A 54,248-nucleotide genomic window follows, 5' to 3' on the forward strand; every position below is an offset into this window, starting at 1 on the left:
ATGTTTAGAAAAAACAACATTTGGTGAAACTACTGTCAGTACATACATCCAACTTTATTCTTCTACTCCACTTGTCTCAACTCTTTACTTCTCACTAAATGTGTGACACTACAAACATAAGATGATCTTACAGAATTTGATGCATTGCTGAAGATTAAACTACCCAACAGTGTGTAAAGTAGTTAAATCAGCACGACCATAAACATCTACAGCAGTAAAAAGCAACATGCACATTAATGCAGCGACAATATTAATCCTCAAATATCATAGTAACTTATTGACAAGGAACATTTTACTACATTGTAAATACCTTTATTTTGAAACTTTCATTACATTTTGCTAATAACACATTTTTACTCATGTACGTCTTTGAATGCAGGATTTTAACTTACACACACACACACACACACTTATTTTCACAGTGTGATATTAGTACTTTTATTTAGGTAAAAGATCTAAATACTTCATCCATCACTGACAAACAATCTCTAGACAACTGCGAGTCAAGTGTGATTGGAAACTGTAAACAAACAAAAATAGTACAAATATAAATATTATAATAAATATGATAAATATTAAGTAACTGTGTTTATATTCAGTACAGACAAACCACTGCCACGCCAACAGAACATTGGAGTTTTATTTTGAAATCCTGGACCGGAAAGGGGTATTTTACCTGTTATGTAACTTGACATCAGTCAGAGGGGCAGGGTGATTTTTTTTTTTTTCTTCTCCTCCCAAACTTTTTCTTACCTTCTCTGAAAGTCATGACAAGTCCCAGTGTGACTGGACGGAGAGACGCCAGAAGGTAAGGAACAGCCCGAGGGATCGATTAACTCCGATACGTATTGATTAGCTGATTATTGCCTGACTGGTCGACTCTGGGAACAAACGACCAAACGATTCATGCTGCGCGTGTTTCGGTCAATTATTGATCACAACTAATGTTATTGTCTCTGCAACGCCTGCAAGAAAGACGTGTGAAGCTCTTAAAACACTTTTTAAATCATCAGTAAATCTGTTTCCAGGACTTTTGCTGCCCCACAGCTCACAGCTTTATAATCTTATTGTGCTTTAAAGTGTTTTCAACTTCCATGAATGTTACTTAAAATCATTTAATATCCCAACAGAGACTCCTAGTTTGCATTTTTAAAACCATCAAAGGTTTTCCACTTTGAATTTAAGGTTTTTTATAGACTTTTTAGACTTAATCACTTCTTTAAATTTTAATTCAGGTTATTTTTGTCACATTTTTAATATTTAATGTTTATTTTTGACAACAGGTCTCTTCGATATATTAAATGTCACATTTTTTTTCAGAAGCACGCAACTACATATACTTTTCCTTGTTTGAAATTTAAGAAAGAAGAAGATTATTATGATCTATAATCTCAGGAATTGCTCTTTCCAGCAGATTCAGACACAGTATGAAACTTTTGTGGTCGTGCTTGTTGCTCCACAACTCAGAAAAGGCCTCTTACAGAAACTCAAAGAATCAAACTCAGCGATTATCCTCAAAAGGATCTTAAAACTGCTTGTTTTCTATTATTTATTTTATACCTTTTTCTTTAAAATGTTGTTGTTTGAACACTCTGCTTGTTCTTTGTCTCTCCTGTTCTGTAAAATGCTTCACAGATGACAAGTTTGTTTGGTTGTTGGTGGATGTGGAGCAGAGATGTTTTTTCTCTCTCAGACACTGTTGTGGGTGAGGCTGCTACATGGGATGGAAACCCCCCTCCAGCCTCCCCCTCTATTGTCCTATTAGTGTCGATCCTCTCCTCCTCCTCCTCCTCCTCCTCCTCTTCCTCCTCCTCCTGCTGTCCTGTCTGTCATCACTCCGCATCATCTCAGAGTTTTTGGATGTTATCATGTCGAGTCGTCACAGCGAGGCCGAGTTTCTGCTGCCGGTAGTGTTTTCATCTGATGGACGATGATCAAAACATAAGCAGCACTTTATGGGTTTTGGTTTAACGGAGGGAGAAAAGCCCCACAGAAGAGGCAGAAACATCCGAGTCAAATAGGGTCACTCCCCTTCCCGAGGGGATGTGGAATGGGATTCTGGGAAATGCAGGAAATCACAACCTTGAGTAGAGACACATTTACTATGATTGGATGAGTTTTGGCCGTTTGTCTGATGGCGGCTTGTAGGTTTTGTTTCTGGATCTGAGTCAGCTGATCAAGAAAAATCTGGATTCATGTTCTTATTGGATGAATCTGCAGCTCCTGATTTATGTCCAGTGCTAAAACAGGAAGTAGACTGAACACAAGTGTTTAGTTTCTTAATCTTAAAGCTCATTGTTTAGCCGTGCAGCCCACAGCTTCACTCTTTTGGCTCTCATGGTGTCGTTTCCGGCAGTTAGAGATCCAGGTAGTGGGTGCAGACCAAAACTAGAGCTAAAAAGAGTAATCATTGGACTTCGTTTTGACGTGTTTGCTAACAACACTGCTGATAATATGGCGATAATATGTCAACGTTGTGTCTGGAAATGGTTTCTGTTGCCCCCAAGTGGACAAAACAAGTTTATTTTCCATAAACACCATCTTTCTTTAAACGGTAACCATATTGTAGTTGTAGTAGCACAAATACTGTAGAACAAAATGATTAAAAATGTTGATTACAGGTGTTTTGCAGAATCGTCCATTATCGTTGTTTGCTCGGTTTGGGAGTAATCGGAAGAATTTGGAAGTGGAAACAACAAATGTTCAAGAATGTGCTGGAATTGTCCTTTAAATTAGCGTTAATCTCTTAACAACTTTGTGACTCTCTGAGGGGAAACTGTCTTCCTGCAACAGGACCCTGGGGTTTGACTTACTGCTGTCGCCTCAAAAATAGCTTCTCTGTAAGTGTAGTTAGAGATGTCGGGGGTCGGAGTTTCACTCTGATACCTGTCCTCTTATTTTTCTTTCACACACGTCCTTCCTAATTCACACATTCTCGCCTTGTTTTCACAGAGGAACAGTTTATTACATTAAAACAGAATTAAATTTGGGTCTGTGGTCATGAGAGCTGCTGCCTGATAACATACATGCCGTCGTATTTTTAGTGCTATTACGAGTGCTTTTAATTTTAGCGCCTCAAGACTGTCAGTGACTTGACGCGGGGAGGAAAGAGAAAGTTGGACTCGCCAGCGTTCGGCTGACGGTGTACTGTAGTCAAAAATAAAACTGGCATGTTCTCACAGGCCAGACGGGGGGGGTTTGCAAATGAAAAGAAGAAACGTATTTGGGTGAATGTGCCTCATTCACCGTCTTCCTCTTTGATTTTTTTATATTTGAGTTCGTTAACAGCTGGTGATGTGTTGGATTTTGTCTTATTATCTCTGGCGTCGCCTCCTTTTACTGTGAGCGCCACCACTGACAGACCTTTGGCTTCATGTGCACTCAGCCTTTAAGAATCCACCAAATTGGATGTTTTTTAGAATGAGTACGTTGACGACCTTTTAGATCGTTTCCTGTTTTCTCGTTGAACTTCACAGGTAAACCAGGCTAGTAAATATGAGCGTCATCTTATCGTATTTTCTTTGTATTGAAGTCCATGAGTTACGCGTTAGAGCGTGAAACTTTTCTATGTTTGGCAAAAACAGCCGGGAGCTAATCTGCATTACGTTTGCATATAATACTTTAAGTACATTTAAGTGGTCGTACCTCTGCGCTTTAATTTGAGGACATTTTTGAATGCAGCATTTTTACCTCTTTAATTAGAGTGACGGTCTGACAGCAGCCAAACACTTTGGTTAAAGGTGGAACCATTTGTTTGTTAGTTTGGGGATAAATCGTAAGCCTGTTGTTTATTTGGCATTAAAGCGTTAAGCTGGTTGCAGCCAGGAGAGTTTTTCAGAGGTTTTAAACATCCATTCTCTGGTCTATGAAAGTGGTTCGTTTACCTTTTTAAAGTTAAAGGTTTTTTTTGTTGTTGTTTTTTTTCTGAGGCCACAGTGAGTTTTACGTGTCAGGGCTGCGTGGAACCTGATAGCAGGATGCTTTCATCATAATTCGCAGGCATCCAGGCTTTGAGGATGGAAATTGCCACTTTCAGCTTTGTTTCTCTGATTGGAGCGGCTCTCCAAATTGCCCCTGAAAGGAGGAGAAGCTCTTCAGAGGTTCAGTGTGTTTAAGAGAGGCAGCTGCGAGTTTTCTATGTGTACTTCTAGTTTTTACAAGGAAGAAAAAAAAAAAACTGGCCTTTATTTGGTTTTTCTTAGTTTATTGTTTTTGGTGCAATTATTTGCACCAGAATGGCTCCAGTGTTGGCTCCAAGTATCTGAGCAGGAAGTTCACTGTAGACTGCAGAATTACACAAATATTTAATAACAAGAGAAGTGGTGAGAGAGAGAGCGCTGTTGTGTGGTCTGCAGTGAAGTTAGTAGACACTTTCATATTTACAGGAATCATGAGCTGCTAATTTTATTTGTCGGCCTCGAGATCACGACTTCTGCAACACAAGAAAACAATTTAGATGTTTTTGTAGTCTCAATCTTTGCAGATTGAGTTTGAATTTAATTTTTATCTCGAGATATCGAATGTGTTTGTAATTGATGGCTTTGCAGAAATATCATTTAATTTGATTTGATAATGTCGAACTAGTCTGTCCGTGACTGCTTACTTTGATCATGAAGTCCTTCCTCTTGGCCTTTTGAATAAATCAAATCAGTTGTGTCCTTTCCTTTTTGTCTGTCTGTCCAGTCGTTAGACTCAGACAGTAAGTGAAAATAACATCAGACAGTTATACTGGATCTTTACAAAGCTTAATTATCTTGACTAATAATGAGATATTTCAGTTGTGATCATGAGAAAACAGTGTTTGATCATTTGAGATGAACATGAGCTTCTCAGACTCATAGATGATGATATACTAAGCAGTGATAAGAGGAAAACTGATGTAGGTCTCCAGATGATTAAATACTTAACAGACCACCCTTGTGCTCTGCAGTTTAATTTACTGATGCCTGTGATGGAAAAGGAAAATCGGCGAGAGGTCGTCTCTCTGAATGGATCCACAGTCAGCTCTGGCCTGAGGCTCCAGACTTCTTATCTCGAGCCCTTAAGTGGGGCAGTGCAGCATCATGAATAGTTTATCAAAGAATAGAGAGGTTAATGCAGGATAAGGCTGGCACTACTTTGTAGGTATTGTCAAAACCAGCAATGCATTAGTCTGTCAACACTTTACATCTGTGGCTCTCAGCCCAGAGCCCAAATATGTAGTTTCTTTTTGAACATGAATTCCTTCAACACATGGGCGCTGTAGTTTTTAGCAAATATTAGTCAAGCAAGAATAAATTGTGGATTAATACACATTAGGTGCTCTCAAGAGTATTTACAGCAGCAGGACATGTGACCCAGAGAACAGTGGGTCTAATTAATGTGTTTTTAATCATCTTTGGACAACAATGCAGCTCTATGGCACAAAGAAAACAAGATATATCTGGCTGTAGTATTACTTAATAGTGTGAGTATCACTGTTGTCCAATCAGACGTTCCTCCCTCTTCTATCTCCGCTGCCTGAGAAACTCTGAATGAAAAACACAGAGCTAAAAATACCCACGTCAACTCAAGTACCGGCAGAGCTTGGGAAAGAGGCACCAATCAGACTCTGTGCACTCACATCAGGGTGGGAAACCACCAAACTAACTAAACACTGCTGCATTTTGGCAGCATCTAGTCAAATTGTTTTCTCTACCAGACACTAGCCATGATTTAGAGGCTGGTATTAACGGCCCTAAAAGACTTTCTGGCTGGTAAAATGGGGAAAATGGCAGACGGGCTTTAACTCTCGTGGCTAGAGCACCAAAAAGGTCAGATTGTCGCTCTGCCTGAAGTGACCGCTTCCCTGTGGAAGAACCGAACCGCGACTGCTTTTGGAAACGCTTGCTGCGTGTCACTGCGATGCCACGAACCTTTTGAACCCAATTTTCATTTTTGGATCAAACAATGAAAGTTTTGTGTGACACTGAAGAGGGAGAACGTGGAGTTTGTGGCTGCGTTCGAACCGTCTCTGACGCCGTTCTCAGATTTTGTCCTCGCTGTTTCTGCTTTTGAATCTGATGCCTGCGAAACGTCTCTGAGGGCAAAGTGAGAGCGAGGCCTTGAACTCCAGTTTCAGGCTGGTTTCCCAAAAACATCGCAGCACAGAGATCACCTCTGTTCACCGGCTTATAATGGAACAAATGTTGTGTTTAGCGCTGAGGTGCTGCTGGAAAAGCTTCCCTGCCCTATGAAGTCATAATAAGAGGCTCCAACACATGAAGAAAACCATCTTTTATACTCAGATTTATTCCTGTTTACAATCCCACAATTTTTGTCTTAATCTCTTCTAGTTTTCTTTTATTATCTTGTGTTTCTTCTATTGCTTTTAGGTACATCAGTCAATTTGTAACTATTTTTTTTTTTCAGCAAAATGCTTTATAAAAATAGGTGAATTAACAACACTGGCTCCACTTTCTAACACCGTGCTCTTTATATGTGAGTTTAAAAGTTGTAACTAGGAGTTTTCTTAATGGTTAATGGATAAAGCTTCATAGATCACTGGTAAGCCATTAAAAAGTTTTGGGCTTTTCGCTGTGAATAATCTCTGCAGCTGGTTTGTCTTTAAAAATAAAATAAAATTAAGAAAAGGTCATTAATAAAGAGATGAGAGTTTCTCACTTTATAATAAGTCTACAGTTATAACTGCTAGTAACTATTGATGCACCAAAAGCATGTTTGTAAATAAGTTTTTTATTTATTAGTAATGAATCTTTACACCAGTCTGTTCATCAGCAGTTGTAAATGTTGAGTTACAAGAGCTAAAAGTTTGCATAAAACTCCTTTTGAAGCATTAGTAAATGACTAGTAATCATTAAGTCATTAGTCACAGCTTATGCTTAACAAAGGGTTTTTTATTAGCACCAAAATACAGCAACTTCAAAATCAAGGAGATAAACGGTTGCATAATACACTGTAAGAACAGAGTACATTTAATAAATAATGCAACAGACAAGGAAACAGGAGAAAACGGAGTAAAAGCCAAATTTTATGAGAGGAGCCTCCTTTGCAATTTGGATGAAATCACTCGGCAGACGGTCTCCGAGGGTATCGTCCAATTAGGTTTCATAAGGCCTGGCAGACATCAAATTGCATCTCGATGTGACAGGAGTAATGGCCGCTCCAAATCTCAGACGCTAACTGAATCAGTGCATGATGGAAAACTGAATTAGAGCCCACAAATGTGCATTTTCCACAGGAGCAGCGCCGTGGTGATGAAGGTGCGCTCTCTGGAGCTTTTGGAGACATTTCAAAGCTTTTCAAACACCTACGTACATCCACTGCCTTGTCATTACCCTGAGCCTCTCCATCAAAGACACGCTGAACTGGTGTAATTTCCACCAGTGAAGGAAATAACATGATAATAGACACATTTCTGTTGTTTCTGGGCAGAAAGCAGCAGCGCCTGACATCTGGTCTTGTTCTGTAGTTATGAGAATCAAACATCTGGAGACTCCGGTTGCTACTGTTGTGAAAGAGACAAATGGGTCACAGTCTCATCTTAAACGCAAATCTGTGGACCAGATATCTAGGTCAACTTAGAGGGACGTTTAGAGATGACTTTAAGCTCGTTTATTTTGGTTATTTGCTTGGCGGGAAAACACACAAAGCTGAAGTGATTAGAGAAAAAGGAAATGAGAGAAAAGGGAGACAAATTTGTACAGTTGAGTGAGAGAGAGAAAAAGCTGATGATATTGGAGCCAAATGCGTATTTACAAAAAAAAAAAGCTCCTACAAAGGCTGAGTTTGTCATGTTGGGGAAACAGCCCTGGAGCGTTTGTGTCTCACCACAGAAGGAAAACGAGGTGTGTTTGGTCCAAAATGCAACGTGACATCAGAACTGGAAACTGGCTAATTGGGGAAAACTCGATTTGTGAGCCCTGCTTTGTTTCAGGGAGGGGTGGGTAGCCAGCCGGAGGCACGAGACTGCCTCAGTCTCAGCTGACTGGATGCTGCTGCTGCTGCTGCTGCTGCTGGGATACAAACTGTGTGCAGTTTGCAAAGCTGCAAACATCAATGTTTCCAGAAAGACACATTCAATGTTGTTATTCCAAGAACTGAGTCTTGTCCAGTCAGGTCTTTGGCTCTGTGGTTGTTCGTGTTTGAATCTTTACTGGATGAGAAACCATAACGCAGTGACTCCAACAGATGCAGAAAGTTGAAAGAAAGAATCCAAACCAAAATAGTTTTACAATCAGTGAGGGATTTTTGTAAGGATATCTACAATGTTACTGGTTTAGAGTGAAGTTCCCACCTTGTATTTCCTCGAAGGGAAAGCTTGTTTTTTGTAGAAAAAAGACTTTGAAAGATACAAACTCTAATGCGTACAGCTGAGGCTCAACAAGGACAATGGATTCTGTCTCTATCTCAGATACCAACGCCTCTTTTAATGGCATGTGAGTATTGTAGGCAGATAGACTTCATATGCATCCTTTAAGTACATTCAACTCGATAAACATAACATGAAAAATGAATTGGAGGGTGTCAGACTTAAGAGTTTTGTTCTTGTTTTGGTCGTATTTAAAGGACCAAACTGATCCTAATGTTTAATGGCTGCTGGTGAGAGGCAGTCGGTTATATTATTGTTGAGTGAGAAAAATCCAAAAATGGTTGTTAAAATTAGAACTGGTGCACACACATCCTGACATGTTTCTTTCAAAGACTTTTTAGTGAAGAATGAAGAATCAAACCCTGCTTCCAGACCTCTGAATCATTCCCCACATCTTTGATTTGTTTGCCTGTTCTGCTCATCACAGCTGTTTCAGCAACTGAAATAACTCGCAAATCAGCACATTTGCTTTTGGGGTGGTTTTCTTCTGACTGTCGATCAAAAATGGTGGACTGAGGAATGATAGCAAGACTGGAGTGTCACTCATCCTGACTGGTTAGGGCAAAACAAAACAAGACAACCTCTCTAACAGGAAATTGGCTAACATGCGCTCCATGTCACTGAATGAGTAAAAATTAAATTGAATTATAATTCCTGCTGATTATCAGGCAAAGGAAAAAAAGGTGGGAAAGTTGAGTTGAGTCATGCAACACTTCAAATTAGCTGAATATGAGAGTGAGGAAATCTGACAGACGGAGGTACAATGTGGGATTTTTGGACCTCATCCTTTATGAGAAGCTTCGTGTTGGACTGTAAGTCAGAGCAGCTGGTTATCGGCATCTTCAGATCCGCTGCAGCCAGACTCTCTCTCCTCATCTTGAAAGTCACCAAGTGGTGGACTCCTTCCCCCGAAGACTTTATTGAATTCACTTGGTGACATTTTGAACCTGGACACAGTCGGGAAAAGGCAGGGAGCGCGAGGGGGGCTGGTTTGGGGAAAACAACGAGGCCTCACACAACTTTTAGAAAACAGCATAGCCACCAAAGAGGCATAATGCCTCATTGTGGAGGCTGAATGTGCCTGATTGTGTTTGCTGGAAAATCTGGAAGGAAGAGGGAGGGGAGGCAGGACGCATGTGATGTTTGAAGTCAACCTGATTGTGATAAAAAATGATTTTTTTTTTCTGGATACTGCAGGACATGGAAGATGTTAGTGATGTCACGTCAGAGTGAGATTCATGTTGATGAGGTGGGGGACAGGAAATGGCGTCTAATGGCAGAGCTCCGTACGTAGAGGTGACAGAGTGTGTCTGTGTGTGTGTGAGGTTTAGCGCACACGAACACTTAAACTCTTCAGCCAAAACTGATAACGTGTTATCTAACCTCAGTGTGATGCATCATGTGATGTCGGCCTCTGTGCTGTTGTTGGCTGCAGGATGCCGCTCTGTGTGTGTGTGTGTGTGTGTGTGTGTGTGTGTTCGTGTCACACTGACTCTATTTGTTCAGCTCTCAGTTTCTGCTTGTCTCCTCTACAGTGTTTTCCTGCTGCCTTCAGGAAGCAGCTTTCAGGACGGCCCGATGTGTTTCCTGGCAGGACCCTCCTCCTCCCCCCCAGTTCCTACTGGGAGACAATGGGAGGTCTCCCACAGGGGCATGAAGGGGTTGTGTATGTGTGTGTATGGTGATGAAGGGGATTTATTGGGGGAGTAGTGGGCTTCCCTTCAGGAAACCGCAGATTTATCCCAGCAGCAGAGGCCCTCCTGTGTGTGTGTCTGTGTGTGTGTGTGTGTGTGTGTGTGTTCATGTATTTCTACAAAGCTTAAGTGTCCTCACAAGGATAAAGACATGAAAGAAATATCCTCCTCGCCTCTACAAGAGATTAAATTGAGGATTAGCAGTTGGTTTTAGGTTTAAGATTAACTGGGGTGAGTTTGTAAATCAGCCTCGATGTTCTGTTTCCTGTTTCAGAAAGCAGCAAATAAGTTGTCGTTCAAAGGTCGTCCATGACTTTGGAAACAGCAGTAACAGACCAATCTCACCTCAAGGTCCATTTAGTAGCTGTTCTGGAGCTTTTGATCGTGTCATATGATTATCATTAAGGATTCTTAGATGTTCACGTTTGTATTTCTCTGACCACCTCTTGTCCACTTTGGCTTAAAAGTTGAGGTTCCAAAAATTGTTCTTGACAAGAAAACTATCTCAACTCGAGGTCCATGTAGTAGCTGTTCTTATGCTGATGAAGATCATACGACTTGACAGAAGTCTCCAGTAGAGCTTGTAAATGGATCCTGAGGTGCAAAGTTAGATAATGATACCATCAGCTAATTGTTTATGGCTGATAGATCAGTCTCCACTGTTATATTGAATATTATTTTCCATTATTTAATTGGCTCAGTTTATAATCCGTTGCAGTTCCAAACCCCAAAATATACAATTCACCATGATTCATAACAATGAAAAGTAGCAAATACTCAAATTTGAGAAGATGAAACCTGCAAATGTTTGTGTTAAAGGATTATATTTGTCACCAAAATTGTTGTCAATAAAGTTTCCTTCAGTCAGATTCTGGACAATAAACTGTCTACTTTCAGAATAAAATTTGGGCTTTGTGTTAGACTGAAAATAAAAATAAAATCCAAATATAATCCAATAATCACGCCTCCAGTTCACAGGCGGTGCTCCATGACATACAGGGGTGAAACACTAATACAGAAGGCCATGGGCCGTAACAATCAATTAATGTCTTCTCAAGTCATCCCAGTGTGTATGTGGGGATGTGTGGTATTCATACTGGGTGGATGTCTGTATCCCTGCTTCTGTGTGTGTGTGTGTGCAGATTTGTGAATGAGTTGTTTCTCATGTAAAGCTGTCAGATAGTAACAGTTGTTGTCAGTGAGAGGATGTTGCCTTTCACTCCCTCTGCTCCTCGTCTGTCAGATCGTGTCTTCGCTCTCTCTCTTTCTCTCTCTGGCTTCTCTTTGGGAAAAGGGTGGCGTTGGAAATGAGGTCACTGCTTTTAAAACATGGCCCCGAGCCTCAAACCAGCACAACATTTCCTCTTCCATGAAGCGGACTGAATGCAGGACAACTCAGTGTTCTCCTCGTCATTAATAACAACGATGTTGAGTCGGCTCAGGGACGACAATCGTACTTCTCCACTCGTCACATGTTCCTACTGAACTCGAGGGGAAAAACTGAATCAATAACAAATTAGTATGTTATTTTGTTGGAAACACCTTTGGTCACTGAAGTTCTAAACCATCCAAATGATCTTTTAAACAAATAAATGTGCAGGTTATCTGAGATGATCTTAGATGACAAAAACAACATGCAGTCCTGTTTTTTCAATGAAACCAAGCTGCTCCTTTGGTTTGTGGCTCTGACTGCTTAAATCCACTCAACTTTGAAAGCAGTTTAATTCAGCTGACATTGATGGTTCCCTTAATTCCAGTTTATTACATCTTTGGGTTGTTTTGTAGTAGGCTTGGGAATAATAAAGTTGTACTTAATAAGTTTATTGTTGAGATCTGCAAACACAACAACGTCCCTAAAAATGAGTCCAGTAGGGGAAAAAGAAACACAAGCAGTCATACTGGTTATTGTAAGCACCTATTATCTAATCGTCTGACTGCTTGTGCTCTTTTCTAATTGGACATCAATGTTGTCATGTTCTCAAATCTCAACTATTACTTTACTTGCAAGTGAATTTTTTTTTTTTTTACATTTTTGCATGATGTTGCTTTGCTGTGCACTAATTAAATGACTCCAGAAGTTACCATGTAATTAGTAAAGTAAAGAAACAGAACTTTTTTTTCAGGAAACCTCAGAAATTTCTTAACACCATAAAGCCAGACTTGACTTTAATCAGTGACAACAGATGTAGAGCCTTTGTTGGACTACTTTAAACAAACTACAATATGTGGGCTTCTCCTAAATATGTTCTCATCTCAGTTACACACTGTTGGAGCATTTATTCGTTCGACAGAGCTCTGGCTGTATTTTACACTTTTTTTTGATGATGGCGTTTGGCTGAGCGAAGTGCCTGTAATGTGAATAAATGTGACTATCGAGTTGGAGCTACTGTAGTTATGATTGCAGTGTTGCAATAAAACTGAATCAAGAATGTTGTGTAATTTGGAGCCGTGGAAATTTAAACATCTCGGGCTGTTTAGTCAGTCTGGAGAACAATGAAGTTTATCTCTATTCACAATAGAACCCAGTTAGAAGTTTACTAAATTAAGGTGGTATTGCCCACAATATGTTCTCTGAAATTTGTAGCTGTGAACATTGTTTGTCTGAGTTCAGAATCCTGTGTGTGTGTGTGTGTGTGTGTGTGTGTGTGTGCGCGCACTGTGGCTGTGTGTGCACTCATATGAATGTGTTTATGGGCATTTTTGGTATTTAGTTTTTGGCTTGTGTCCTTATGAGAATTGGCACTCAGTGGTATGTAAGTGTGTGTGTGTGTGTGTGTGTGAGATTTGACGACAGCGTGGCTCTCAGCTGGTCAGGACTCGGGGTGTAGAGAGAAGGAATGCAGCTTCTCTGTAATTTGCTGTCTGTCATCAAATCAGAGGGGAAAAACAGCAACACTTGAGAGGAGCTGGGGGAAGTGTAAGAGTCATGTGAGGAGGGGCGGGGGAAAGAGGGAATACGATAAGGAGTGTAAATGAACAAAATGGATGAATGAAAGGGAAAAATGAAGGAGGAGGTGAAGGGTAATGAGGACTAAGAGAATCAAGACGAGAGTAGATGTGGCGAGGAGAAGACACTAAACGTCTCTGTTTCATCGAGTGCTTTACAGAAATTGATTAATCTCTGAATGTGAAAAGTTATTGGTAGTTAAATGCTGTAGTTTACAGTTGTTGCCCTCATAGCCGCCATCTTTCTGTGTATTTTACATTATTTTTTCTTTGGGGCTGTTGCTGATGGATAGGGAAATTTGCTAATTGTGTCTTCAGACAATGTTAGAAAGTTTTATGGCACTATTTTAAGAAAATAATGGCATTAATGCTGTTGGTCTAATGCTGCCAACGTTATAATAATGCCAACGTTTCTACGATGAGGAACCTGCAAAGCTTCTGTGTGAGTTTCTGCCCTGTTTCCACTGCGTTGTTGTGTCAAAATATCCTCTTTTATAGTGACACACACATCCTGCTTCATTAATTGCAGGGTTTGGATTGTGGATCTTGTGAGCAGTGCCAAAACTTAGTGCAGGAAGTGGAATGAAAACAGAACCTGTGATAATGGCATGTTATGGTTGTTGAGCTCCTGTAGTGGAAAACCTAAACTAGACGGCTGCTTCTATGGTTGGATCACATTGTCTTCTCACTTCATGCTGCTTCGTAGAGGAGAAACACCACAATGTTCCAAGTGTCTTTGTGTAGCTTGATGGTCTTATGAGAACAACTTTATGCAGGTTTGAAGGATGTCACAAAAAACGTCCCTGAGTGTGGTTGTGTCCAACTCTCCAGTGCCTCTGCTCTTCTTGTTATAGCTCTGATCTAAGATAAGATAAGATAAGATATTCCTTTATTTATCCCACAATGGGGAAATTTCAAGTCAGCAGCAGTTCTGATTCACACATACAAGATACAGTTCACACATACAAAGAAAGGGAATAAAAAATATGAAATATGAAATCTGCTGCGTGTCTCTTGGCATCATATCTACTTGAAAGATAAATGTGGTGTTACTATCAAAATCTAAATGATCTGCAGAAAGTACCTGCATTACGCCACAAGTGTTGCTGTGTGGAAAACATGCCGCCCTGTTTTTCTGCGCCTCAAGTATGATGGCAGTGTAATCCAACCAATCTGCAAGAAATGACGACAAAGCACATCTTATCATTGATGGAAGAATGAAGGAGCCATAGTTAAATAAACTAAACGATTTGTTTCAACTCCAACTAGGAAGATTACAGAAGAACTGCCCACTTAACAAACAACCTTTGAGCCATGTGACTTTCTGGTCAGCATTTGTTGCTAAACCCAAAATACAGTAAACTACCTCTCTCTGGTTTGGAGAAAAAAAGTCATGTAAACCAACCAGGTTAGGCTGCAGCCTCTGAGACCTTTTTTAGCGTTTGTATAACTTGTGTTTGATTGGTGCACTTGTAGCATCGTGTAAACTGTGGTTTGACCTGAGAATAGAAACTGACTGAAACACTGAAGAGAAACAGAGCAGCCGCTGATAAGAAGATACTGAGCAGAAACATTGTTATCAGTTAGAGGAAATTCTTTCTCTTTCCACTGCTTATTTTAATTAATCCATTGTCCATAATGACCCATAACATAATTTGTGACGATTAGTCTCTGTCTCTCTGAATACTGTGCTCTTTACTTTGACGATAAACTGTCTGTCTGCTGCAGTCTGTGCTGACAGATGATGTGTGTGTGTGTGTGTGTTTATAGGTTATCAGTAGTCAGTCAGCTAGAAGGACAACTGGCGTGTTGCAACAGCATGTGTTAGGAATGTGCCTGAGGCTGCTGGAAAACACATCAGTGCGTGTGTGTGTGTGTGTGCGGCTGTGAGTGTGTATGTTTGAAAGAAAATGAATGACTGCAGGCACCTGAGGTTTTCTGTGTGTGGGGTACAAGTTACTGTATCTGAGACTGTGTGTGTGTTTTCATATTTCAAAGGCAGAATTTGTTTTTCTGCTGCACATATCTTTCTCTTTCCTTCAAGAACCACAAGACAACAACCACTATAATTTTCTTTGTAAACGCACACACCTGCGATAGTGAGGTTTGTAGAGGTGCAGATGGATGATGATTTGGAAAACACCTTTCAAAACTTTGTTTTGCCTGTATTCATAGGAACAAGTGAAATACAGCTTTTGGGAAACACTGGCATCATGACTTCAACTTTGGCATAGCAATATAGGAATTATTCTGTATTTCTACTGAGCATGCGCCAAGAACATGAGATGCATGCAAACGCTTTGTGTTTTGTTAGTGCTAGATTCAATTGCATGCACATAAGGCAACCAAGCTTTAAGTCATCTTTACAGTTGTGTGGAAGGAAAGAAATATATTGTGCCGAAAACAGTTTTTAATCCACCTCTCCATACACAGTTCAATGTACACTGCAAACGTATGCTCAGAATGTACTTCTATGGTGTTAAATATAACCACCTACAGGCCTGGCCTTCTTACTTACTTAGTGTTTTAAACTGTTTTTACATTATCGTGTGAGTGATATTCTAAAATACTGTGTTTTTAGAAATATCTGTATACATGTGGGCTTGACTTCAGTGTCTCGCTGTCCATCGTCCAAGAATTTCCATATTTGCTCCTTCAACTGGGCACATCCTAGATTTTCTAACCCTTATTCTGCTGTCACTTGATAGCACATCATCATCTCTGGTCCTCTAGTTGTTTATCTACCTCCAGTGTTGAGATGGAAAACTCTTGAATTTGTAAGGATATAATGCCTGCATTGTAAACATAACTTTTTCTGTTAAGCAACAGCTGGAAAGACCAAAGTTTTGGTTACAAATCAAGTCACACAAGACTCCGAAACAAGGGCAGCACTACAGATTCACTCAGCACGTGTAGATGGGGAAAAAAAAGTGACAACTATATGCGCACAGTACATTGTCGGAAGGTGCAGAACACCTTCAACGCTCATTGGTAAAGAATCTGGAGGGATTAACGGCAATCTTACACAAACTAGTTACTCATTTGGTGTTTTGATGATGGTGACAGTCTACTCATTTATTCAGGGGTGTCTAATAATTTGTCACTTCTCTGTATTATCTGTTCACGATGCTGTGCAATACTTTTGATGCGTTGTGCTGCAGTGTTTCCTGTTTATGCTATAGCAAGTCTAATCACACTATGTGCCGCTGTGGTGTGATGTGTCTCTGATTGTTAATATAGATTGCTCCATCTATCTCTCTGTCTGTTTCTCTCTCGGTCTCAGGGCTGTGTGGAGCAGGGAGGAGGGAACCAGCCTGAACTTCAGCTGCATGAATTGCTGACCGAGCGGCTGAGAGGTAAACTTCACTTTGAACACAACACAATGCATCCATTGTACTTTTTTTGAAGTTACAATCTGTTTATATTTAAGTTAATGCTTCCTTCTTTTGTTTGTAATTGGTTTGCAATTATCCAGAAAATATCCAGTTTATGCAGTTTTCCAGTTAGAACTCACCAACTGGTGGCTATTTTTCCTGAAGCTGAGGAAGCCTTTTATATTTCCTATCATGTTTGCTAATATGGGCAGGGATGGCAACAAAGCAAAACCTTCAACGTTTGTTATATTTGAACAGATCACGTTTAAAAGACTGCTTCAGTCCCTGCCACACTTTAATGAATCAATTCCTAGTTTGAACTAAAATATTTAAAAAATGTAACACTTTTTAATGTTCAATATTTTCCATGTTGATCTCTGGTCTCATAACTTTTAATATTTTATATTGAGGTGTTTTATAATGCAGTCTGTCCCCTAAGAGTTTCTTTGCTCCGTGCGTCTGAATAAATGATTATGCCCAAAGGGACCAATAGATTTCCCAGTGAAACTGTTTGTAGGGCAGGTTTTGGTGCTCCTGTGGTGAGAAGATTCCTGTGTTTTTGCAGTAGAGTTGGATGGTATGACGCTGTCATTAAAGAAGCAGCTGTCTTGTGGTTTTCGGGCATCGCACAGCTCTTTGTTGTTGAGTTTCTCTTGAGGGGTTTCCCCTGACTATCTTCACCATGTGCCAGAAGAACGTTAATTTAAAATTTAGACATGTATCTCACCTTCTCAGTGTCTCAAATTCCACCGTATAGATCCTCAAACAGCCACTGGGGCTGAGAGCTAAAAAAAAAAAAAAAAAAAAGAGAAAAACACACACACACTGAGGTAAGGATGATGTCAGGCCCTGATGTCCTTCAACACCTCTGAAGGGAAGCAAACAAGTGATCCATTTAACAAAACCTCTTTATCTCCTAAAAGATGGAATCTCACCTTCTCCTGATTTCAGTCACAGACTGTCACACTTGCTAATGAGCCATAAGAAAACTCATAAAATTCTTCAAACATTTCTGCACTTTGTAGTAAGTTTATAACTCCTATAAAGAAGCAGCTATGTGTCTGAGCCAGGAAGTTGTATTATTTTTGTTGTTTGCTGAGTAAAGCTGTCTCCTTTTAACAAAAACATGGTTATTTGTTTTGCTTACAGAAAAGTCAGTAATATAAAATCAACATACTTTAATTTTTTATCAAACTACTGTACTGTACTTTTGGTTGAAGTGCATTCATGACAAATGCAACCACGTCACTGTGTTTTCTTTAGCCAGGTGTTGATTTGAAGCTCTGTGTGCTGAGAGGTGCCAGTCCTGAAAAATGACTCAGTCCGTGCAAGTTAACCCAAAGCTGCCTGGTAAGAAACGTCATGAATGAGCCATTGTTTTTGTATTTCCACCTCATATCCCAATTTTTATGACGGTGAACATGTAGATACTAAGGCTTGTTTGAGATGAGGTTTGGGTGTCGTAGTGTGGCATTTTTCAATATATCATAGTACTAAATCAGATAATTTGTTTCAACCTGCCACACTATGATGGTTCAGATGGTATCACACTGCCGTTAACTGCAGGAAATGAAACATATTTGAAATCATTTGATGTGTTTTTAATGTGTTTACATTGTAAACACCACAGATCAGACACCTGAACCAGCTCCAATATATGATGACACATAACTCTGTGACTGTAGTAGGTATACTCTGTCAATGCCCAAGCACACATGTTATTCCTCCCAAATTTTTTGACTAATGAGCACTATTGTGTCAGCTTTTTTCTAAAGAAGTAATATTTTAATTAGAGATTTGTCTGTTTCTGCAGAATTAAGTAAAGGTACCCTATGGAGTTTCTGATCATTATTTGTGTTATGGAGGTTTGTTTTTACGAGTGGGTCCCTGTTTTATTGTGCACACCAAAGGACTCACATACACACACTGTTACACTGCATTAAACAAGTTTGTTAGACCCCTAGGATTCAAACAATGTGTTCTCGTGCAAAACACTGAACGTAAACTCATTTGTTTGTTTACAATCAAACTCGACAGCCCATTTTTTAAGTACCCATTTTGTAGCTATGTTGTGCAGTTACATGTCCTTTTTTCCTCAGACGTGGGCTCTCCATTCATCTACTCTAGCCAGGAAGAGGCTGACCAGCCAGGGTCCTACTCCGTCCAGACTCCATATGGCTTCCAGCTGGATCTGGACTTTCTCAAATATGTAGAAGAGATAGAAAGTGGGCACAATCTCCGTCGAGCACCTGTAAGCTCCCGCCGCTCTGGCCGAGGGGTCAAACTCTCCCAGAGGAGTGTTGGTGGACGTGCCAGTGGCTGGACATCCACAGAGTCCCTGTCGTCTCCGGCCAGTGAGGATGGCAGAGCTCCTCCACCGCCGCCACCACGCAACCGCCTTGGGTCAGCTCCCTGCGAAGGGCTCTGTCTTTCCCCGGTGACCCTCCTCAGTGTTCCTCCTCTGTCTGCCGGAGCCAAAGTGCCACCGCCTCCACCACAGCGCAACCCCAGAGTTGAGCGGACTCTACTGGAAACCAGCCGCCGGCTACAACAGGAACAGACCCACCAGCACCAGAATGGTGGGCGCTTTCAGCTTGCTGATCCTCCCAAGCAGCTCTTAGCCTCTCCATCTATACAAGCTCTGCAGAGTAGCTGGACTAAACCCAGTCCTCAGACCTCTGGGCGCAGCACTCCAGCTGCTGGCACCGCAATGACTCCAATCCCACCCAGCCAGCTGCAGACAGTTAGAGAGCAGATGGCTACAGCCTTGAAACAGCTAAAAGAGATGGAAGAGAGGGTAAAGGGTGTTCCTGCGCTTGAGAAAGAGGTGGCCAAGCTTCGTGCAGAAAAAGACATGCTCCTATTAGCCTTGCAGGAGAAGAAAGTAGCCATGGAGGTGGCACAGCAGAAGCAACCATCCACAGAGTCTTCTACCCAAACCACAGAGACCCTTCAAACTGACCACAGTATCCACAGTCGATTGACTGCACCAATCTCCCCTGGACATAAAGGCCCTGGAAAATCTGCGGAGCTAAAGAGGCTGACGGAGAAATTTGAGGGGAAGGAAGAGAAAGCTGTAGAACCTCCACCTAAAGTTTTAGTGAAAGCTCCGGAAAAGGTGTCTGTTGTTGAGAAGAAATCTGTGGCTGTTGGGGACAACATACCAATGCACTCAGTTGTTTTCTACCACAGCCAGGGTGTTAAAGATGCATCAGAGGGCACCACGGTAAATGTTTGTGAGAGAGGCACAGGAACAGAGGCCCCTCTGGTTCAAGAGGAGGGGATACAGGTCAGAGTGGAGACAGAAGAGGCTGAGGTTTGGGTTATGGAGTCACTACTTGGGCTGACCAGTGAGGCACAGCAGGAAATCAACACCTTACAGGACACCATTAAATTCCAACAGGAGTCCATAGTGGCTCTAGAGGACCGGTTGAGTGTGGCCGACAAAGACCTGGGAGTACTTAAAGCCATTATGGAGGAGAAAAACTCCAAAATCATCTTTGAGAAGGGGATTCTTGCAAAACCAGACATGATGGATGCCCAGGTAGAGACTTTTACTGTTGCATTGACGCATGCTGCAGTTTTGTGCCGTCCCGAGGTCAACGATGTATGCGTAGGTGAGAGCTTAGCGGCAGATCAGATCGAACACGGCACCCAGACTGATGCTTTAGTGGAAAAAGCAGAACCAGCTCCTGTTGCAGTGGTCAGCACTGGTTGCCAATGGGAGAACTTGTTTGAGGAAAAGATGGAGGAGCAGAAAGTTGCGGTGCCAAAGAAGAGACAGTTGACCATCGCTGAATACAAGGTCTCAGCAGAAGAAGAGGTGGTCAGTATGGCTGAGAAGAAAGAGGAAGACCAAGGAGTGAAGCCTGCAGCCAGCAGCACCAAGACAGGTGAGAACTTAGTGGAGTTTGTCTTCATTGTGGGGTTTAACATGCTTGGTCAGAAGGGCATATATGGTTGAATGTTTTTCCATCACAAAATACAAAACAAGAAAAAATGAAAAATTTGTTACATTAGTGCAAAACATAACACATCATTAGTAAGCATTCTGGGACATGTGGTAGATGGAGCATAATCTAATACTTACAATTTACAACACATGGAGAATAATGTATAGCCTTATACACTAGGGATGGGTTTATGCTTCGAATAGTTCAATGTGACTATCGAATAGTATTTTTGCTTGAAATGCACATCTCTGCTATACACATCTCTTTTGGTAACAGTTAATTTTGTGGGTTCTTCATTTTAGAATCATTTCAAGTAAGTTATCCGGCAAGTCTCTGGGCACTCCGGCTTCCTCCCACAGTCCAAAGACATGCAGGTTAATTGGTGACTCTAAATTGCCCGTGAGTGTGAATAGCTTTCTGTCTCTGTGTCAGCCCTGTGATTGGCTCTGCCCCAAAGTCAGCTGGGATTGGCTCTAGCCCCCCCCATGACCCTGGAGGATAAGTGGTACAGACAATGAAAGGAGAGAAAAGTGTTACCCACTCAAATATAAAATGTTTTCAGTATGAACTTAAAAAGTAATCTAAAGTGATGTACACAAAATTATGTCATCAGTCTTTACCACTGGAGGATTGTGCCATCATGTGTGAAGAATGCGTTTCTCTGGTGTACTTTGTTTGAACTATTGTTTGAGCCATCTGCTTCTGTTATGGTAACAGGCATGCTGAAATCAATCATGAAGAGGAAGGATGGGAGTAACTCAAGCGAAAATCGCACCACTGGCAAGAAGAGCCTGCAGTTTGTTGGCATTCTAAATGGAGGGTGGGTAACGTGTAACCCAATATTATTTTTTACCACAGTAAAAATAAAATGGCAGTGCAGGTGCTTTAGAGATCGAGCAGGTCACTGGTTTGACGAGTAAGAAACATTTTCCTCCTCAACTGCTGCGTTGCTTTTGAAAATAAAATCCATCCCAGTGCCTAAAATCTGAACTGCTTAAGTTGCTCTGTAGTTCAGCAAATACCTTTGACTCCCAGGTATGAATCTACATCTAGTGAAGATGAAGAAGAAGAAGAGGAGGAGGAAGAAGAGGAGGAAGATGGGAGTTCTTCTGGAGAAAGTGGAGAAGGCGAGTGCTTGGACAGCACTGAGGATGAGGCCGCTTTGGAGGAAGAAACATCTGAAGAGGAGAGAAATGTCAACCTGGACGAGAGTGACACTGATGAAGAAACTCTGAGAGCCACAAATTATTCATCTGATGCTGTGAAAGAGAAGTATGTTGTTACTTAGTATGACTTAAAAAGAATACATTTTGTATTTCAGAACTCAGGAGCCTAAAAGAAGTGAGTTCATAGTGTCTAAATTGTGGAGCTGTGAATGTGAATTCTAGTCATCATTTAAACATTCAAACACTGTATTAACACATACAGCGGATAAAATAAGTATGGAACACGTCACCATTGTAATGCAGAGAAAAAGAATCTATGTACAGAAAGTAAATAGTTTTTTGTTACAGGTTTGAGTTGAGCTCAAAAATGCGTGAAGCCTGCCTCATTCTGAAGAACCACCTGAATGATGACCTCAAAACACTGAAGAGTAAGGAAGTGGTGCGTCCCTGCATGCTTCTTCAAAACATTTTATCACTGAGTTACACATTTAACTTCATCACTTAATGGAATAATGCAAAATCGGATTGTTACTTAAAGTTTTATTGTTTATGGGTATTTTCTGCACATTCAGTACGAACAATAGCAGCTCGATGTAACAACAACAAGAGAGACTAGACTGAGAAAAGGCTCAGGAACTGGAGCATTGTTGGGTTGAAAAGATGCTAGAAAGGACTTCCCTGAACAGTCAGTGGGATGTCAGGCTACAATGAACTTGAGACATAGTGTTTGACCAACATACACCGTATACACAATTCTTTTAAACTGTAAATTATGAAAAAAGAGGCACCAGTAAGCTAGTAAATAACTGTCTATCTGCTGCTTCAGATGCTGTTTTGCTGACAGGTTTAAAGTGTATACTCATACATGACTTCCCACTCTCACCTTTAGCTCTCCAGCACCCACACAGTCCAGCTCGAGTGGTTCCGTATCTCTAGTGCCAAAATGGCACAGCCTACACGGGTCTCTGACTACCTGATGGCGTTCTCCGAGGTGTCGTCAGTGCTGCTGGAGCACGTAGTCAATATGACCGATGGCAACGGCAACACGGCTCTCCACTACAGTGTCTCCCACTCCAACTTCGGCGTGGTGGGGCTGCTGCTGGACACAGGTCAGTAACCCTGTAAGAATAATTCACACTACAGTGCATTACCCCACAGGCTACAACAATAATGACAACAAATCCAGTTTAATAACTTGAGAGGGGCCCAACTGTGGACCTCAGATCTGGGACCCCATATATGTGCTCCATCACTTCTGGTAGTAGTCTTTTTGACCAGATTTCTCTGCTCAAGGTATTATAACCTAATAATAAAACAGAAAACATCAACCTCGTCTGTGCTGTCAGAGGTACTATTGCAGTAAAACCATGATAATCTTAATAAACGCATGTGTTCGCTCCAGGTATGTGCTCTGTGGATAAGCAGAACAAGGCGGGCTACACGGCCATCATGCTGGCTGCTCTCTCTACTGTGAAGGAGGAGGATGACATGGCTGTTGTCAAGAAGCTCTTCAGTCAGGGCAATGTCAACGCCAAGGCCAGCCAGGCAAGTCCACACAGTTCATAGAGATCTTCTACCAGACACAACACTTGTGTGTGGTGTTTACTTCTGAAGTAAAAAAAGAAAAGACTCATGAGATTAGTGGGTACATGTTGGTTTTTATAAATAAACATGTTGAATTCTGAAATCACACAGAAGGTTTAACATTAGATTGGAACAACTTGTAGGCAGTGTTCGAAATAACTTTTTGACAAACCGGCCAAGGAGACTGGGGATTTCCATCCATTCATTCATTCGCTCATCCTTAGAGGGTTGCGGGGGGCTGTAGCCAATCCCAGTGGACATTGGGAGAGAGTCAGGGTGCACCTTAGACTAGTTGCCAGTTGATCACAGGGCCAACACATAGAGACAGACAACCACTCATGCTCACACCTACGGGCAATTTAGAGTCACAAATGAACCTAACCTGCATGTGTTTGGATGGTGGGAGGAAGCCGGAGTACCCAGAAAGAACAGAAGCACAGGTAGAACGTGCAAACTCGACAAAGAAAGGTTCAAACTGCAAACCAGCTGGCCGGCAGATTTGAGCCAGCAACTTTCTTGCTGTGAGGCAACAGTTCTAACAACTGATAATAAGGTGTTATGTGTAAAAAAAAAAAAAACTTGAGGCCATTTAAAATAGTGATCAACAGTTAATCAGTTCAACAAGTCTTGATCTCAAAGTTCCATAGTATAACACACTTTAAGGCATACTTTTTACTATAACCCTCGAGACTGTTGCAGCACTGTTTAGACACGTGTGGTCGCGTGTGTCAAACTCTGTCAAAGACAGCAGAGGACAGAAGCAGCGTGGCAGTAAATGACTCCAAAACGTGGTAGAGACTCTCAGAATAGTTTTTTATTACATGACTATTTTGGTACATACATTTACCCCTTAGTGTGGCGTTAAGAGTGTGGCTTCTGAGATTTACTTGCCAAACAGAAAATTTACCCACGTTTGGTGCTTGGCGGGTGTTTCTTTCTGAGCCTGTTTATTGGTGAAATAAAATTTGTTCTCATGCTGTAAAATGTGAAAATGTTTGTGTCATAAGGGACAACTTAGACATGCAGAGATACAATTTAAAAAGTATCACCTGAGAAATGCGAGTGACTGTGTCCAAAAAAAAGAGCACAAAGAGCTACTGTGAATGTGTAGTCGGCCACAAATGTTTTATCACTTAAGAGTTGATCCTTGCTCAGATGACTTTGTCAAATGAATTAAATCTGATTGTACATTAACAGTTAAGTTTGTCCAAACTAAACTGTAACTCCATTGCTGAATTTAAACTTGGCTTTTTCCTGTTGGTTTATTGTGTGTGTGTGTGTGTGTGCGCGTGAGACACTCAAATACAACACACACAGTCAAAGAAGTTCAATACGACTTTAGTTTTTTGGTCACGTTAAACTAAAAGGGATCAAGTTGATGTTGATTTAAAACTACTTTTTGTGAAGTGAAGTTAAAGAAAAGGGCGATAAGACATTTTTGTTCCCTGTTCATTTTTAACAAAGGAAGTGCTGAGAGCATTTCCTGTGTTGTAAATTGAATAATACATTCATTGGTTACAGGTTAAATTGGATTAGGAAAATGTGTAGCGTTGCATGACACACAAGTTGTTTGTGAGAATCTGTTGACTTTTGAGTGGTTTTATCTCTTTGCTAGATCTAATCAGGTTGTGTAGTGTATGTGTTTGGACATGGCGCCTGACAGACTCTCACACTGCCAAGTCATGAGACTCTGAATTTATAGCATCACTGGCTATAAATCCAATTACTTGTGCTTGTTATTGTTGCTGCTGTTGGTAACAACAGGCAGTGCCATTTTAGAGTGAGGAACTATTTTCTGCTGTGTTTTTGTTTTAACTTCAGCTTTTGAACTCAGGAATTAAGAATGACATTTGTAAAAGTTTGTTTGACATTTCTTTTGAATTAGTGACTAATTATTTTCAATTTAAGGGAAACTTTATCATGAATCTGGTTAAAGGAGTCACTATACTGCTACAGAATTAACCTTTTATGTTTTTGTTACACCTGGCACTAACATGCAATCTGTATCTGGATATCCTGTCTGGATAAGGACAAACATGTTGTTGCGAGGTGTAAAGGCATGCAGAACACATTGTGATGGTACTGCTAAGTCTGCTTCTTCCTCAACGCTCAGACTATAGAAGTAGAAGCTGCTATTCTTACTTTAATATATCCACTATAAAGTGCCCAGAATGCAAAGTGTCCCATTTTATAGTTGTGAAAATTACCACTGTGACTCCACGCCTGTGAGTGATGATGCCTAGTGATGATTGATTTATGCCTGGTTGCAATGTGCTGGAATTCACTTGGCTTTAAAAATGAAGTAGGGCAGAAAACGCATGTGTGCTTAACAAAGTTAAAAATCCTGTAACTTTTTGTAGCTCTCAAAAACTGTTTTCTGACATTTATAATTCTTTACCTTTGCAGGCGGGCCAGACAGCATTGATGCTAGCTGTTAGCCATGGTCGGCAGGAGATGGTGCGGGCGCTGCTGGAGTGTGGCGCTGATGTGAATGTGCAGGACGACGAGGGCTCCACGGCTTTGATGTGTGCAAGCGAACACGGCCGTGCTGAGATTGTCAAACTGCTCCTGGAACAGCCTGGTTGCGATATATCCATTGTTGATAATGTAAGGCATTTACATTTTAGTCATTCAGTTGATGCACTCATTGAGAGAAACTTCCAGTAACTTACCCTGAGCTTACAGATCAAGCCAACTGTTGGATCTCTGACTGCCGAAAACATCGGAGTGCTTTCTCGTCTGGGATTCAGCTTAATCTGTGCTCAGGAAACAGCTCCTCATGGGAAATTCCTCTATGCAGTTTCTTCTGCTTGTCACCTCTTTTTCTCCTTCTCTTCTTTCGTGTTTTTCGTCATTAGCAAGATGAGCTGAGAGCTTAAGAGCCATGATCAGATTAGTTTCATCTGTTCTCTACAGAAATCAGTGCTGTTTACAGGAAACACAATCACAGGGCTACTCATTAGCCCCCAGGGGATGAATGAAAAACCCACATCTCCTCTGCTCACGACCACAGACGTGCAGATTTCAGACACACTGCCCGGCAGGCTTTTGCATGAGTCCTCTGCCTACTACCACATGACCCACAGACAAGTCAGCAGTAACTGTTGATTACATAAAAACTGTGCTGATCAAAAAAACAAAAGGTGCAAATGTCCATTAGTGATAAATTTCAGTCTCTGAAAGATCTAGACTGTACATGATTGACGATTTTGTCATCCCATTGACGGATAACCCACTAAATTTCAGTGGTATCATTTACTTTTCTCAAAGAGCAGAAATCTTACCTCTTCTCACTGCTGCTTGTGACATTTTTCATTTTGGTTTTTGTTAATCTGCATAGCCGTGTGTTTGTAAAGTGATTTTACAGAGGATTGGTCTGGATGCTTGAAGAGAGGCCAGCAGACAGATATTTGAGCGTTCACATGTGTGCCAGAATGAGTTGGCCATTCAGTGCCGGCAGCTCCTGGGTTGTGTTTCAGTGCAGCGCAGCTGGAATGAGAGGTGGACTGGGGAGGGGGGTGGGAAAACATTTGGAAAAGCCCCCAGCCCTGAAAACACAGAACAGCATGACAAACCATGACTGTAAGAGTTTTATGTACAATGCCGTTGTTGAGCTTAACTAGAGGTGTAAGGCTACACCACTATTTTGGTTGTGTATGCTCTATGAATGAAATAATTTCTGTTGAAAGTGTACTGAGTGGGACATTTTACAGCAGGAACATTAATTTTAAGTCAAGCTTCTGTCATTTTCTCTGCTATACTGAAACTAAAATCAGTTAGATTCGATTTTAAGTACCTTTACACCCCGACTATAAACCAGAGAAACTTGTACTAATTGCAGAAGGATAAAGCTATGAATATTACTCAGTTTTACAGGGCCAAAACCAGAGGATCTTAATCTACTTACTGCAGACTTACATAGTGTACATGTAAAAGCGGGCATGAATGTTCTGGCTGTTAACAGGCCAATCAATGATGCATGATGGTGATGTGACTTTTGGAAATGAAAGAATTCAGACAGACAGAGGCATGGTTATGAAGTACAGTGTGAGTTGTTCCTTTTTCCACACTCTAACACACACTGTATTGTAAGTCAATCACATGGTCCATCTCAAACTGTAAAGCTCTGTCTCATGTTTTAAGGGTCAATTAACTCACTTTTCCTCTCTGTCCTTCCCCTTCTGTATCTTTTTCTCCCTCTCTCCTCTGCCTGTAGGATGGCAGCAATGCTCTGTCCATTGCACTGGAGGCATCTCACAATGACACAGCTGTGCTGCTCTACGCCCATATGAACTATGCTAAGACCCAGACTGCTGTGGTGAGTCCACCCTCCCGCCCATCTCCTCCTCTGTGTAGATGGGGGAAGTCACACATGGTGGATATAATGACTAATTTCTCATTATCATTTTTTACTCTATAGCACAGTAAAGAACACATCTAAAAAAAAATCTGGCTTACCTTACAACAAAGTCACCTCTAGTTTTAATGCAGACTTGTCTCCTTGAATTTTTTTCTTGTGAGAGTAAATATCAACATTCAGAGTCGAGAGTTTACTTTTTAGATCACAGTATTCACTTTTGGGGTCACAAGCTGAAAGGTTTAAAGCCACCGGCTTTGGATCTGCTTAGAGGTGACATGCTAGCAGGCTGAAGTCTGTGCAGGTCACAGTCACAACATAACTGTACAGTGAGCAATGTTTCTTGTATTTAAAGTGGGAAGGATCGGTTCCATGGCAGCCCTCCAAGCTTTAGACTGGGTGTGGGCAGCACTAACTGAAGGCGCGCTGCTGCCCCCTAAAGGTGTTAGCTAGCTCCTGTGAATAGTGTTTTCTGTTTGAGTGCAGAAAACTGAATATATTAAATACTACACAATATACAATATTTACATTAAATCAACATACCAATAACAGTCAATAATGAAGAAACCTTTGCCTCAAGATTTAATGGATCTAAACCCATCAAACTATTTAAGAAATAAAGAATTCCATCAACGTGATTCAAAAGTTAACCTTGTTCTTCACATTGTGTTTTTTAGGGAAGTCCTAAGACACAGCCAAGGAGCCCCACCAGCCCCCACAAGCCCTGGCCTTCAGACTGATAGGATTACAGCCGCTGATGGAGGCTGATCGACCAGCAAACATAACTGGATCTGAGCTGTGAAAAGCTCCACTGGAATTCACTTAAATAAATATGTATTTATATATTGCCATATGTCCTGCATTTATAAGTACTGTTAATATAAGAATATTATTTTTCCATAAAAGTCATGAATGGTTATATTATATACTTGACTAATATGAGCTCCTAGCATGTCTAAATGAGGTCTTCTGTGCTTGTGCTTTTTTTTCTGAGACAGAGGATGAGGCCTTACATTTATTATTTGCACTCCACTAATATTTTACTGTTAAAGGCAACACACCCACGATGCACATCAAATAACCTGCACCCATTATTTTATATAGCGCATTGGCTGCCTGGACTGGCACATCCTGGTTTCTCTGCCATGACTACTTCTGTCTGACTACATGTTTGAGTGACATGTCATGCATGTGTACTACAGACATCAAATGGCGCTAATGACAGTGTGTGTTGCCCTCTAGTCTTCCCTTTCTGTCCTGCCTTGGTCAACTGATCTGTGAACCTCTTCATCTTCATAGTCTGCACTAACTGTCTGTGCATTGTATGTTCATATAAATATGTTTGTATAAATATATACAGTATATATACATATTCATGTCTGAAATAAACATATTTACTTAGAAGCTGATGTTTCTGCAAGCATTGCAACATCTTTTAAATGATATGAATGAACAACTGTTCTTTACACTGGGTAAAGTAAAGACCATCTCTTCCTGACAAGATGTCCTTCTGTGCTGGATAATTTGGTTCCAAAAAGGGTCTCAACGTCACTCATGTTGTTGGTACATGTTGCTACTACTTAACCAGCCCGAAAAGCATTAGCAACCCAAACTCACGGTTTTACTGTGAATTAATCATAACATTACACTCCTGCCTGGGCTGAACAGAGGGACAAATGGAGCTGTTCACTTGAATTTTGAAGCCACTGCATCTGGAAACACAGACGCATTAATTTAACATGATAAATACGATTGATGCATCTTCAGAAAAACAGAAAGATGAGTAAACACAAGTAATTCCAAGAATTGTTAATGACACTGTGTCAACAATGAAAACCATTGTATAAATAAGTGTCTTCCTATCCTGCTCCTGGGGGCCCACTGCCCCCCAAACCTGATGACCCATTCATTTGAATCTGGTGTGTTGGAGCAGGAAAACATCTAAAACATGCAAGGCAGAGGGCCCCAATGAAGCAGGACTAAGAAACACTGGTAGAGATTGTGCTGAAATAGGTCTTAATCTTAATAGGTACAAAATAGATGGGGCATGTGCTAGATTTTTTCTCTTTAAAAACAGACATGTATTAGCAGTGGTGAAAGAAATAATCTTTATTTATATAGCGCCAATTCATAACAGTCTCAAGACGCTTTACAAAAGAGCAGGTAAGACCAAACTCTTTAATTAAGAGAGAGACCCAACGATTCAGGAATTCAAAATTAAGGACTCAAGAATCCCCACATGAGCAAGCATCAGATATTATATTAGGCAACAGTGGCAGGAAAAACTCCCCTTTAACAGGAAGAAACCTCGAACCTGAAGATACTCAGATCTCACCAGTATCATAGTGTAGAAATACTGTGATACAAGTACAAGTCCTGCATTCTAACTTTTTCTACAATTAAAGTACAAAAGTATAAGCATCAAAATATACTTAAAGTACCAATAGTACTCATTATGCAGAATAGCCCATTTCAGGCGGGTGACATCCTAGGTTGGTAGATAATCAATCACAGGGCTGATGCATACAAACAGACAATTATTCACGCTCATATTCACATTACGGTCACTTGAGAGCCACCAGTTAAGCTAATATGCATGTCTTTGGACTGTAAAGGAAGCTGGAGTCCCGCAGCAGTGGTGGAATAACGTGGCAAACTGTGAAAGTTTATAGTTAGTTCAAAGACTTCAAATCTTTTAGAGGATCTGCAGTGGGATACGTTTCCTCTAAATACTATGGCTCTGTGGTATACAATGTTTTAGTTGTCAATGTCTTAGGTTAGGATTACTTACTTTACTTTTAAATAAATAAAACAGGATGGATAGTACCCTGACATTTCCATGCATGAAAAATTATGAATAGTTGTGGTCATTAGTAAAGGCAGCATTGTGACAGTCAGCAAGCTGGATCTGATACACGCCTACACATTCATGCTTCGCAGGATGAAACAGTTAAGAATCAGTTAACACAAAAATAAATAAAGCTATCAATTGTTAAGTATGACCCCGCTAGTTGCCTTTATAAACTCATTCACAGATCTTTGATAAATGTAAGTGAAGCCAATCGTGAGGTAGTACATTATAGTGTTATCCTGGTCAGGGTCATGAGACCTGGAAGCATAGACAAACACGATTAAATTCGATTGATCTGCTTGGACTTGAACCCAAAAACCTCTTGGGTGCTTGGCAACGTTGACACTGAGCACAACAATAGAAAACAGCTGATCACAAAGTAACTCCTAGAAAGCATCATACCGTGAGTGTAAAAGGATTTCCCAGTCATGCTCTTTCACCACAAATCCTTATCATAGTCCTTAAATGTTAAGTCTGATCCCATCCCATAACATAACATTATTTGCATAAAATACATTGTAACTTTCCTTGGATTATCCCATAATGTCTTATCTTGTGTCTATTGTTTTGTATCTTTGTGTACTTAATGAATAAATATAAATTTGCCACTTGCATATTCTTACAAAAAGATCAACACCGTGTCATTAAGACGCCATTTTCCATAACTCTAATTATGATGACTTTGGCTTTGTATGGTTTCTATTATAACTTAACCAAGTGGCTCCATTTTACTGCCTCATGTAGCTGCCTTCATGATAATAATATTTGTGACCCGGGTCAACTTTTTTTGCACATGCTACAGAAAACAGTGTATATGATTAAATGAGTGGCAGTTGTTCAAGTAACTTAAATCTAGTATTAAATGAAGTAACTTGAATGCATAGGACATTTAAGTATTTTAAGTGGACAACTGTTTTAACCTATCACTATGAATGCTGATTGGACAGTGTAATAGCTAGAGGATAATGACACTAGCATTTTCAATGGTTCCATATAAACCTCATTTTCACTATGTAGTTCTGTCTCAAATGGAGCTGGATTCCAGTGGGAAAAATAAAGGCTTGATATATGGCACAAAGGAAGTGCTTCAACCATTGAGTAACCAAACCATCATTCAGATAGCACTGTTTGTACTAATTACATAAATAACACAATCTGCCTACATATATGCAACCAGATCTTTTACTCTGCCTTGATCACTGCAGTGAGAACAGGGTTTCTCTTTCAAATTGGGATTCTTACAGCTGTATGTTACTTGATCAGTAAATAACACTACCCGTCTACCTTATAATACATCTGGATGTTTTACTCTGTTATTATCTTAACACTGAGATTGGGTTTTGATCAGTTTTTTGCAGTGGCCTTTCTAAAATGTGCAATCGTGAATGTTACTATCTTCTGTTATGTTAAAGGAGTTAAGATGCAGAAGAAGATGCTGACACAATCTACTGCCTTTGTGACAGCGACACAATACAGCAATTTCTTAGACTTGAAATCATGAGATCAGTCAGGTGGCTAAGCTCCAAAAGAATCTCAAATTGATTTGTATGGTAATTGGATACCTTCTCTGGAGAGTTAAGACCAACAATGGACAATTACCCAAGCGTGTAAATTCTTAAATTCTCCTGCATGAATGTATTGGCTTAAGGGGCCAAACGACCCCACAGCCTGATGACACCACATCAGACTTTAAAAATCAGGAGACATCCTCTCTGAGACCACAGAGCCAATAGTGCACTATCAGGCCTGTTTCATTGTGTCCTGCAGTGTCTTCCACTGAAAGTAGATCTAAGAGCCAGAATGGAGTATCATCATGATTCAGACATGAATGAAGTAGGTGTCCTGTACAAGAACATGTGCATCGAGTCTAAACACAATGGTTTGTGCACAGAGGAGAAGGGCTCCAAGGACTCTGCAGATTCAAACAAGCTGACTCGCATCAAGAATGCTTATAGCACCATGCTGAGTGAGCTTGGAGAGGACGTCGACCGGGAGGGACTTCTACTTACACCACTACGTGCAGCTAAAGCCATGCACTTCTTCACTAAAGGCTACAAAGAATCAATTGCAGGTGGGTACAGTCTTAAGGATGACAAACATTTCTCTCGTGCTGAACTAGATAATTGTCTTAATATATTCAAACTATATCATATTTTTGCTAAAATAAGTTGAAAACCGTATACTATACTATGAGCAAGTCAAGAAAGGCAAATGACATTTCAACACTATTGTACTGACTGTCCCATAGTCACATCATATGTTGAAAGCAGGTCTGCTCTCACTTATCATCATGAGGCTAAATGCTACATCCTAACTGATGTCAACATCACCTGTAATTTTGTCATTTCATCCTTTGCTCCAGTATTAATACAGAATGTTAAACATTTAATCTCCTCACAGATATCTTGAACGATGCCATCTTTGATGAAAACCACAATGAGATGGTGATTGTGAAAGACATTGACTTGTTCTCTCTCTGTGAACATCACATGGTGCCCTTCTTTGGCAAGGTAATTTAATAAAGTCATTCAAGCCTGAAAAATGATATTTACTGCATCTACTGATATGGACTTTTATGGACTTCAGTTTTTTTCTACATTGACAACAGCTGTTAATCTTAACAAATTGTATATGACAATGATCTTTTTTGCAAGAATACACATTAATAGGGAATATTGCATGTTAACACACACTGATGATGATGTTGATGAAATGCTTTGTTTCAATGTTTCAGGCTCATATAGCCTATCTCCCAAACAAGAAAGTGGTTGGTCTGAGCAAGCTTGCACGGTAGGTGATTCAAACACACACACACACACACATATATATATATATATATAAACACACAGACATCTGTGTCATTCTCATTTCTTTCTTTCAGAATCGTTGAGATCTACAGCAGGAGACTTCAAGGTAAAACACTGCTCACAACACTTATTTCTCCATTCATTCATAGTCTTTGTGTATGTATTCTTTTAATTTCTGTGTTACTGTCTCCACAGTTCAGGAGCGTCTAACCAAGCAGATTGCTTCAGCCATCTCTGAGGCGTTGGAGCCTGCTGGAGTAGCGGTGGTGATTGAGGCTGCGTGAGTATTCAGCTTTTGTTTCATCCATATTAGACTTTGTTTTTTTTTTTCTCTTTTGGATAAACAAGTACGCGTATTGAACTTTGTCATAGTATCGTACTTTGATAGTATTAGATACATTTGCATGCAAGATGCCCAAAGATGTTGAAACAAAGATGTTGTCTTATCTCTCATTTCTGATATCTTCTGGATTCTGTACAAACATGCTTAACTTGCTCTTTGGGGTTTTACAGTAATTTTAATTTTAACAACCTCCTTCGTGTATTTCAGCCACATGTGCATGGTGATGAGAGGGGTGCAGAAGATGAATGCCAGCACTGTTACCAGTGTCATGCTGGGAGCATTTAATGATGATCCCCAGATCAGGAAGGAGTTCCTTGCTCTCACAATGAAGAAGTGAATCGTTTCTACGTTCAACGAAAAAAATTGTTCTAACAACACGTTGATTTGTGCATCTCAGCCAGTTTTACTTTGAGTATATTGAAAATCCATAGAAAATAAACATGATAATGAACATGAAAACTATTTCATAGTTTATGTGTCTCATTATTTGCCTTATAGCAAAAATATCTAGATGGTATTGTGTGTCCTGCATGCTGTTATGCACTGTGCATTATACTAAGTGATACTACAGCATTTATCTTTACCGGGGATCATATTTTAAATGAATTTTGAAACAACTAATCATTCAGTCACTCAGTTCAATAACAGGAATCACACACAATCATGTACAACACAAACTATATCAAAAAGAGGCATCACTGAACTGCACTGTCGCCTTACATCAGAGGTATAACACGCTGCTTTTGGTAGGATTCACCAGTGTATTGTGTGTTATTCTCCACCGTATTCAATTTGCACATAAATACACGATTCCTTCTCCCTGCCTGACATGCAAGTACATTTGTGCTGACAAATATTCAGTATGACTACTACAAAATCATGACATACATGGTAGCATCATGGCGTCTTTCTAAGCTCTCGTATAGCTGTAAACTCTGAACAGCCAGACCATCACAACAGTTGAGCACTTTAAATTTATTTACATGCTTGCTCAGTAGATTTTGGGAAACAATATTTCTAACCTCTTTACATCTAATTATCATGCTATTAAATTTGATGCCTGAGTCACCACTGTATTGGGAGCATTTACTCAACAGCAGTTGAAGACCAGCACTGAGATGACATAAGTGTGTCATATCATCTGTAATTATGAGATTAACAAAGACACAATTTTTAAAACAAATGCTAAGTATATGTTACACATAAGATGTGGTAAATTGCCAGAACTGGAAGATTCATCCATCGCCTACATAAAATACGAAAGGATATGTTGATACTGTGGTCTTAACGATGTGTAAAATAAAATGTAATTCTAATCTAATCTAATCCTCTGCTCTCCTAAATATTTTGTGGCAACTATTGTTTAAAAATGGTCAAATTCAGATACTGATTTGAACAGAAATGAGCATGGAGCTTTATATGATGAAAACATCCTTTTGATAATGTCTTTATGATTTCAGAATGTTTTGAATTTGTGGATTATAGACATGTTATGAAATTTATCATATCACAGAGGAATCTAGGAAAACATGAACATATAGTTGATGGCAATTACAATAAGTGCAGTTTTTCCTTTTACAGGAAAGTTGCACATTTACATATGCTGGGCTACAAAAAAAAAATCAGTTTGAGATAATTAACAGATACATGATGATGAATGCATTGCACATGCACTGCTAGAGGCCATGGCTCATAATAAAAAGGTAGAAATACATGTAAAATCTGTTAAAGACTTTCCATTAGAATTACACAGTATCAGACTGCCGAGTAATGACGAAGATGATTATGTATGACAGAATATTATTCATAAAATGAAAATAAAAATGCTGGGCATGGAGTAAAATTGCAGCGGAATAAGCAGCATGCTTTAAAAATAAATGTCTTTCCTTTGCACAACAGTCACAATTTATTAAATTATTAATGTATGGACCTAGTTCACTATAACAGAACCTGTATAAGATCGCTAGAACTAGGCTGTGTCATGAGCTGAATTTCACCAAAACAACAAGCAATATCTTACAAACCATATATTCCACAATTTGTCCAGATAACTAAAATACAGCTAAGTCACAGCGTGCAGACCTGCATTTCATGAAAACCAGAAATCCAAAGAGACCAGACAAATCTGTTTTCTGTTAGTAACTGCTCTGGCTGGGGTATCATGGAGGGAGTAGGGGTGGTGGTGGTGGGGGGGCTGTGTGTGCTGTTTTGTCTACAGTGCAGTAACATTTTTTTAACCACTTACTTCCACACCACTTCTTTCATTATGCTGATCTGTGAAGTGGAACGCAACGCTGGCAGAGTTGAGAGGTCAGGGGTTCCCGCTGCCTAGATACATACAGTCTAATATTAGAACATTTCCTTGATTTGTTAGCAGCATCTCTGCTGACTCTCGAGCACATGGCAACAGCCCGGCCAATAGGATTTCAGGAGATCACTAAGCCCCTTGCTCTGTATAGCAACAGTGGCATCCTTCCCTTATTTATTTATATAGGAGTTTTTTTCCCACCGACTCATTCTCATGCTTCTGTCCCCCCACTGTGCAGCCACACTGTGCTCTCAAACTGTGAAAAAGAGTTACATTACGAAGAGTAGTGCTGCTCTTTTACTTTTACCTTTCCTTTACCTGCATAAGCTAAAAACTACATTACTTTTAGATCTTTTTTCATATCTATATCATTTTAATTTTTTTTTTGTATTTTTCTTCTTTAATACTGCATCCCACAGATCAGTGGAGTTTTTTTTTTTTAAGTAAACAAGTGGAAAATGTCTTGGAGAATGCTTGATTTTCATGAAGACATGTGGAGCATCGAAGAAGAGGGGAGGAAATACCCAGAGGAATGGCATCGTCAGAAAATGTGGCACTCAGAGGGGACGGACACCAACCAAATGGAGAGGATCTTTAAAAGATGGAGGACACAGGAGGCAGTACGGGATAGGAGGAGTGGTGGAGGGTGAGGAGGGGTGGAGGAACATCGGATGGCGTGAGGACCGAGGCCTGTGGTTGGTTTGATCTGACCCACGTGTGCGTTCAGCCACGTCTCTTTGCCGCTTCATGGATGTCGATGAAACGTTTGCTTTCCCTGCTGTCCGGTCCGTTCTGTCTTGGCCCAGGTAGGTGCGCACCGTCCCGTCCTGCCGAGTTCCCCGTTGATGTTTAATTTTTTCATTTCTGTTATCTACACCAGAAGTTGCCATTTTGAAACTTCCGTGCATGTTTAGCCTTCATATCTCTTCGTCATTCCAAGCTTAGGTACGGGACGATGGAAAGCTTAAAGGCGTTGGGGAAATATGGCGTACATCAGCCGTCCCGCTTTTGGGACACAACTCTGATCGATAACAGACTACGACTAAATATTTAACAAAACAACACAACACAAAACACATTCAGGCGTCAGTCATCAGCAAAATAAATACCTTCAGCATTATCTGCTGGATGCTGCATTGACGATTTCAACTGGCTGACACTCAGTGAAAGTACGTGACATTTTCAGCAGAGCGCTGCTGTAAAATACAACATACGTAATGGGATTTTTATGACTCCAACTTAGCTTCTCACCAATGCTTTCCCTTATGGATCCACCAAACAAATAATACTGCTTGAGCTGATCGACCACTGGTATTTATACTTTGTTTTGATTAGGTCATCATTAAAAACTCAACCTAGTTTGGACACGTAAATTAACATAAACAACGTGTATTGATACTAACAAAGGTTAGACATTACTTGTGAGTGTTGAAAAATAACCCAGCTCTGTGATGTCCCAGATAGATGCATATTGGAAGTTTTTCTTTTTTTGTATTAAAACATGTAAAAATGGACTTAAGTGATAAAAATTGCAGGACTTTGTAAAAAATCCTGTTTTATTAGCTTACATCATCTCAACAAGGACTGGACACCATGAGCAGCGGACATCGAGCCGTGAAGACTTCACGGCTGCATAGCATTCAAAGTATTTTGATGCCGACGCCATTTCCAACGCATCGACTTTTGATCTGCGGTGTTGCATCACTCAGTAAATTTTGATACTAACATACTCTTCTTTTATAGAAACTGACCAAATTCAAGTCATCTGTCTATTCACAACAACAATGGAGATAAAGTAAATGTAACTGACACATAAAACCTGAAAAGTATTAGTGGTCCAGATTTACGAGCAGAAAATTACACGTCAGTGAAATTAAATTATGTTTTTTAGTTAGAGTTGAATTAAAGCAACTATGTTCGATTAAACCTTATGCATTCTGATGGGATCAGATCAATCGTGTTTACAAAAAAAAAAAAATCTAAATCAGATCTCCTATGGTCATTTTCCTCTTGTAGAGCAGCTACAATACCCCCACCTCACATTCCTTCAATAGGATATTGCATTGTAAAGGGTATAGGAGGATAATAAACCGCTGACTAATCCCAGATGCTTGGGAGAGGAAGAGGATTTAGTCCCCCTGAATTCTTTACCATGTAATGGGTTTCATGATATAACACTGTACAGTCATTATATAAAATAGAGTTGACACTGACTTCCCAAAAAGCAAAATCCCATGAAATCCAGGAAATCCCAAAAAGCAATCTCCTGTACTCTCTTGGACATTACACGCACACACTTTTATCTTTTCACTTTAAGGGCGACGCTCGAGGAGTAGAAATTAATACGTTTGGTGAAAGATATACTTGACATGTTGTCGTTTTCTAAAGGAAATATTTGCAAGTGCATTTTCTCCCCCAAGTGCAGATGATCACTGCATTTTTAGGATTTTAAATGCTGATCCTGGGACAAATGAAATAATTTTCATTGTAACATAATCTACTTAAATATTTTTCCAGTCATTCTGTTCGAGCAGATCTTGTCTGTTACGCAGATATTTAATTACCAAATTAACTTCTTATATTTTTCTTAATTCTCTCTGGGACTTGATGAAACATGACTGCTGATTTTCTGTTTTTATTTAGCTTTTGGAATTCCTCACAAGTTGCACGAAAAAGTAGAAAAAGACATTTGAATGATGATGATGAGGATTGCATCTCTGCGTACAGCTTGGTCTGCAATTAATCTGCTCCTCTTGATCACAGTGAGCATTAGACCTTTTTGGCAAATGAGTTGAGGAAATGTTGATTGGAAAATTAACCAGACACAAATGTCTGTCATTTATCAATCAATTCAACAGATTTAAGGTACTTCATCATGCAAAAATCATGTAAAAAAAAAAAAAAAAAAAAAGACATATATTATCTATATAGTCTGAAACACAAAGGGGTAACAAATAAGGGCTTTACAGCCCCAAATTGCAAAATACCAGTAATGTGTCAGGACAGGGGATAGAGTTGTGAAACTGGATCTGCACCACTGATTCTTAAAGTATATCTGTGTCTTTTGTTGGTTTAGGCTTTCTGATATGAGATGGTGTGCAAGTCCTTGAGGAGGAAATCAGACAGTTGTATTTCGGTCTGTCTCTCTCCAGTGGGCTAACAGCTCAATAACTAGTGTCAAGGTGTCTGTGAGGCAGGCACTCAGCTGTTCGGTATCCAGCGGTGGTTGTTCTGGGTAACTCCCAGGTATGAATCCCTTTAAGCCAATGACTGTGAAGCGGAACGGTGCTCAACTATAGAAAACTCCCACGGAGTATATACATTGGAAAACACGGGATCTACTGGCAATGTCATTGCTCTGCTCTGTGATGAGGGTAAACCGGGGGTTCAGGCTGAGGAACATGCTCTACCTCCACAACACAGGGCAGCCCTGAACTCTGCACCGTCACCCTCTCTCCCCTCAGCCATGAGTGTAACTGTAAGCTGATAGTATGTGATCTACAGCGCCGTGGCTCCTACCATCCTGCTGCTTCACCATCTAGATATAACCTAGCTGGACTATTCACTCTGTAACGTGAAAATGGCAGAAGAGGGTTTCCAGCTCAGAGCATTCGACAGCAAAGACTGCACAGAGGACAACGAGCTCCAGCCAGCTGATTTCCCAACGTCATCACTAGCATCCCTCCATCTCAGGGACGACGCTGTGGTCATCAACACGAGCACCAACCATATGGTGGATAATCCTGAGCCCCATTCTGTATTTGCTGTGATGATGTCATTACCGCTTAACCAATCACAACAGCAGGCAGACACATCCACGGCTACAAGGCCTGAGCCTTCATCAGCAGTTCAAGGTAAGATTAAAGGTGCTGTACTAAGAATTTTTAAGCAGCAATACTGATTTTTTACTGATATTATTATAAAGAACATGATGCAGAGCAAAGGTGTTGGCTTTTCTTAGGGGTCTTCTCAGCGTTTTTTGAGCAACAAAAGCAGCAGATTTCCAAACCAAACCACTGCTACATTTAATGAGCCTTTAGACAGTCTTCAGGCTTTCCTGTCCATCAGGAAATCTATCGGACGTAAATTTCTTCTTTGAAGGCGTGTGTTAATAAGCGTTGCGGTTACTCCGCTGGGTGATAGTAACATGTACAGTGTTGTTATCAATGATAGGTGGCAATCATGCATGAAGTAGCGAAGTAAAGTTATTTCAGTCATCCAGGGTTCAGAGTAAAGTCACATTCATTTTTAGCAGCAGAGAGTATTATTTGACAGGCAGTTGGTACCATTTCACTGCCTGGATAAGCATGAAACATATTAAATAAATGGATATGAAAATAATATGCTTCTTTGATTTAAAAAAAATAAAAAGAAAAGAGTCAAGGTACAAGTCAACACCAAAGAAGAACTTTGCACAGAAAAAAAATCCACAGGAAAAAATAACTTTGTTATAATAATAAAAAAAATTCAGTGAATGAATTCAGTAAAAATGAGACAGTATTTAGTTTTAGAGGATAAATATTTCTGCATTTGCCACAGACACTGTTGTCACAGAAACAGTCACTAAGGGACTTGATTTCTGAGAAACAGTGAAAACATTTGTAACTAATGACTGTAACAACCCTACAATAGACTATCGTTAAATTATATGGAGGAGTCTGCTGGCAACATTACAGTTTCTCAAAGCCCTGGGTGGCATCTTCAAATTCAATGCTTTGTATGACAGTCCAAAACAAAATGATATTGATATTCTGTTTGCTATGCGAAAGACAAAGAAAAATTATTCAATTGATGAATTAATTATCAAAATAATTGGCAATTAATTTCAGGTTGACCAATCAATTCACCATTTTAGTTCTAGAGAAGAAAAATTTCACTAACTCGAAGACAAATGGTGGCAGCTGGGCTTAGTGAGTTCAATACTTCACCTAGATTCAGGATTTATTAGATGCTGAGCTTTTATTGGGTTTTCATAGCGGGCACGTTCTGACAGAGCTTCACTGTTTGCAGGCCCTCGGTTAATGAGTTTACGCCCTTTCTAATTTTACAACAGCATACGTATGATTCCTCAAGCATACAGCTCTGGCTGCAGCAGCGATTGAATGCATCTCCAAACATGCCATCACAAGTACTGAAGGGATGATTTACATCAACTGTTAACAACATGCCTCTCACTACACACGTGTGTCAGCGCATGTGTGCATAGTCACACGCTGGTAAACACAAACAAAACACACATACATGTAATGCTTTCAGGAAATGCCTGACGGACAGGTTCTCACCTTTCCCTGACTCTCTAATGGCACATTAACACACACACATACACAAGGACAGTAAACAAAAAAATGGACACAGTGGCACATCAGCTCCTCTGCTTTAGGCTGTCATGGCATCTCGCTGCAGACAGCTGTTGTTTGTTAGGCGAGGCGAGGCAAGGCGAGGTCGAGCACTAAGCAGCGCTGAGTCTGGCTGAGTGTGCCTGAGTGTTGAGGAGTGCCCGTTCTGGTATTTTAGGCAGTCAGACAGTGTCACCTGTCAGCAGACTAGTCTGGACAGAGTCTCCCACATGGTGCAAGACTAAGCAACACAACGATATCTCCCTCTGGAGTCCTTGTCAGTGGGCCAGCAGTGTGTGCTGAACAGCCACAAAGTGCAGATAGCCACGTACGAACTGGCCTCAACTGCCACCAGGAGTAACACTGGGTCGTTGTGTGGTTGATGTTGCAGAGCTCCTTGACACAGAGATGGGCCAAAACGACAGCGAGGCTCAGTCTCACACCCTGACAGCCTTCCTGCAGGAGCTTTCCTCCCCTGTTGATCATGATGATGTGCTTCCTGCCCTAAGAGCCAACATTGCCAAGGAAGCAGGTACTCTCCAGCATCTCTTTGTTCTATTTGTTAGAAGTGTGACGGATCTATTGTAGCTTAATCACTTAAATATGCTAAAATATACGACCTATGCTCTTACAGTGAGTGTTGGCACAAACTGCTGTTGGTTTTATTCCAAATGTAAGCATCCTTCATATTTTCGCTCATTTACTGCCTCGTCTGTAGTTTTTAAAATCAGAACTGTAATCCTGGACATTACACGCTTTTGATCAATAAGGAGGACGTGGCTATGTAACGAGTGAAAAAAGGATAAAAAGATGGAGACTATGATGGATTATCTTTTATGGAAGTAGGATTTTACACTTTGAAGAATAAATGGAAGCAATAAGCATATTTGAAACAAAAATAAGCCCTGATATCTCCAACAATAACACGTGGTAAAAATCACATTTTAATTAAAAAATATGATACTTTCCCATGCTTTGTTTTTTTTGTAATTTTGCATTTGTAACTGAATATTTTATTGCCTTTGTGGTCAGAACTTCAACCCAATAACAACCTACCCACAGCGATGGCAGCATGCGACTCCAGCTCTGATGATTTGTCTGATGCACAGTGGTACTGGGGAAATATCTCGAGGTACTGAATATTTTCATATAGCATGTTGATGATTTGATGTATCACCTGCTAAAATAAGGAGCATTTATCTGTTTCTATTTCATGCAAATTACTTTGAAACATTTACACCCTTTATTTTTGTGCTTGTCCAGAGAGGAAGTAAATGAGATGATGAGAAACACTCCTGATGGCACATTTCTGGTACGAGATGCTTCCAATAGAATTAAGGGGGAATACACTCTCACACTAAGGTAACTACGTTTTAAGATCTTATGTATTGTGAACGCAGCTGATTCAAAACACGGCTCCATCAGGATTTTGGGACAAGTGAACATACTGCATATACTGTTTCCATACGTTTATTACATGAGACGGTTAGCTTGGTTACATTTAGTGAGTGGCATAAGACTGTGTGTGTAATAAAGGTTTTAGCCTTTGAGCTGCTGGTATTGTAATAATTATCAGTACTCTATCTAATGGGAGGGCTATGTTTAACCCAAATCAAATACATGTGGTCAGAAATCAGTTAATATTTCCTGATTTTAAAGTCTTACCTTAGTTTTCTGGTTTAAAAGTCTAAATTTAGTTTTCCTAGTTTTAAAGTGTAACTTTATACATTTCCTGGTTTCTATCTAATTTTAGTTGAATCATGACAGACTAGGTTTCAGATATAAAGCTTTGTTGATTAGAGTTTGGCGCAGACTTCAGCGTTCAGCAACATAACACCACGTCTGCACAGGAGGCGTTTCAATCGTGTTTTTCCAGTCATCCGTCTCACTTCTATCTGAAGGAACAGATATGCTTTGACTTTAATCAATGCTGTCCACACTGTCTTCCGTACACTTGGTTCCTGCTTTATTTGCGTACCTGTACCAAAAGCTCGTCTTTGGCTTTAAGTCTACAGGTTTCTGATTTGTAGGTGTGTTTGTATACACTGTATATTGGTTGCGCGTGTTAAAACTAATCCTTTCTGGGAGCAACACAGTACTGTGGCTGTGAACATATGCACTGTAAATAGTAATGGTGGACTAAAGCTGCTCACTTGCTGCTTTTGCTAAATACAGTTCATTTGAATTGTGAGACGACACTGTGTGGGTTGGATGTTGCAGGGTCTGCGCAGGGCTGCGCTTGGGTGTTGAAGACAATGCATTTACATCAGTGGTTAAGACCAATAAGAAATGCTTCTCATATTTCCATATCTGAAATTCATCACACACTGATCCCACAAGTATGTTGTTGACCGGCTGCTCCTGTCTGCATTAGTGTAAATATATCTTGCACCATCAACACATGTGCTAGAGTTCAGCAGGGCCTGTGAAATTTTTGGATCACAGACCAGCAGGTGAGATTTCCACTTGCCAAAGTGTTTCAGAAAGCAGAATATGTACTATGCAACATATTTGTTTTCTGGAGAAAAAAAAAAATCAAACCACATTCTGCCTCAAGTATGGCAAGAACTTATTTCTTATCAACAAAGCTTTAAATTAAGTTCTTCTTTTAGAGAAAATACACCGCCCAGCTTGTTTAATACTGACATGATAGCGGACTCAACATAACGTTTTACATCAGTGGTGCGAAAATCCCTCACCTGCATATTGTATCATATCAAACCTGCCCAATATTAGATAAACAGTTATGATTGGTTCAGCTGGAAATCTCTCTGAATGGGAGGGGGGGCAGATGCATCTGTCAGAGCAAATAAAACATTTGACTACAACCACCCTACAAAAGCACAGAGGGTCTATTCGTGTTCTGTGTGCTCTCAATGGGACTCTTGGCTGCAAGTGTGATGGTTATTATGCTTTGACTTTTGCAGAAAAGATGGCTCCAACAGACTGATAAAGATCTTCCATCATGGGGGGAAGTACGGCTTTTCTGAGCCACTTGCCTTCCCCTCAATGGTGGACCTGATCCAGTATTACCAGAACAAGTCTTTGGCTCAGTACAACTCCAAACTGGACACACGGCTACTTTACCCCTTATCCAGATACCAGCAGGTGGGTTTATGAGGCCTAAATCTGTGAATGTCTGCGGTCTTATACCATATTATAATATTACTGAAGAGGTTTATTGTTATCGTTGCAGTATATTTGGTTGCATTAGACCTCATAATGGGCATAATCAACAATGTAGAAGTTCATTTCAAGAATGTTTGTAAAAAAATGTAGTATCAGTGGAAATAACATGAGAAATGTTGCAGCCCCAAAGCCTCTTTTATGTTAGTTTAAATTAGATTAAATGCATCATGGGAAAAAAAACATGGACGTGGTCCTAAACATGTTTTACATTCTCGTTTGTATAGCAGCAGGTTGTGATGGAAGTTGACATTGATGAAGTTGGAGAACAACTGAGGATATTTCATGATCAATACAAACAGAGGAGTAAAGAGTATGACCATCTGTATGAGAAGTTTAACCAAACCGCCCAGGTACAACATCACTAAAACTATTTAGCAAATCTGTGTTTCTAATCTCTGTGTTACTAGTTAAAATGTTTTTCAGGTAAATATTTTACTGCTGGTTGCTTTACCACAACAGACTATAAGGCCTTGAATGTAAAAGTGAAGACATGCTTCCTTTGCTCCTCAGGAACTGCAGAGCAAACGGACAGCTATAGAGGCTTTCAGTGAAATCATCCGCATCTTTGAGGAGGAGTGTGAAACTCAAGAGCGCTACAGCAAGGAATACATCGACATGTTCCTCACATTAGACAGCAGTACAGAGACGGACAAGTATGCTTCCAAATACCAGCCTCGTTCCCCTCCCCATATTGGTCACTTTTTGCGTAGCCTATTTTATTTATTTTCCTCCTCCTCCTCCCTTCTCCCAGGATTCAGAGCAATTCAGATGAGCTGCAGTCGAGGGTGGAGGAGATCCACAACAGCAAGAAGAAGTTGGAGGAGGAGCTGAGGAGGAAGGCGCTGGCTCACATGGAGGTCGACAAGAAAATGAGCAGCCTGAAGCCCAACCTTGTGCAGCTCAGAAAGATCAGAGATCAATACCTGCTGTAAGTTCATCCTCACCTTCCAGATTTTATAGTGGTGGACAAAGGTTTCTTGTACTTTACTGGCTTGCGATTTCACTTTTGGTCCCAAGCTGGCCTGTTTTCAAAAGAGTGAAGGTAGGCTGTAGAGATTATAGATTATAAATAGGTCTGATGTATGAAATCCATCTGAGATATGATAAAATGTTTAGTTGAAAACAATCTGTCACATACCAACGACACAGCTGAGTTGTAAACAGAAAAAGCAATCAGCTGTTCTGTATAGCCACAGCTGTGGATCTTCAGCATGCTCAGTGAAGGATTTATGTGTCCGATATGTGTCTTTCTAGCTGACTCTTGCTCTTTTCTAGCTTCAGTAAAATAACATAAGCAGATGTAGCCTATTCAGGTTTTGATAAAGACGTTTACACATTCAAACATGACAAATACAGCAAGACTCAGGGTTAGACAGAGCTGCTGATATTATAATGCACAACACTCAAAAAGAGAAAAATCCAACTTCTATAATATGACTGCTACATATTCTTAACACTGTAATGACAACTGATTAATTATCTCTGCCAGGTGTAACCGTGGAGGGGTCACATGTTTGGTCATCTGTGTGTGTGTGTCCATAGCTAATCTCTCAAACTACGGAGCCCATCAGCCCAATATTTTGATGGACATTTACCCTGTATCCTTATGACCTTGATCATTTACGATTGAAAAACCTCTTTTATGGATCGGTAGGGGCCGCATGTCATCAACAACTGTCTCAGTTTGACATTACATAGCAAAACAAAATTTGGCTAGGCTAAAAACAAGCCTTATTTAGTCTTTTCCAGGCCACATTTTGGCCTTTGCTGCTGCTAAAAAAATTGACGTCCATATATGGTCTCATTTTGAAATCAAGCATCGGTAGATTAATTCCATACCTGATACGTTGAGTCGCTAAATTTATGCCACAAATGCCACATGAATAAATCCCTATTTCTGTAACCTGAACCGGTGTTAACAGCTGTTTTGCTGAAGTCTGCTCCCCCATCAGATAGTATTTCCCATAGCATTGTCCTCCACAGTTGGGTTTGGCATAGCGGAGGCCTGCTGCAGATCTGCACTCTACTGAGGACACTTTTCTAGTCGGATTTTGTGACGTTCTTCTGTCTTGTTAGAAAAGCCTTCTGTGTCATCTTCTGGCATTTTGTCATTTAATATAATGAAGATAAGATAAGACAAAGGCAGGGGCAAGATAAGCAATAATAATAAAAAATAGTAGAAAGCAGCATGTTGTTTTTTAAAGTCCACATATTGCAGTCTTTTTACTGTGTTTTGTCCATGTTTCAGCTGGCTCACCCAGCAAGGCACTAGACAGAGCCAGATTAATGACTGGCTGGGTATCAGGAACGAGGAAGAAGAGTGAGTATCCTCATTTATCCACATCCACTGATCTTATTGTTTTGAATTAACATGAACAAGTGAAGACTGTACAAGAATATCTTCGATTTAAATTAGCATCCATTTTTTCTAGGAAATAATTATTAGTAGCTGTGAGATGCATGACATTTTTGGGAGAATTTTATAATTCAAGAATACATTTCTAAAGTAAAGTAACCCCAACACCTCTCTGACATCCCTCAGCCCGTACACCCTGGCAGATGATAGTCATCAGGAGGAGAGGAGCTGGTATGTTGGCGGTATGAGACGGAAGGAGGCAGAGGAGCTGCTGAGGGGGAGGAGGGACGGGACCTTCCTAATTAGAGACAGCCAGACTCAGAGAGGCTCCTTTGCCTGCTCTGTTGTGTGAGTACCATTAAATTTGGATCTTTAAGGATTTTAAAATTCACAGCATTTTGCCTCTCCCTAATCCTAACATCCTAACGTGACATGTTTCCTTTCATGCAGTGTGGACGGGGATGTGAAGCACTGTGTCATCTACAGGACGTCCACGGGGTATGGTTTCGCTGAGCCCTACAACCTGTACTCATCTCTGAGAGAGCTGGTCCTCCACTACCGACACACATCCCTGATCCAACACAACCAGCAGCTGAATGTAACCCTGGCCTGGCCCGCTCTCAGCCAGCAGCCCAGCTGAGACACACCAGCATGCCACTCTGATGGCACTTTCCCAAAGCTTCACTGTATTAGCACTGACGACGCACCAATTTGGACACTGTTACCAGGCTCTCACAGAATACCGGTTAGTGTTGCCACCATAAGAGAATTTTCAGATTTGGACATCTATAAATCCTGCACTGATAAGATGTCACACAATGAAATGGTTTACTTAGGAACAGATTTCAAACAGCTTTCCATGGTAGTTTTAAGGGTGATTAGATCACTCAGCTTTTTTAAATACAATAGTTGCATATTTAGCTGCTGGCATCAGTCAGGCAGCAGCTCTGTTATAATCTAATTTCTTTTTTAAAGCTGTCATTCCTAATATTAAAAATCCCATTTACTCGCCATCTGCACAACACAATTGGGATTAAGTACTTAGCGTTTACAGTATACAACATTGAATTAAATCTTTTGCAGCAGTACAGAGTTTGTACTGAAAAATTGCCTCATCATGACAACACTCTTACTGGTATCAGCGAGTTCCTAAAATCTGTGCTGGTATTAGAGTTGCCAAAATCTTTGCAGCGTAGTGATTTATAACAATATCAGGCTAACACAGGATACTGATACTAAACTGATTGGTTTTATAGGTAGCACAATCAAAGCAGACATATAATTTGGCTGATTTTGAGTATAAAAAGGATGGCAAATCTCTGCTGAATTGATGTAGGTTATCCACTAATCCAGACAGTAAATGTTTACTCAAAAACAAGCACAAGATATTATAAATACATAATAAGCAAATATAGAGTTTCATACAGTATTCACATCATGGTAATATTGTCTAGGTCAATATTTTTGTCCAACAATCCAAATGTATCGCACTGTGCCTGGCATCAGCCAGTACATGGTGCTCTAAGCCAAATTCACTTTTTTGGTTTGAAAAAAGTGAATTTGTTGCATCCCTCCACATTCAAATCTTTAATCCATGTAAACCAGTGCAGTTGCTTCTGGGAAACTGAGCTCAGGATGGGACTCTGCACCACCCAGCACACGTGCATTATGGGTAGTGTAGAAACTGAGGAGACACACAAGCACTTTATCCAAAACAAGAAAACCAGGATACACACAGGCACAGAGATGGGTGCACCGTAACACTGAGTTCATTTATTGCTGGTTGGAACGTTTTTATTTCAGTGATTAGTGAGTTTAAAGGTTATTTTCTTACCAGCATCTTCATTCTGCACATTTCCACAATATCTTTAGGAAGTTACAAATGAGACAAAATAGGAACTCATGGATCCTACCTCTGGGGTGTATTTATGTTTTATGACATAATATAGTCATTACAGCATCTGTCAAATCATTTTAATGACAGATCATCATTTCTATCAACACTTAAACCATTTCTGTGTTTTGTATTGTGTATGATACATGCGAATTTAGGAATATCAACCCAAAAAAAGCACAGTTACACAGATTAGTCTTTGGTGAGGGTTTTAGTTGGGGTCAGTTATCCCTGGAGCCTGATGTGGAGTAATAATTCACACATCCTTCAGATTTTGGGTTGAAAAGTGCCCTTAAGTGTGTTCCTGCTCCAGCCATCATATTTTCCTTTGTATAACTCTTTGGACAGGTGTCTTGTCCCCTACATAACAAGACATAGTGGTGAATCATCTCTGTCTGGATAAAAAGCAACAATAGCACAAGTCACCTGGAGCACCCTCGGGAAGAGTATTATTATTAATGTAGTTGCTTTTCTACAACGCACTGCATTAAAGCATTATATTTAAATTATTTTATTTAATTATTCTATAAAAGTGAGCGTCAAATAGACCTTCCCCTGGCAGTTGCTACACTGAACTTACACCACACTTGGCATGTAAAGCTGCACACATGACATAAGCTTGCAAACCAGGTGTTTAAAATGTACACAAAGTTTTTAATGCAGAACAATTAGAAAAACAGGCTAATAAATGGAGTTTAATCGAATCGCTAAATTTTAGCCATGGCCTAAAGTATACAGCTGGAAACTGCAAAACTAAAGACAGAGGCTAAACATGTATATCAGAATTATACATAGTATTTAAAAAGGGAGCTGTAAAGACCTAATGCTCCTTCAACATGTAAACACTCATCGCTGACCAAACAATGGTAGAATTATTAGCATGACTGCTTGAATTTTGCAGGCATGTTCACTAGCTTTGCGGGCTAATTAGCTTCTAATTCATAAGGTATGATTCCAGCTAGGGTGACCAAATAGAGTGTATAGCTATCATAAAATGTGATAAATTACATTGGAATCCACATAAAATAAATAAATGCTGGTACACAGCTCTCCTTAAGTGTGTGGAAAATTACATCTATTATGATAAATATCTCATTTTGAAAAGAAAACTGTTTACATTCAGGCCTATCCAGGTAACAGGGACTCCTTTGATAGTGCACTGTGAGAGTGGAGATGATTTGGTGCTTGTGGGTTACAGTGAATCATTCAAACTATTTTTATATGGTAAAATACAGCAGTCATTAAATTAAATTCATTTGAATTTCAAAAGTACGAGGGTAGTTGATTTTACAGTTTATCACCAGTTTGATTACAATATTAGATTTTTTCTGTGTGATTTTTCCTGTTTAGTGGGTCACCTTAAATGCACTAGTGGTTGTTAGTCAAACATATGCTTGATACTCATTGCATACCTACACTTGAAGTTAATCAGTTTCGTCAGACTGTTGATTGTCATGAAGGGAGTTGGAAAAATTGCGTCCTTTTCCTACTTTGTGGCAGTGAAAAGGTGTAAATGTTTGATTTTGCATGCCATCGTCGTATAAAAGATGATCTAGGTCTTATGTGTATTACTAATTATAATATCGACATCATGGCTGGATACTGTTTTGATACCGGTCCTGGTACTATAAGTTCACCACCAGCTATAAAAAATATGTTTTGTTACTTTTTATCTAATGGGTTAGCCGTATTCTGTGAAATTCAGTTTTTTTCATCCATCATTGGTGCTAAGCACTCATTGCTGTAGTTTTCCTTAAATGCACCTCTCCGTGATCACCTGTCAGTCGTACAGTATGAGTGGTACTGACTTTATCACAGCAAATGGAGAAGCTTTCATGTTGGGTGTGGTCTGTTGTAATTGTGACCACATGAATCTGTGATATAGTGTTGTACAGTATACAATAAAGTAGACTGTGAATATAATATTATATATATATATATATATATATATATATATATATATATAAAGATGGACGACATGACCAACATCCTCCCCAAAAGTGAAGCCAAAATATCTCAATCGCCCCCTGGTGGCTGGTAACATTACAGACCAGAAAGCCCTTGCCCTCCAAGTTAGCAGATGGGACATGAGCTAAAACAAAGCACAAAAATCAAAAGTAAACAGCTGATAATTTTTCCCAAAAATGATTCCTATCATTTAAGGTAGCTCTTATCATGCTGATGTATGATCAGGTGTTAATTTTTCTTATCAGTTTGGTTATTTGATACTATAAAAAAGGGTTCCAGCAACATGATTGACAGCGACTGAGTCGGGCGGGACCTCAATACCATGACTCCAGTCCTGATCACTAGTTCCCAGACTCTGGCACCAAATGACATCGCTAGCACAATACGGCGGAGCTCGTCTCTGGGATAATTTGGCTTCATACTTGTGTAGGAGGAGGAAGTGGAGATGTGCCGTCCATCTTTATATACAGTCCATGGCTGAATTGCACAGGCTGTGGACAGAGCGTACCACAAACACTAGATGGTGGTGCAAGCTGCACTTTTAACTTGTGTGTAGTTACTGTTTAAAGCAAAGAAGGAAAATTTTTAAATTTCGGTTAGATGTTCATGCTGTTTTATAATAGCCAGAGCTTGTGGACAAGCGGTACTACACCCCTCTGTGTAGAAATTAGGACTCAGTAACAGTGGTGTAGTCTACAACCAAATAGGAGGGTGCACGTCTGGCATGTGAAACCAAATCATAAGTCTTTTTTTCTTTACTTTTTGCTCACTGACCAGATTAATTTAAGTTAAATTAAGGTTAAATCAAGTCAAGTAAATCAAAATTGTGTATTTAAAAAAAAACAAACTTGTTCTACATATCCCAGTTAATTTTGTAGCAGGAATAAAAAAAGATGTATGAAGCTTATATGTGCACAAACAGACTACACTCCTGCTCTGTGGGGTTTAGATTTAAAGCATAGCATTTGCACACAAGTATCTCCTGTGAGGTGGAGATACTACGACTGTCTTCATGTACATCCACCCTGTTACTGAAGCAGGTGACCATGTGGTGGTGCTAAATAAGGACAAGTTGCTGATGAGATTGACATGTCGTAGCACTGTTAACGCACTAATACGAGTTTTCAAAAAGTACTTTGTCTGTCTCTTTAACGAGATGACCACTTAGTAGTGTTAAGTTCTGTAAAGTCAGACAACTTTGTAATTGTATGTGCACACTTTGGTCTTTTTCTGTTGTTACTGTCAGTTTTTGTAACTTTATTGTTTTATCGTTGTGCAGACAAAAATGAAAGAGAGATACCGAAAACAGATTTCAAAATAATTACTGTTTCGTGAGAGAATAATTGGTGTTTCATATCATAAAATGTGTGTCATGATGTACTTTCAGCTGCAATCATGTTAAGTAGCTTTCTGTCAGAGTAATTTTTTATCTCCTAGTAGCTAATTAACAACCATTTCCATGATTACCATTTGCTGTTGTATACTAATAGAATTATACACAGCTGTAGAAAATGTTGTGTTGAAAAAAAAATCAAAAAAAAATCTTACAAGCAGATCAAAGTTTTACTTCAACAAATATTTATCTAAAAAAAGGTACCCAGGTACAAACTAGCTAGCCTGTTTACCTTTCAACATCATAAATACCATGTTTAAGCCTAAATTGAAGGAGACATAAGAAAGTGCGATTTAGATGTTTATTTTTAGGCTTCTGTTATCTTTATTTTAATTTACCACTTAACCACTGTGGCAGTTAAATCCATTAAACCTCCCATGAAGGAGGTTTAAAATCAACAACCAAACGTTTTGTGCTAGATGCGGTTTTATTGATTTGTGGCATGGAAGATCTAATCATCCTAACTAGTGTACGGTTTAGTAATAACAGCTATAAACCTTTGTTTTGGATGCCTTTAGGACGGACTTTCCAACTGTGGCTTGTTAATTAAGTCTGCTTACTCCGGCTGATGAGATTAATTGAAGGACTTCTTGTTGCGAGACGCACAAATGACTGAATGACAGCAGTGTGATTTAAAGAAAAGAGAATAACCATGTTAGTCTGGTTCTGTCACATAAAGAAATGATGCCAGTTTTAGTGGTAATAATGCCAGGTTTAATTCCTAGAAGGGGAATATGTTCCTCCTCCCTGGAAATTAAGTTCATATTGGACGGTTCTGCAAGACATGATTCACGTCAATGTCAATGATCAGCAACAGTGCAGGAAGTAATGTGGCACTTAGGAAGAGAAGCAGAGGGTACAGGTGTGGAAGCTGGGAATGTGAATGTGTATGTAACAGAGGTAAATCTGATGTTGGTGGTCGTCTTACAGAGATGGTTATGTTTGGTACAAGGTTGGTTATGGTTAAGTGACGGAAAAGATTATGTAGGTGCAATATAACAGAGCTGCAATGACTAGTCGATTAATTAATTAATTGGTCAATTGACCGAAAACTGATCAGGAACTAGTTTTGATTGCTTTTTAAAGCAAATATTCCTAAGATTTGATTGTTTCAGGTTCTTAAATGTGAAAAATTGCTGCTTTTATTGGCTTTGCATTATAATAAATTGAATATTTTGGGCATTTGGACCATTTGTCAGACAAACCAAGACGTGTGATGAGGTCACCTTGAGCTCTAGGACATTGTGATTGATATTTGTCACCGTCTTCTTATGTTTTAAACACCAAGAGATTGTTTGAAGAAATAATAGGCAGATTACTGTTAGTAGCGCCGTACAATATCAGAGGGTTTTGCTTAAGTTTATGTGTGAGATTAAGTTTAGTGAGCATAGGCCTGGTTATGTTAATGAAAGGTTTGGTGTGGTCATGGGTAGAGCAAAGAGGAGGGAGGTTGGTTAGTAACTGATATTTGCATTCACGCAGTGCTCGGCTGCCATTCAATGGTTCGTCTCTCTCTATACCTCTCTAAACCGTCTTCCATGCCATAAACAATGTGGGATAAAGCAGTAACATTCGTCAAGCAGAAAACTATTTTTGGGAGATTGGTTTGTTTTCCATCTCAGTAAGATGGAAAGATCATCATTAACTTTTTTTTTTTTAAATGTTTGAAATCCAGTGTGCATACGATCAAATACCTCTACTTGTCTCTGCCTCGCATTAAACTTGTAGTACTTGTTAAAATGATGTAACTTTAACTTTCATTTTTTCCAACGTGGCTGTATGGATTTAGCTGCCCTTTGTTAATAGCCTACTGCTGTGAGAAAATACTGGTATTGTAAATGTTTATTTACTGTATTGATTATGCAATAACATTCAGCTTTTTTGAACTAGCTTGTGTTTCCTTTAGAAGCCATGTCTGAGGAAAATTGATGGTTTCAAATATTTTTGTTGGTGTAAAACCTGACTTTATCCACTTCAGAACATCATTGTTCATGTATGCACTTTCAGATCCCCGAATAAATTTGAGATGATGGTTTAATGAATTGCTGTGAGTACCATTTCATAACCTGAGGACTTCAACACTTTTCCTTAGCGGTGGCGTATGGACAAAGGCAACAGGCCTGGATTAACAAAGTAGAAACAAGTATACATGATAAATACCGTTTGTTGTCTGTGTGTACATGATAAGTCCAGAGCAAAGCTGCTAGATTACACATTACAAACACCATGCACCGTACTAAAGTACCACATACTGTGGCTTTACAAACATAGTCAAAGTATTTACTGCACATAGACTTACTGAAAGCAATAACATTCAGCTTTCTTGAAATAGCTTGTTATCTTGATAAATAATAAAAGATTTTATCTGAATGTTTTTTT

General features: G+C 39.9%; 3 protein-coding genes across 4 annotated transcripts; all 3 read left to right on the plus strand.

Annotated features, from left to right (window-relative positions):
- The first annotated feature begins 753 nt into the window (after window positions 1-753).
- On the plus strand, window positions 754-28,827 carry kank3 (KN motif and ankyrin repeat domains 3). 2 transcript variants are annotated; one of them, XM_070832210.1, is made up of 12 exons: window positions 754-808; window positions 16,274-16,346; window positions 17,628-17,714; window positions 18,464-20,257; window positions 21,035-21,137; window positions 21,353-21,589; window positions 21,832-21,922; window positions 22,373-22,592; window positions 22,886-23,028; window positions 25,474-25,674; window positions 27,284-27,385; window positions 28,102-28,827. In XM_070832210.1, exons 3-12 carry the CDS (start codon window positions 17,678-17,680, stop codon window positions 28,162-28,164), a joined length of 2,991 nt encoding a protein of 996 aa, XP_070688311.1. In that variant the 5' UTR covers window positions 754-808; window positions 16,274-16,346; window positions 17,628-17,677; the 3' UTR covers window positions 28,165-28,827. The 2 variants fall into 2 exon arrangements, with proteins under 2 accessions (XP_070688311.1, XP_070688312.1); XM_070832211.1 differs by having other exon boundaries at window positions 17,632-17,714.
- A 3,248-nt stretch (window positions 28,828-32,075) lies between these two features.
- Window positions 32,076-33,762, plus strand: LOC139202666 (GTP cyclohydrolase 1-like). The gene is made up of 6 exons (XM_070832212.1): window positions 32,076-32,346; window positions 32,676-32,785; window positions 33,010-33,065; window positions 33,157-33,188; window positions 33,278-33,362; window positions 33,633-33,762. The coding sequence occupies exons 1-6, from the start codon at window positions 32,076-32,078 to the stop codon at window positions 33,760-33,762; spliced, it is 684 nt and encodes a 227-aa protein (XP_070688313.1).
- Window positions 33,763-42,121: 8,359 nt separating this feature from the next.
- On the plus strand, window positions 42,122-47,308 carry LOC139202719 (phosphatidylinositol 3-kinase regulatory subunit beta-like). Its single transcript, XM_070832277.1, has 9 exons — window positions 42,122-42,201; window positions 42,333-42,431; window positions 43,997-44,177; window positions 44,483-44,608; window positions 44,769-44,911; window positions 45,010-45,186; window positions 46,507-46,578; window positions 46,801-46,962; window positions 47,065-47,308. Exons 1-9 carry the CDS (start codon window positions 42,134-42,136, stop codon window positions 47,252-47,254), a joined length of 1,218 nt encoding a protein of 405 aa, XP_070688378.1. The 5' UTR covers window positions 42,122-42,133; the 3' UTR covers window positions 47,255-47,308.
- Window positions 47,309-54,248: the final 6,940 nt, after the last annotated feature.

The sequence above is a fragment of the Pempheris klunzingeri genome, chromosome 6 (assembly GCF_042242105.1).
Source record: "Pempheris klunzingeri isolate RE-2024b chromosome 6, fPemKlu1.hap1, whole genome shotgun sequence".
Classification (NCBI taxonomy): domain Eukaryota; kingdom Metazoa; phylum Chordata; class Actinopteri; order Acropomatiformes; family Pempheridae; genus Pempheris; species Pempheris klunzingeri.

Excerpts from the sequence above, each read along its gene's own strand:
- kank3 (XM_070832210.1), top strand. The coding sequence starts at position 17,678 with ATGACTCAGTCCGTGCAAGTTAACCCAAAGCTGCCTG. Across the intron at positions 21,138-21,352 it reads GTTGGCATTCTAAATGGAGG|GTATGAATCTACATCTAGTG; the intron begins GTGGGTAACGTG and ends TTTGACTCCCAG. Across the intron at positions 22,593-22,885 it reads GGGGCTGCTGCTGGACACAG|GTATGTGCTCTGTGGATAAG; the intron begins GTCAGTAACCCT and ends TGTTCGCTCCAG.
- LOC139202666 (XM_070832212.1), top strand. The coding sequence starts at position 32,076 with ATGGAGTATCATCATGATTCAGACATGAATGAAGTAGGTGTCCTGTAC. Across the intron at positions 32,786-33,009 it reads TGGTGCCCTTCTTTGGCAAG|GCTCATATAGCCTATCTCCC; the intron begins GTAATTTAATAA and ends TCAATGTTTCAG. Across the intron at positions 33,066-33,156 it reads GGTCTGAGCAAGCTTGCACG|AATCGTTGAGATCTACAGCA; the intron begins GTAGGTGATTCA and ends TCTTTCTTTCAG.
- LOC139202719 (XM_070832277.1), top strand. The coding sequence starts at position 42,134 with ATGGCAGCATGCGACTCCAGCTCTGATGATTTGTCTGATGCACAGTGG. Across the intron at positions 44,912-45,009 it reads AGCAGTACAGAGACGGACAA|GATTCAGAGCAATTCAGATG; the intron begins GTATGCTTCCAA and ends CCCTTCTCCCAG. Across the intron at positions 46,579-46,800 it reads ATCAGGAACGAGGAAGAAGA|CCCGTACACCCTGGCAGATG; the intron begins GTGAGTATCCTC and ends GACATCCCTCAG.